The sequence below is a fragment of the Trifolium pratense genome, linkage group LG5, assembly GCF_020283565.1.
Source record: "Trifolium pratense cultivar HEN17-A07 linkage group LG5, ARS_RC_1.1, whole genome shotgun sequence".
In the NCBI taxonomy this organism is placed as follows: domain Eukaryota; kingdom Viridiplantae; phylum Streptophyta; class Magnoliopsida; order Fabales; family Fabaceae; genus Trifolium; species Trifolium pratense.
In genome coordinates, this window is record NC_060063.1 from 4,336,374 (window position 1) to 4,399,780 (window position 63,407).

The 63,407-nt window shown below is 32.4% G+C and overlaps 6 protein-coding genes across 7 annotated transcripts; 2 read left to right on the forward strand and 4 right to left on the reverse strand.

Moving 5' to 3' along the window:
- The first annotated feature begins 14,091 nt into the window (after positions 1-14,091).
- LOC123887382 (E3 ubiquitin-protein ligase MBR1-like) lies at positions 14,092-19,311 on the forward strand. The gene is made up of 5 exons (XM_045936707.1): positions 14,092-14,837; positions 16,380-16,526; positions 18,067-18,165; positions 18,689-18,835; positions 18,932-19,311. Exons 1-5 carry the CDS (start codon positions 14,301-14,303, stop codon positions 19,064-19,066), a joined length of 1,065 nt encoding a protein of 354 aa, XP_045792663.1. The 5' UTR covers positions 14,092-14,300; the 3' UTR covers positions 19,067-19,311.
- Positions 19,312-20,002: 691 nt separating this feature from the next.
- Positions 20,003-24,773, reverse strand: LOC123885880. The gene is made up of 8 exons (XM_045935220.1): positions 24,464-24,773; positions 24,177-24,358; positions 23,929-24,031; positions 23,475-23,575; positions 23,217-23,391; positions 22,106-22,276; positions 21,889-21,989; positions 20,003-20,323 (listed from the first exon to the last, which is right to left on the reverse strand). Exons 1-8 carry the CDS (start codon positions 24,771-24,773, stop codon positions 20,264-20,266), a joined length of 1,203 nt encoding a protein of 400 aa, XP_045791176.1. The 3' UTR covers positions 20,003-20,263.
- A 6,685-nt stretch (positions 24,774-31,458) lies between these two features.
- On the reverse strand, positions 31,459-37,567 carry LOC123887381. Of its 2 annotated transcripts, none has more exons than XM_045936706.1 (10): positions 37,276-37,567; positions 36,661-36,738; positions 35,502-35,823; positions 35,209-35,399; positions 34,959-35,061; positions 34,487-34,587; positions 34,226-34,400; positions 33,644-33,814; positions 33,430-33,530; positions 31,459-31,756 (listed from the first exon to the last, which is right to left on the reverse strand). In XM_045936706.1, exons 1-10 carry the CDS (start codon positions 37,525-37,527, stop codon positions 31,697-31,699), a joined length of 1,554 nt encoding a protein of 517 aa, XP_045792662.1. In that variant the 5' UTR covers positions 37,528-37,567; the 3' UTR covers positions 31,459-31,696. The 2 variants fall into 2 exon arrangements, with proteins under 2 accessions (XP_045792662.1, XP_045792661.1); XM_045936705.1 differs by having other exon boundaries at positions 31,464-31,756; positions 35,496-35,823.
- A 903-nt stretch (positions 37,568-38,470) lies between these two features.
- Positions 38,471-38,936, reverse strand: LOC123885881. Its single transcript, XM_045935221.1, has 2 exons — positions 38,750-38,936; positions 38,471-38,637 (listed from the first exon to the last, which is right to left on the reverse strand). The coding sequence occupies exons 1-2, from the start codon at positions 38,934-38,936 to the stop codon at positions 38,471-38,473; spliced, it is 354 nt and encodes a 117-aa protein (XP_045791177.1).
- A 9,167-nt stretch (positions 38,937-48,103) lies between these two features.
- On the reverse strand, positions 48,104-51,178 carry LOC123887383. Its single transcript, XM_045936709.1, has 2 exons — positions 49,568-51,178; positions 48,104-48,980 (listed from the first exon to the last, which is right to left on the reverse strand). Exons 1-2 carry the CDS (start codon positions 50,689-50,691, stop codon positions 48,203-48,205), a joined length of 1,902 nt encoding a protein of 633 aa, XP_045792665.1. The 5' UTR covers positions 50,692-51,178; the 3' UTR covers positions 48,104-48,202.
- Positions 51,179-61,085: 9,907 nt separating this feature from the next.
- On the forward strand, positions 61,086-62,483 carry LOC123887384 (zinc finger BED domain-containing protein RICESLEEPER 3-like). Its single transcript, XM_045936710.1, has 3 exons — positions 61,086-61,747; positions 61,839-61,922; positions 62,012-62,483. Exons 1-2 carry the CDS (start codon positions 61,096-61,098, stop codon positions 61,892-61,894), a joined length of 708 nt encoding a protein of 235 aa, XP_045792666.1. The 5' UTR covers positions 61,086-61,095; the 3' UTR covers positions 61,895-61,922; positions 62,012-62,483.
- The last annotated feature ends 924 nt before the right edge of the window (positions 62,484-63,407 follow it).

A 63,407-nucleotide genomic window follows, 5' to 3' on the forward strand; every position in this document is an offset into this window, starting at 1 on the left:
AACTATAAAAGGAAGGCTTTGGCAACATTGAAGAGCAAGAGTTCAATTTACAACAATCAATCTACTTGTCTTTGTGACACAAGTTTTAAGCTCTTCTTTAAAGATCTCTTTCACTCCATATATTGTAATATCATACTAGGATCAGTATCAATTTTGAGTGAACAAAGAGAGATTTTATTGTAACTAGCTTTTCAACTTAGTTTGAGTGAGAAAGCTTTAAGATCCAAACCATTATCAATATTGTAAAGATTGGCTCAAGTCAATACGTAACTATTGATTGAGTGACACCTCATAAAGTCTAGGAAAGACTTAGGTAGATCAAGCAAGTGAAGCTTGGAAGATTGTGATCTTGGATTAGATCAAAGAAGAAGTGTATCTTGAGATCGGTAGAATCTCTTAGTGGACAATCTCACAGGAGCGTGGGGACTGGAGTAGCCCATACTATTAAGGGGTGAACCAGGATAAAATTATTGTGTTTTTTCTCTCCCTTAAACTCATATTAATTTTGTGCAAACACTAACACACACAAATCACTTATTGTTTTTGTTTGCAGCTCAGAGATCGTTCTAAGATCATTCTCCTAACTTATATTATTTATTCTGAGATCATTCTAACGTATGTTTTGATATCTAATTTTTTAAAGGACAATTTTTAAAGGTTCACAATTCAAACTCCCCCTTTCTTGTGAAAAACTTTGCTACTTCAATTGGCATCAGAGCTCTGCCTCTAAGGTTGAGCATCTAACAAGTGCTAGAGGAAAAGATTCAGGAAGGAAGTAATGAATAAAAGCGCAAAGTTTATATCAGAAGGAGGATCTTCACATAGGCCACCACTATTTGAAGGAGATGACTACTACTATTGGAAAGACAAGATGGAACTATTTCTTAGATCACAAGATACGCACATGTGGACAGTGATTGAAGTTGGTGACTATACTCCATTAGTAAAAGACTCTACTACTCCAAAGACAAAAGATGAAATGACAACTCAAGAAGCAGATAGGGTACTTCTAAATACTAAAGCTCAATTATTTATTAAAAGTGCTTTGTGTAGGGAAGAATATGACAGGATCATGGAATGCAAAACGGCCAAAGAAATGTGGACAACACTCCAAACTCACCATGAAGGAACAAGTCGTGTCAAGGAAACAAGAATTGACATTGGTGTTAGAAAATTTGAGCTATTTGAAATGAAGGAAGATGAATCAATTGATCAGATGTATGGAAGATTCACAATTATCATAAATGAACTTAACTCATTAGGGAAGAAATTCTCTATACATGAAAGAGTAAGAAAAGTGCTTAGATGCTTACCAAAGAGTTGGAGACACATAGTAACAGCAATCACAGAGTCAAAAGATCTCACTGAGGTTAAATTAGAAGATCTCATTGGATCTTTAAAAGCTCATGAGTCCATTCTCCAGGAAGACAAACCTATGAAAAACAAGATGATTGCATTAGATTCACAGACTAAAGAACGTTCTAAGAACAAAGAAGCAGTGGAGGAAGACAACAAGTTTCTTCAAGAAGATGATGAAGAAGAGTTAGCATTTTTATCCAGAAGGATACAAAAGCTAATGATGAGAAGAAATCAGATTAAGAAGAACTTTCCACCAAGAAGAAATGGATCTAAACCAGAAGTAGATATCAGCAAAATACAATGCTATGGATGCAACCAATTTGGACACTACAAGAATGAATGTCCTAAACAAAAGAACTCTCCTTACAAATCCATGATGGCAACCTGGGATGAGTTAGATGAAGTACAAGAAGCAGAAGAAGAACAAGGAGCTAATGTATGTCTCATGACAAATGCAAACATTGAAGAGGTAACTCTAGATCCTTGTTCATCTTGTCAAAAAACTGAACATCTCTTTGATAATCTTTTATATGACTCTCAAATCCTAAATTCTAAAAATGGTCAACTTAGAGATGAAGTCACTAAGTTAACTAAAGAAAGAGATGAATATAAATCTGATAATGATATAATGAAACAGATAATCAAAAATATGCAACTTGCACATGATGGACTTTCTAAGCAAATTAAAGAACTTAGAGACAATAATAAAATGAAAGAATGTTCTATGATTCAAAAAGAGAATATCAATTTAAAACAAAAAGTGTCTAAACTTGAAAAAGATTTAACAAAGTTTGTCAGCACCACAGAAACTTTTGAAAATATATTGGGATCACAAGGTAATTCATATAATAAAACTGGATTGGGATACAAACCTTTTCAAAATAAGAAACTAATTGAAAATGTTTTTGTTCCTCATAAAGAAAAAAGATTTCAAAAATATAAATGCTCATTCTGTCACAAGGATGGACATCTTGAACCATTTTGTTTTAAAAAGAAATCTCTTTATAGATCAGAACATTCTCAGAACAATCTAAAAAAAGATTTTTATTCAAAACCTCCTTATAAGAGATCATCTTATCAATATAAGAAGATGCCTTATAAGAGTACTAACCTTCAAGGACCCAAAAAATTATGGGTACCTAAGAATTTATTAAATTCAAATACAGGAATGTCATCTAGCAATGAAGAAAAAGCCTTGGTACTTGGACAGTGGTTGCTCAAGACATATGACAGGAGATAGACAAAGCTTTCTTTCATTTGACAAGAAGGAAGGAGGAACAGTTACCTTTGGAAACAATGAAAAAGCAAGTATAAAAGGTAAAGGTACTATTGGTAAGAATAATTCTGCAAAAATTGAAAATGTTCACTATGTAGAAGGACTTAAACATAACTTAATTAGCATTAGTCAATTATGTGACAATGGTCTTGAAGTTATTTTTAGATCTCATACTTGTGAAATAAAACAATCTGACAAAACTCTTTTCTATGGATCAAGAATAAAGAATGTATATGTCATATACTTAGATGAACTGCCTACTGAATCCTGCTTTGTTTCTCTTGAAAAAGACAAATGGATTTGGCATAAAAGGGCTGGACATATAAGTATGAAGACTATGTCAAAACTCTCTAAACTTGATCTAGTTAGAGGCTTACCTGATATTAGTTTTGACCTAGATAAAGTGTGTGAATCTTGTGCAAAGGGTAAACAAGTTAAAAGTAGTTTTAAACCAAAAGATTTTGTTTCAACAAAAAGACCTCTTGAACTACTTCACATAGATTTATTTGGACCTGTCAAAACTACTAGTCTTGGTGGCAAAAATTATGGTTTTGTCATAGTTGATGACTTTTCAAGGTTCACTTGGGTGTTATTTTTAAAACATAAAGATGAATCCTTTGAAGCTTTTAAAACATTCTGTTTACAAGTTCAAAATGAGAAAGGTACCAATATTGTCTCTATAAGAAGTGATCATGGAGGAGAATTTGAAAACTCTCACTTTGAATCATTCCTAAACAATAATGGCATATCTCATAATTTTTCTTGTCCAAGAACTCCTCAACAAAATGGAGTTGTTGAAAGGAAAAATAGAACTTTACAAGAGATGGCAAGAACTATGATAAATGAATCAAATGTTGAAAAATATTTTTGGGCTGAAGCCATCAATACTTCTTGCTACATCTTGAACAGGGTTACCATAAGAAAAATTTTGAATAAGACACCCTATGAACTTTGGAAAGGAATTAAACCAAATATTTCCTACTTTCATATTTTTGGATGTTATTGTTACATTTTGAATATCAGAGACAACTTAGGTAAGTTTGATTCCAAATCAGATAAAGGAATATTCTTAGGTTACTCTCTAACCTCAAAAGCTTATAGAATATATACAATTTGAAAACACAAGCTCTAGAAGAAAGCATGCATGTCAAGTTTGATGAATATGAAGATATATCATATACCAACACCTTTAATGATGAAGAAGAAGTAAGGAATGAACAAAGTAATGATGAGAATCAAGAACCTACAGCTCAAGGACCTCCAAAGACTTGGAGAACTGTTGGTTATCATCCACCAGAACAAATTATAGGGAATACTGAAGATGGTGTAAGAACTAGAAGGGCTTTACTGAACAAGGAGAATAATCTGGCAATGATCTCTCAGATAGAACCAAGATCAATAAATGAAGCTATCACTGATGAATCTTGGACTGAAGCCATGAAAGAAGAACTCCTGCAATTTGAAAAGAATGAAGTTTGGAATCTAGTACCACTTCCACAAAATCACTCAATCATTGGAACAAGGTGGGTCTTCAGAAACAAACTTGATGAAAATGGTAAGGTAATAAGAAATAAAGCAAGACTTGTAGCTCAAGGATATAATCAACAAGAAGGTATTGATTATGATGAGACTTTTGCTCCAGTGGCTAGATTAGAAGCCATTAGAATTTTACTTGCATATGCTTCACACAAATGTTTTAAACTTTTTCAAATGGATGTGAAAAGTGCTTTTCTAAATGGTTTTTTAAATGAAGAAGTTTATGTACATCAACCTCCTGGGTTTATTGATCAACAAAAACCTAATCATGTTTTTAAATTAACCAAAGCTCTTTATGGACTAAAACAAGCTCCAAGAGCTTGGTATGAAAGATTAAGCTCATTTTTACTTGAAAATGGTTTTTCTAGAGGAAAAATTGACACTACACTTTTTAGAAAAATTGATAAACATGATTTACTTATTGTACAAGTATATGTTGATGATATTATATTTGGTGCTACTAATGAAAAGTTATGTGAAGAATTTTCTGAACTTATGCAAAGTGAATTTGAAATGAGCATGATGGGAGAACTTAGTTTCTTTCTTGGCTTGCAAGTCAAGCAACATGAAAATGGAATTTTCATCAGTCAAGAAAAATATATAAAAGATCTTCTCAAGAAATACAAGATGAATGAGGCCAAGATAATGTCAACACCAATGCATCCATCAACAAGCTTGGACAAAGATGAACAAGGAAAAGATGTATCTGAAAAGGAATATAGGGGAATGATTGGATCTCTCCTATATTTAACTGCAAGTAGACCAGACATTGTCTTCTCAGTAGGTCTATGTGCTAGATTTCAAACATCACCAAAGGAATCTCACCTAACTGCAGTAAAAAGGATCTTCAGATATCTAGTTGGTACACCAGATGTTGGTCTTTGGTACCAAAATAAATCACATTTTGAGTTAAAAGCATTTTGTGATGCTGATTATGCTGGTGACAAAGTTGAGAGAAAAAGCACCAGTGGAGCATGTCAATTTCTTGGAGAAGCTCTTGTAAGTTGGTGTTGCAGAAAACAAAACACCATAGCACTTTCAACAACTGAAGCAGAGTATGTATCTGCAGCAACTTGTTGTTCTCAGGTAATTTGGATCAAGAATCAACTTGAAGACTTCTCATTAAGGTACACAAAAATCAAAATCTTATGTGATAACACTAGTGCCATTAATTTATCAAAAAACCCCATTCAGCATTCTAGATCAAAACATATTGAAATCAAACATCACTTTATTCGTGATCATGTCAACAAAAATGATGTTGAATTAGTTTTTATTGATACTGAAAATCAGTTAGCTGATATTTTTACTAAGCCATTAGTTGAGGAACGTTTCAATTTTATCAAAGAAAAATTGAAAATCATCAAAAATCCAAACAAAGTGTGAAAAATTAAAATTTTCAAACGATCTGAGAACGTTCTCAAATCTGGGCATAAGGAAATATTTGAATTCTTTTTCAAACGGTCTCTTCCTTGGTTTTAGCCTTCTTTAATTAATGATAAGCATTAAAGAAGATATGTTTACCTTCTCCTCATTGGCTTAACACGATTGATCTCTCTCTCTCTCCTTTTTTCTTTTCTAAAATCAAGTACAACCAACTATTCATCTCTTCAATCAAGTACACCTAGTCTACTAACACTCTTCCTCCTTCCCAAGCTTCCACCTCTTTTTATACTCACCTAAACTCTTCATTTCATCACATCACCTTCAATCAATTATCTTTTCTTCTTTCTTCAAAAATGGCACGAACTAAGAATCCAGGAAGAAGAAGTACACGAGCTCCATTTCCACCTCTACCTTCATCCTCATCAAACTCTTCATCTTCATCAGAAACTTCTGACTCCTCAAACCCTCAAACCTTTGATCAATCCAATTTCTATGATCCAAATGAACCCTTAGATCTGCAACCTCTTTCTCAGATTTTTCCACCCAAATTAATTGAACCTCCTTCACAATCAAATGTTAAACCTCCTGCAGAACAAGCTAATGAACCTTCTGAGAACGATCCCTCAGAAGAAGAAACCATCCAACTTACCCAGAAACCTAACCCTAAAACTGATGGTACCACCACTCCTAAACCTACCATTGTTGTACCAAGTCAAGCTGAAACTCCACCAATCGTTTTCAAATCTAAGAAAGCCAAATCTTATGATTCTTCAAAAATCAGAAGATCATCTCGTATTATGTCTGGAATTGGTACAGGAAAGAAACCTATTGTTGACAACACTGTACACACCATTCATGATTCAGATTCTGATAAAACCATCTCAGATTCTGAACTTGAAAAAATTGTGCTTGAACCTCTCACCTCATCAAAATCTGTACCTGCAAAACATTCACCTGTTTCAATCAAAAAAGGTTCTGCTACTGCTGTCAAAGCCCCTAAGAAAAAGAGCTTACCTAAAAGGAAAAGACCTCAAGGAGAGCTGCTTGAAGTTCCACTCATTCATCAAGAAGAAGAAGCTAAGTTTGATCAATATTGGAAAACCAAACCTGTTGCTTCTGGAAGAGTTTATGATTTTGAAGAAATTGCTAAGGGAGGAGTAGACTTGCTGAAGTTTGTGGAACCACAAGGATGGACAAAATTTTTCCAGATGAAAGATACCACAATGCCTCTGTTGGTACAAGCATTCTATTTCAATGCCAAGATACATCCTGACAAAGATTTGATCATCTCCAACATCAAGGGAGTCGAAATCCATGTTACAGCAGACTCAATAAGTAGGCTACTTGAAGTGAAGAGAAATGGAGAAACTCTGTATGGGAAAGACTGGTATGCAGCTCAAAACATAAGCAAAGATGCTTTGATCGTTGAAATGTTTACTGATGAAGGAGCTCATAGGGAACAACCACCATCATCTCTGCTTAAGAAGGAGTTTAAAATCTTCCACAACATGTGTCAACATTCCTTCTTTCCTAGGACAGGAAGCAAAGATAAGGTAACTGATAATGATCTACTTGTCATGTATCATCTATCTAAAGGTATTCCACTTGATTTACCCTATTTGATTCTTCAACACATGATCACAATTGCAAATTCTGGAATCAAAAAGATAGCCTTACCTTATGGAATGTTACTCACTAGGATTTTTAGAGATAACCATGTGGATGAGTCTAAACAACTCTTTGATAATCAATGGTTTACTTTTGGAACAAAAAATCTGAGTCACATGAAAAAGGAAATCACTCCTGGCAACACCTCCACTGATACTGGAAACAAAAGGAAGAGAATTGATCCTGATAACAATTTGGATATGCTTGCTAAAGCATCTGGAGAACAATCTGAGAATGTTCTCCCAACTGGTGAAAATGTGGATATTCACACCACCATCTCTGATACACAGCCAATCAATTTGAATACATCATTGAATTTAGGACCAACTTTCTCAAATGAAGTAGAAACTTCATCTCAACAAGCTGGAAAGATTCTCCAAGGGTTTCATTCTACAACTGCTCCATTCAACACCTCTGTGTTTTCACCACTTATGTCATCATCTCATGGAAGCCTGCAATCCATGTTTAGCACTGATTTTGTAAGGAATTTAATGACTTCCAACAACCCTGATCCATCACAAATACCTGTTCCCATCTTCTCTGCTGGTACACTACCATCTTTACCAAATTCTTTTGCAACTTTGGACTCTTTTTTCTCCTCTGCAAATGCTGCTGCTGCTGCTACTTGGTCTATGCCTGCTGGTTTTGAAGGAAATTTTCAACATGAGGCTGGTACTTCCACTGATCCCAGGCCTCCCAAACGTACCAAGATTGAAAAGAGAGTGTCACAGATGAGAAAGGATTTAACTCAGCTAATGAGAGGAATGTCAATGCAAAATGACATGCTTATGTACATTATGCTTGAGTTTCAAATCATGCGAAATTGGCTAAATGAATGTGTCTGCACTCCTCTTCAGATTGTTCCACCACCTCCAAATCCACCACCACCTGTTGAGCCATTCCCACAACCTGAAAACTCCACATCCTCTGATGATTCCAGCCCCACCATTCCCGAATAACTTCTGCTGCAACCCTCTTTTTTCTACCCTTTTCAATGATGACAAAGGGGGAGAATGATTTGAGAAAATGAGGGGGAGATTGAACTTGTCTTTTTGAATGCTTAATCATGTTTTAATTTACCTGTTTAGAGGATTAGATATTTTGGGAAGTTCCTTTTGCTGCTATAAGAACTTCTCCTACTATGTTTTTATTTTCTAAACTAGGATTTATGTTTTATCTTTTGCTTGAATCATTATGTGTTAATCATGAACTAGAAATCATGTTGGATTCTCACTTTGTGAGCTTGATGATTAATGAAATCTATTTTGATTCATATTATGAGTTTTTGCTCAATTCTTTATGCTTAAGCAATTATGAAAATTGGATGCTTGAATTGAGGGGGAGCTTGAAAATTAAAACACTAAACAATTTATTTGTGTTTACTAAATTGATTATATCAGAATCCCATTTTTAAAACATAATTCAAGAAGTTTGTCATCATCAAAAAGGGGGAGATTGTTGAGGCAAAATGCAAAATCCCAATTTAATGTTTTAAAGATAACAATCATCTTAATTATATTTTAAATGTAATTCTGATCTCATTGTTATCTAACAAGTGCTCTTGAGTGTTTTAATTAGTCAGGAACAATTAAGCTTCTAATCTCAATGATATTCATTATGTTTTGGCAAAAAGAGAAGCTTCAGGATCAGTCTGAGAATGATCTCTGGTTTAAGTGCAACATTCTCCTCATGAACAAGAATAAATGCAAAAGCACTTATTTCATTAAGTCAACCATATACAAGACAAAGAAGCACTTTATCTTGGTTTTAACTCACAAGATCACAACAGTTCATGAACATTTAAGGCAAGGAATAAGTTGGAAAGAAAGTGACTTTCCTCTTTGGACAAAGTTAATGATCAAGCATGTGCAACATGATAATTTCTCAAGGCATCATCTAATCAGGTGTATCAAGAATATTTGGACAAGAATTACATAGACCAATAAGGATGAGACAACACACATTCAACTCATAGTTGTCATGTACCTTCAATGTCATTATTTAATGAACATTCTCCAAGAGATTAAATCTTAATCAAGAAAAGGAAGTACATGGAAAGGACAAATGAATAGTTATGCAAGGACATCACAGCTGCATTCCCTTCACACTACAGCTGGCCACAGGTCTGCATCATTCTCCATTTGAAGATCAAGTGCAAAATTCGCCCAGATTGGAGAACGATCTCAGAATGATGCTGAGAATGACTGTCCTTTGCTTTTGAAGTTGCAAGCTCATCTACAGCTGGCCAAAACGTGCCTAAATGATCTATAACGGATATACTTGGTGAGGAAGCAATGAACAACTATCTACAGCCCATTGCAAGCTGTCATTTTGGCCCTTTAAAGTGAAAATATGAAGAACAGCAGGGAGAACGTTCTGAGAAAGATCAGTTTGAGCTTATCCACTCAACAATTCAGCATGAGCTGTCTATTTTGAATCAACTAGCCGTTGGAGAACTTCCTTTGGGACCAAGGAACTGAAGACTCAAGGTTCAACTATAAAAGGAAGGCTTTGGCAACATTGAAGAGCAAGAGTTCAATTTACAACAATCAATCTACTTGTCTTTGTGACACAAGTTTTAAGCTCTTCTTTAAAGATCTCTTTCACTCCATATATTGTAATATCATACTAGGATCAGTATCCATTTTGAGTGAACAAAGAGAGATTTTATTGTAACTAGCTTTTCAACTTAGTTTGAGTGAGAAAGCTTTAAGATCCAAACCATTATCAATATTGTAAAGATTGGCTCAAGTCAATACGTAACTATTGATTGAGTGACACCTCATAAAGTCTAGGAAAGACTTAGGTAGATCAAGCAAGTGAAGCTTGGAAGATTGTGATCTTGGATTAGATCAAAGAAGAAGTGTATCTTGAGATCGATAGAATCTCTTAGTGGACAATCTCACAGGAGCGTGGGGACTGGAGTAGCCCATACTATTAAGGGGTGAACCAGGATAAAATTATTGTGTTTTTTCTCTCCCTTAAACTCATATTAATTTTGTGCAAACACTAACACACACAAATCACTTATTGTTTTTGTTTGCAGCTCAGAGATCGTTCTAAGATCATTCTCCTAACTTATATTATTTATTCTGAGATCATTCTAACGTATGTTTTGATATCTAATTTTTTAAAGGACAATTTTTAAAGGTTCACAATTCAAACCCCCCCTTTCTTGTGAAAAACTTTGCTACTTCACTTACGAGTTTCTTGCGCGTCACATTTTTACTCATCCACTATCTACGACTTTCTCGCGCGCCCTATTTTTAGTCATCCACTACTTATAAGTTTCTCGCGTGCCCAATTTTTACTCAACCGCCACATACGAGTTTCTCAAGTGCCTTATTTTTACTCATCCGCTACTTAAGTAGCGGAGGTGTTTTATAATTTATATTACGAACTAAGTTCAAATCATCCAAAATAAATTATTTATATTTATTTTTTATTTTAATTTTTTTTTTTAAAATTTTTTTTGGGCTTGCGGGCCGCCCGTAGCCCATTCGGGCTAGCCCATATTTTAATCAGGCTTTATCGGGCCGAGCCAAAAAGCCCAAAAATAATTCGGGCTAGGATTTTCAATGCCCAAGCCCGGGAAAAATTCGGGTTTGGCGGGCTGGCCCATTCGGGCGAGCCCATTTTGACAGCTCTACGTGGTACCCTTTAAAATTCTATCAACTCTAAGTTTTTTTTCTTTCAAAAATCCACTCTAAGTTTACCATTTAAACTTTATTTTACTACTACATCTGTCCCTAATTATAAGACTATGTTTGACAAAAATGTACGATTTATTTACCTTATTTTGACCGTATTTTTTAATAATATATAAATATAAATACTAGCATATAAGATCTTGTTCAATTTGTTTTGATGAGTATTTTCAAAATATTATATATGTTTCTATAATTTTTACTAATAGACAATTAAAAATATTAGTGATTAAAATTGTGCATTGGAGTGCGTGCAGTGGTCAAACTAGATCTTATAATTAGGGACGGAGGTAGTATAAAGTTTTCACGTTATTTAAACTTTTTTTATAATAAAAGATTGAATTATAAAGAATATAAAGTGTACTTAATTCTTACTCCCTGCGGACACAAATATAATAAAAACACACTTCAAATTTTGGACACAAATATAAGTAAAAGTCAACTACTTTTAAACTAATTAATACTATTATTCCTAATATACCCTTATTTAATCATTTTTACATTTATTTCACTTTTCAAAAGTTTATGTGATTTCCAAGGCATAAATCACTTTTCAAAAGGTAATATAGTAAATTTAACTCATGATTTGCATTAAATCAAGAAAATTAACTACACTTTTTTCTTATATTTGTGTCCGGAGGGACTATCATTTATGAAAATACCACTAGATGTTTTGTAGGGAAACTAATGGGTCATTACTCATTATATTAATTGGAGAAAATAAAGATAAATTATTTTTTATTCGCCCTATGAATCAAAACCGGTAAATAAATATAATATGATCAACTACGGAAGATACTTCTCCCCTAAACATGATGTTGTTAGAGCAAACCATAAACTTCACATGTTAGCTGACCATATTTGATGACAGAATTTTGCATGTTTTTTATTCTTCACCAAAGTCCCAAAATTATTGAAATGGATCCAAACTTCCTCAAAAGTGATAAAATTCACATTCAACCACTTATAAGTTGTCTTATTGATAAATAATCGATATATTCATCTTCTCTAAAACAAGGCGCACAACACCATTCGCATGAGTTGAAAATATTAATCTATTTTCCTACCAAAGCCATATGAGTCGGAAGTCTCTCTAATAATAACCTCCACTAAAAATATTAACTTTGAATGAAACATCATTCACCCATAAACTATTCAACGCATTCACCACATTCCCATCAATGGTTGTTCCATGAGCAGTTTCCACCGTGCCTAACTCGTACATCTTCAACCGAAATGTCTTGCTGTGTAGTTTTGTTGTACTAAAATGATGGAAAAAGATTCGTAAAACATTCAGTTCTCCAGCATTATTCTTGCCAAAAACGTATATCATTGCCCTATCCTACACTTTATTTAACGGTTATTAATCTCTGTCGGGTAATTTATACAGTACATAGGGTGAAACTCCTCTTACCAACTAAATTTTTTTTATAAAGAAATTAGGGATCAAATCTTCTTTTTCTTTTTCACCATGAGTATTCGGTATACTGGATCGTCTAATCTAATTTGAGATTCAATTATATCATTAAATGGTGTCAGCTTCCTTCCAATCGTAGCTGCAGAAACGAATATTTGATTGGAGAGTAAATCTTATACAACTTAAACTAATTTATTATTTAATTAATCACATGACCAATGCCCTCCTACTACCTCGTTTCAATACCACTTTAAGCCAGAAGCCAAACCACTAAATTCCAAGGACAATGAGATAAGAGTTTTCAACTTTTATTTTGATAGGAAGCATCAATTTTTTTTTGGCTTAATAAAAAGCACAAAAAGAAGCAAAAGTTAATCACAAGATTCTAGAGCTTTAGGGCTATTGATTAAAATTGAATAGCATATATGCCCACAATTCTAACAACGTGACAAATTAGAGCCCACCGAACAACCAACCCCACATGGAAAGCAACCTCACAATAATTTAAAATTTATTCTTTCAAAACTAATCAAATTACATTGGGGCCATCCAATATTTTTCAATTCTAAATAAGACCAAAGACAAATTAAGATTAAAGACAAATTTTAAAAGATGAAGTTTTCTTTTAATGATAATTTTTTTTATTCAAATGGTAGAAAGTATAATGAGAACTTTACCCACAAATCATGTTGAAGTATACAAGAAATACTCGCTCGAAAATAAAATACATGAAGTCTTTTTTATCTGCATATGAATCCTCCTTCACCAAAAACAAAGAAAACAATCACCCAAAAATAAAATTCGCATTCTCTCTCATTCCATTATTATTTTTTTTACAAAAAAAAGCTTTAAAACATTTCATTAATAAGAATATGTTCAATACAATGTGGTATGTCAACTCATACTTGGGGACTAGCTAAAGATCCGCCTTAGCAAGACTATGAACAACCTTATTTGCTTGTCTCTGAATAAACTCAACACTAGAGTTTGTATAAAAAGTAGAGAAAATAGCATGACAACTTCTAACAGAATTTGGGGATAAAAAACTATCAACAACTATTTTAGAGTCCGATTTAAAGTCAATTGGTCCTGAGTGAAATTCATGAACCCTCTTAAGAGCAGATAGAAGACCAAGAGCTTCACCGACAAGAACATCACACTTTGACGGGAACCATTCTGATTTAGCCATAACAAAGGCACCAGAAACATCTCTAAGACACATACCAATATCAACCTTATCTTCGGTGAATGAAGTATCAATATTATATTTTAATTGACCTTGTAATGACTTATTCCACCTGCTATAATAGCACCAGTCGGAGTTGCTGTTGCATGGTTCTGAATTGTGTGGACAGCAGACCAATCAAGTATCAGTTCCGCGGCGTGTGTAATTACAAGGCCTTCAGCATCAACCATGTTATTCCAAACCTTATTCATTTAGTAAACCAATGTTTTAAAAATTGGATAAAAAATTTAATAGATGAAAACTTCAAGTTATATAATTCAATTAATTAATAGATAAATCGATAAATTGGTAGTTTTCAATCCGATCAAGTAAATCGGCCTATCTAGTTCAATTTTTGAGACGCTCCACTTTAGACCATCTCCAATTGTAGTATCTATTTCAATAAGAAATGGTACCTATGAGGTACTACGTACCATTGGAGCAAAACATTTTTTTTTTTAATTGAACGGTCCATAGTCGGCTATATCATAAAAATCAACTTGAGATATTTTGAGTTAAAATAAGAAAAAGAATGCATTCAACCAAAAACAAAAATGACATTCTCTCCATTCTACAAAACAAAGACTAGTCATTCCTTCCACAAACCATGTTTCAGATCATGCTGTTCCATTCTTCTCTTTTCTATATCTTCTTAAAATATCTTTAACAGTTAGCACATTCTCTCTCTCTCTCTCTCTCTCTCTCTCTCTCTCTCCAATCTAAATTATGCCTGTAATCACAGGACACATGAAATGGAGAAGACCCAGAAACAAATTAAGACACCCCAATTCAGAAACTGATCCAAATTCACAACTTTCTTCTTCTATAATCCAATCCACTTCTTGCAAATCCACAATCACCACTCTCTTTTCCACTTTCTCTAACAACACATCCAATGAAACCACACATGACAGTAACCAAAACAGAACAAAAAAGAACAATGGTAACTTTTCTGCAGCAACCTTCAGAGGACTCGGTTGCACAGCCGGTACATCACAACAGGTGTCTGTACCGGCTGTGATTCGATCCTCTGCAGATTGGGAAGGAAAAAAGAATAGAAAAAAGAAACATAGAAAGAGCAGCAATAAAACATGTCATGGTGTTGATGATGTGGATTTTCAGGATGTTTGGTGTGGACCAGGAATTGGGTTTTCATCTGATGTTGCTGATGTTGCTGATGTTTCTGTGGATTGTGTTGTGTCAAGAAAGAATGTTTCTTCAAGAGGAAAATTTGATAATGGGGAAAGAGTAACACATAGGGAGGTATATTTTCCATTTCTGATCAATGTTCCTATTTTATTTTTAAAAAAAAAAATTTTAAATCCTAATTTTTCTTGTATGTCTAATTTTGTAGACCAAGAAGATTTGATTAATTGATTTTTGTCTATGAATCACGGATATTAATGTCGACACAATGATAATTAAAAATTGATATAATTTAATGGAATTATATATACTGGTGTTGTGTTGGTATCGGATAGTGATGTGTGTCTAATATTAAGAGATGTCTAATCCGAAAAATGTTTGTGATTCATAGATTTTTATGCATATACGATATATGCGGCATAATAATAAGGTTTTCAATTTTTTGTTCTGTTTTTGAATGCTTAAATATCAGAAAAAAGCTACATGTTTTTTGGTTTATATATTGATCCATGAGTAGTGTGTTGGGTTGGAAAGTTTAATATTGACATGCCATTAAAATTGGTGTCTGAATGGGGTTGCTTGAATAGATAGAATTCAAGTCTGAAAAAAAAAGTCTTTGTTGAATTGAAAAGCCATCAATTTGTTGAATTAAAAATTATATAAGTAATCTTTAAATTATATAAAATCTATCAACATCGTTTCTAAAGTACTCCTTCCAATTTTAAATATAAACAAAAATTTAGATTTAGATTTATTGAATAATTAATGTAATTGATCTATAATTAATATAAATAAAGTTCATAATTATTCAATGAATCTAAAAAGTATATGAAAATCCATCAATTTAATCCTTAACATATAGCGGAGACTAATTGACGGAATTTATATTATTTAAGTAGTTAATATAATTTTAGGAATTAAATTAAAAATTTATTTTTGTTTGATTCAAGCTATATAGAGAGACTGTGTCTCAATAAGGGTATGTTTTTTAGTTTACTTTTTAAAAGTTATTTACTAAAATAATTATTTATGCTACTTTTCGAGAAAACTTGTGCAAATTTATGACATGTCCATAAGTTATTTCGAAACGTTCATGACTCTAGTTTATGAAAACAAAACTTATTCCTTCAAAAAAAATAAAATAAAACAAAACTCATAAATTCTTTCATTTTATTTTTATTATAATAATAATTTATATTTATACACACTTATATTATAATTGTTTATATTATAAAATGCTTAACTAAACTGATTATCCAAGTAAGTTAAGTGTTTTCATATCAACATCGTATATATAAAAATAGCTACTACGTACTAGACTACTAGTACTATACTATATGGTATTATATACAACCTTCTCCTTATGCGTACACGCTTTCAATTTCTAAATTTCATACGTATGACAATTTTCTTGATTTAATTCTTGTGGACCCCTTGAAAATAAGTCTAGTGATCAAAGACTTTGAAATAATGTATCACTTGTATTTGTATCATATAATACAACTTTGTTTAATATTTATTTTGTTTTATTATATTGTACATGAGATATACATGTTAATGATTGGTTATAGTTTTTGATTCATTTGTGGTTGTGTTTAAGTTTCGTAATTGTTTTGATTACTACTTATTCTTACACATGTTCTAACTATATATTGGCAGCGTTCATCTTATTTTGGAAGGAGAAATTTAAATCAAGAAAGTTTATCATTTTTGGATGATGATTCTGATGTGTTGACATCACGTCATGGATTAGAATCTTTTGGCAATAGTAGATTCTATAGAAATTCTTCACATGTTTCATCTGAGGTTGGTTTTTACTCTTTGTCCCTTTTTAATGTTCTTTTGTTGGAGACATTTATCAAGGAACATATGGTATGGGTATTTTTATTTGTTTAGAAACTTTAGAGTTAAACTATGGGTTATTCATTGAAGGTCTATTGTTGATTAATACTTGCAAAGACTCTTTGAAAGAGTTTATAGAAATAGCTTAATAGCATGTCCATAAGTTGTACTTTAACAAAGTACTTAAGAACTAACTATAGTGACCACATAGTATTTGAATTGTGTCAAAGCTTATAGAAATAACTTATGACATGTTCATATGTTGGTTGACATGTCAATAATCGTAGCTAATGTTTTTTACCAAAAAAAAAAAATCGTATTTAATGTTGGTTGCGATTTGAGTAAGATATAGTTAAAATACTTTGCGGTGATCACTATAGAAATTGGTATTCGGAATAAAAATTGTTCGATATAGTTAAGATATCATAAACATCTCAAATGGTATTTGGAATAGAAATTGTTCAATTTTAATTCAACGACATTGATGTGTTGATTATGGTGACCGTAGGATATTTTTGCTTGCAAACTATTTGAAATCCATCTTGTAGTAGTTGATCATAAAATTTTATTGGGAAAAAAATTTGATGAAGAGGGTAGTTTTGGGTGCCTCTCCTTTTTGCTAAAAAATGATGAAGTGTATTATTTGCTCATATGTTTATAATTGGATTAGTTAATGATTAAGGACGATGATTTTTTATTTTATTTTGAATGGTCCGGGAAAAAAAGTCCAAGTATGATGATCGTTATGATGGGAGGGATCCGAATTCCCTGTTGTAGGGACGGACACAGTTCCACGTAGTAACGCATAATAACTGTTGATTTACTATCGGACGGTCTAAATCAAATAATTAAAAATCAATCTTAATCGTTGATTATGACTGGATGGATGAAAACAGATACTACTCAATAATTTTTTTTTTTTTAGGAAGGTACTACTCAGTAATTGTAGCATATTTGTTTCCGTTATTGAGCTTTTCCTTATAATAACTAGGTTAAGGGGTATTCTAGTCTTTTATATTTTGCTATATATATTCTATATAATATATATTTGTAACTCTTTTATACCGTTTTTGTCGAAACCCTAGTTTCTTTCTTATTTCTCTTTCTAGATGAATCTTAACAAGGATTGAGATTAGTTTCATTACAAAGAATTCTACGGCATGAAATAAAAGTACGTGAGGAACACTTAATGCTGTTAATTTTGAGCTAAAATTAGAATATTTTTTTGTTAGATTTGCGTACTTCTTTCTTTGGTTATTTTATTTCTATTTTTTATTTTTATGTTTATCAATTTTATTCTATGTTTGGATTACGGATGTAACTAATTAACAAATGCTTGTTAAGTGAAGTTCTGATTATAATTATAATGGAACAAACAAACATGTACTTAATAGCATTGTGTTATGCACATAATAATACATCGAATCTAGGCTTAGATTTTATTGTAAATTCATTTATTCAAGAGGTAATATTGAATATATTGATTGTTGTTGGTGTTTTGAAGATAATGATAATTCAAGGAGCAAGATTAATGGGGGGACGATTAAATTCACGTGACCAATTTAGAGATTGGAGACTTGATGTTGATAATATGTCATATGAGGTGAGTTCCTTATCAAGTAATGTTTTCTACTTTTTATTCTTAAATCGTCGATGATTAACGAGGGTGAGCCTTGGCGCAAGGTTATGATTGCTGCCTTATGACTTGATGGAGATCATGGGTTCAAATTCAGGAAATAGTCTATATTACTTGTTAGGGTTAGGCTACATTCATATATGGGCCTGATTTCTCGATAGTATAGAGTTACGACGCAGTAAGGCATCTCAACGATCGATTGATTTCAAAATAGATAGCTCATAATGAACAATTTTGGTACATTAATTTTAAACGATCTAGACCATTGGTTAAGATCAGATGTTTGAGACCTGTAACTGAGTCGGCAAGAAACCAAATTTCTTGCATATACTCTTCTTAGATCCTACCTTTCGGAGCTTCGTGAACTGCCCTTTGAGACGATTATTATATCCCAAACTATTAACAATTGACATATTGGTTTCGTCGATCCATTTTGGTTATATATATATATATATATATGTTCATCTAAATTTGCGGTTTTGTGTAACAGCAATTGCTTGAGCTAGGTGAAAGAATTGGTTATGTGAAAACAGGACTTAAAGAAGATGAGATGAAACAGAACATAAAGAAAATTAAGCTTTTGATTTCAAATGATACAACAAAGCATCAAATAGACAAAAAGTGCACCATTTGTCAAGTGAGTTTAAAAAATTCAAACTTCACCACATTACTTTATATCATTCACTTACTATATAATATATAATGTTAATGTATCTTTCTTTTGTGTTTTCAGGAGGAGTATGAATTAGATGATGAATTGGGGAGATTAAATTGTGAACATTGCTATCATTTTCAATGTATAAAACAATGGCTTGTGCTTAAAAACTTCTGTCCGGTATGTAAACATGAAGTCGCGGTTCGACACTGACTCAAGCGCCGCAAACGCAACCCTAATTTTTTTTTATCCTTTTCTAAATTTGTGTATAGAATTTCATATGCAATCTTTATCATATCTTTTGAAACTATAGGTTTTCTTTTGAATCTTTATCTATATTTGGTATTGGTCTCTTCATTGGAAGATGCTTTTGTATAGTATACTCAAGAGTGGGTCTTGCTTGTGAACAAATTATCCTTTTTACTTTCCTCATGAAATTGGTGTTTGAATGCTCTTCATTGTGTTTTTCTACTTTATTTCATGCTTTGTTTTGAAATTTGAATACAAAAAGAGGTAAAGGAACACTTAGTATTTCTCCTTTTTGCACTTTGTTGATTTAGCTATGACTTTTATTGGGAATATTCATGCACCTAATTAGTGCCCACAAAAAAAAGTTATGATATCACTACTCATTGTCCTTTGCTAATCTTGGATAAAGATAGGAGGATTTATATTTTAAGAATTTTGATATACGTCGATTAGAAGTTGCGTCGCAACTGTGAGATTCTTAACACACTCATTTACTTTTGTCTTTCACCTATAAATTCATTTTCAGATCATATTTCATATAATGTGAGACTCTTCACACATTCTTTCACGTCTAAATTTGGACGTCAGGTATGTGACTTGAGTGGTTCGTTAGAGAGTGACCCAATGGGTATTGAATAAACTTTGATATCATTTTAAAATTTGGATAAAGCTTAACTCAACTTTACAGAACCATCTTGTAAGTTGAGTCTTTATATCTAATCAGATGTGAGACTCTACGTCTACGTGTGGAGGATACCTTTCTTAGTTTACCAAAAAAAATAACTGATCTAAGCAGATGTGTGACTCTGTGTGTGGAGGATACCTTCCTTAGTTTACCAAGAAAATAACTGATCTAAGTAATGAAATGGTGCATTCGAAAAGTTAACAAATAACTTAATACTGACAGAACAAATTTCATTACAACTTCACTTCAACTTAGTTTGCAAACTTTACAACTTATTTACAACTTCAGAATTATTTAGTACAACCTTCACAGGATTTATGCAGAGTACTTGAGATAACTGTCACCTTGTATACTCTATTTACAGTTACATGTGTACATATCCTTTATGAGGATCTTCATATATATATATATATATATATATATATATACTCCTATTCTAGATGTATAGAAGAATTGTATTTTGAAAGAGCAGTGGATTAAGCCTTGTCATGATGAATGAGGAATTCAATTATACAAGGATACAGTTGATCTGCTGCCTGCAAGAATAAAAGTAAAAATTAAGAAAATTCATTTTTAAAACTCAAGTTGCTTGCTTGTGTTAGAAACAATACAGATGAACAAAATTACAGGCTTATTGTTTTTTTGTTAATTATGATATAATTACAGTAATTAAAGCTACTATAAATCCATTTTCTAATGACTCTTACTATAATAACGCTCGTCATGTTCAACAAACACATTTACGGACAGCTTCGTTGCAGTTCCTCAAGGAAATTCTCCTAACAAGTTTTTATATGAAAGCTACACGACGAGAGCAGTATTTGGCTGATCAAAAGAAGTTATCGACTCTTCAGCCTCATATACACCATCAGAAGAAGTTATGACTGCAGAGCCAGGAGTTTCATCCCTTGCACCAATTCGCCTCGTTCCAAACCAATTTGAGCCGCCAATGGACTTGCCTATAGCTTTTCTCAAAAGGTACTTGTTCTACTCAAAATCGTCATCGCGTTTTTAGCTTCACGAGTTGTAGAGTTATATGTTTCTTCCAGTGTGCATTTGTATTTGTCAACTATTATGTGTGTGTTCCTAAGCATGTGCATAAAGCACTCTCTCATTTATGGTTTTCTATCATTGAATATTTACAATGAAGGTGTATCCAGGTGGTAAGGTTGATCGTTAAAAGTCTGTTTTGGTCAAAGGGTATATTAAAATTTTTGATATCGATAAGCATGTGTATGCTATGTTTTTATTTTATTTTCCACGGCCACCATGCGCAACTGACTCTTCATCATTTCGTTATAAAACACACTTTTCTATTTGGTGATTTTGTTGAGGAAGTTTATATGGTGCCACCGCCCATGTTCATTGCTTAGAGGAGTTGTGTGGTTTTGTTTGTAGGCTCCATAAAGTCTCGTATGGTCTGAAGCGAAGCCTATGAGAACGGTTTCACAAAATTGATGCAGTTCTTCGAGGCTACATGACACAATTTGGCGCTTTACAAACATTCCTCGACAAATCAATGCATATATTTTGTTTATGCAGATGATATTGTTATTCTAAGAGACAACCTTGACGATACTAAACATCTCCAGCGACATTTGATTCAACATTTTCAATCTATATTGATTTATCAATTCAAATGATCAATTGATATATGTCTCTACTATTCGTCTTCGGATCAATTCTCACACATATTTTATATAATATTCTCCGCATACAGATTTCATTATGTCTTTCAAATATGGGCGTGGATCCTCTCTAGTTACTGGATGGTCAGTAACTGAAAGAAAGACACCATCAATAAAATAAGGGTTATGTTAACTTGTGCCCTTAGGGCACATGTTAAGCTACCTAAAAATAGAAATAAAGCATTTAATGATAGAAAACATTTAATGTTTAGAGAATTGAATACACCACAAGTTCAATAAATTTTTTCCACATTTGTCTTCTTAACATGTGCCCTTAAGGGCACAAGTTAACATATGTTTTATTGGTTGTGTCTTTCTGTCTCCTACTGAAACCATCTGGTAACTGTAGAGGACCTCAACCTTTCAAATATATAGTATATTTCTCAAGAGAATAATAAGTGGAAAAACCATACCGATCGGCCAACAACTAAGTCATAGTGGGCATAGTGTGGACCTCCAGACTCCCCAAAGACTTTGTATGTAACCAGATCCTTAGGAATAAGCTTCACCGTTTCTGCGTGACATTTATGATTATGTTATGCTCATCGCAATGAAGAAACTATTTTTGTTTTGGAGAGAAAAAGAGAGATAGTTAAGCATTTAATAGATTAGTTAGTGAAGTTTTAATACCGTATACAGCTTCTGGGGGACAGATTAAGTCCTTGTCACCGGCAATTGCTAAAACAGGAACTTTACTTTCGCTAAGATGATCCTTGTAGAAGAAAGCACCGCTCCTGTCACGTAAACCACCTTTCTGTAAAACTGTTTTCAACTGCAAGAGAAGGTTAGAAGGCACAGTACCTGCCAATCATCAATTGTGAATCAATCAAAAGTTGATAAGAGAAATATTTGGATTGACTTATTCAAGCTTATCACCTGACATAAACACATGTTCATAAGCTGTTTTCAGCTTATTTCCATAAACTCTATGGGATAGTTTATGAAAACAGCTTATAGCTTAGATGAAAACCATTTGGCTTTATCTTACTTTTTGTTACAGAAATTATGATAAGCGCTTAATTAAACTGTTTATCCGAACAGGGTTTCAATACTCTTCTGTGTATGTGTTGGAAATTCCGGCTTCCGCCTTCATTGCAGTCCGCCCACATCTGCCTAATTGCGGTAGTTGGGTTGCCTTCATTGCAGCCTCCAACACCTTCATTGTGTTGGGTGTGAAAGGGTGGATTTAGTTCCACATTGCGTAGAGATATGGCCTGTGTAGCGTTTATATAGCTCGGGCAACCCTTACTTTACAAGCTGGTTTTGTAGGGTTGAGTTAGGCCCAATATAAAATCTGACATGGCATCAGAGTCTATCCTAGATCTATTGTTGGGCTTCCCGCATTGTCCACGCTTCAGGCCCATTGGGCCCGAGCGTGAGGGGGTGTGTTGGAAATTCCGCCTTCATCGCGGTCTGCCCCCATCCGCCTAATTGCGGCAGTTGGGTTGCCTTCATTGCAGCCTCCAACACCTTCATTGTGTTGGGTGTGAAGGGATGGATTTAGTCTCACATTGCTTAGAGATATGGCCTGTGTAGTGTTTATATAGCTTGGGCAACCCTCACTTTACAAGCCAGTTTAAGCCGGTTTTGTAGGGGTGAATTAGGCCGAATATAAAATCTGCCAGTATGGATTTGTCGTTTGATGAGAAGAATGACATTTATTTAAGATCAATAGATATGATATGTTAAGATTGAATAAAAGTTGAGAAACAAACAGAGGAAAATAAAATTTGGAGCTTACCGAAGTTGTTTAAAACAAGTTTCTCATACAACTTTTGATCCATCATATTTTGAGCAGAAGTCTGAGAATTTAGCAAAGATAAAACGTACGGAGGATATCTCGCAAGAGGGTACACGGAAGCAATCAGTGGTCCAACTGGAATAGCAGGAACGTTTAAAGCCTGAATAGGTTCTACCTGCAAACAAGAAAACAGTCTCCATAGTTATTTTATTGTACTTCCGAGGCATATCACCTGCAATCAGATTTTTTATGACTTACCAAAGGTAAAAGCCAATTAAGAGAAGTTCTTGAAGGTGTATAGTCAAGTGATGATGCCAAAGTAACAACTGATGCAAACTCAGAATCCTTTCTATCAAAACCTGTCATAGAATTTATATGGAGATCAAGAGGAAATGCTGATCATGACATTGACTCGAGGAAATAATTTGCAAATAATATGGTTTATACTCTTCACGTGATTGTAAGCTGTCATGACTCATGAAAACTTCTCACAGGATCAAAGAGGGAGATAACAGCAATCTCGATTCAAAAGAAAACACAAACAAAGAATACACAAGAGTGAAATGCACAATCATTCATGATCACTATTGTAAACAAGCTTGCACAGCAAGAAAATTATATTTTTAAAAGATCTGTCACATAAATCATGAATGAGAAGTAACGCAGCATGATAGTTACAGAAGAAATAAAACAACAGATCAGTTGGACTTACAACAACGCGAAAGCTTTGCATACAGCAAGATACCACCCATTGAGTGACCGATTGCCAACAATTTTCCATCCCTTGGTTGGCATTGACCCTTTATATACTCCATCTAATGTACAAGAGTTTAACAAAATAATTTGAGAAACAAATTTAATGATATAATCTGAAATTTGTATACCAAAACTCATGAAGAGAGTAAATGAAACTTTCGCCAAAATTAAATATAATGTTTCACAATGGAATGTCCACCTCACCGCAGCAGGTATGTCCTCTTCGAGATAATGATCGAAGTCCCAATCATACTTGACAATCAACTCAATCTGTTTCTGAAGTTCTTCTAATGTTGTAGTAAAACGGTTCTGACATCCGATCATAGTTTGAAGTCTCCGATTGAAATCCTTGATTTGACTAACAAATAAAGAATCCTTTCTCTCTTCTAACAAATATGGAAGAAGAAAAAAACAAACAATTTTTTCCTTTGTTAGTGTTTATATGATGACACAATGTTAAAAATGACAAGCTACCAATTTACGTCGCTAACCCCGACCAAGTATGCTTGCAAGGCTATCAGACATCCTAGTAAAAATCTCCACCAACCTAGCTGTTGGGCATAGTTCCTCAGCCTCTGATCCTCTCCTTTTCATTTGAGAAAATTCTGCCTCAAAGGAAGCACTAAGGTTCTTAAATCCCAATGCTCTTTCAAAATTACTGCTTTTACCATCGTCATTTGCAGAATCTGTTTCAGACAATTTCTTGAGGCACTCTTCATCTTCTTCCACACTGTCTGCATATGTGCTCAACCCAGCACCTCGAACCTCAAGTGTCCATGTATCAAATCCTTGTGCCGACATGTACCGAGCAAATGAAGACTGAACACAAACAACATGCAATTAGCAACATTGATGCCAGATTACACTAGACTATTGGAAATAATAAACATGCTAAAGATTTAAATTTAAGTGTGCAAATTGTACTGATAAAATGTTTTAAATCGCAGCCCGCAATCGCAATTACAGAAGCGACATCAATTTTTTTGACGTGCAACTGCATGTGTAACCATATCGGTTACTTTTGTACAACATTTTCTCCAGTGATTTCGCCATTCTCACAACCAATTCAAACATTCACTCGGTCACTCTCCAAAGTTAGTAACCACATCAGCCACAATTGTCTACATTATCAAGGATTATGACGTAACTACAAAGTCAATGCTACTACGTCGCAATTTAAACTTAAGGTAGCATGCTATGACTACAAGATTAATGTTTTGGTGCATGTTTGGATTGCATGTGAGTTTGGCAAAATCACAGCGGACCACCACGATTTTGGCATAAGCTACATATTGATGCTTAAACAAAATCACGGTGCCACAATGATTTCGCAAAACTCGCAGCTAATCCAAACATGCACTTAGGTTCCATTTGAATTGAATTATTTTTGAGCTTATGCAAATAAATAAGCTTATGTATTATTATATGCTTTTCAAGATAGTTTATGAGAAAATAACTTATAAAGATACAATTTTTGTATGCGAAATTTATGAATTAACATAAAAGTTTATTTATTTGCATAAGCTATTTTCATAAGCTAAAAAATAAATCAAATCCAAAACGGGCCCTTAGTCATTCTCCAAAATATAAAAATAAATAATTTGTATTACTTTTCAATGGAACAGAAACACAGTAATCTCACCTCAGGTGAGAGATCATAGCCAATAGCATTGGTTGCAACACCTGACAATAACAAAAGCGGGTGATTCCTCAAAGGAGCCTGCACAATACATACATCATACAAAACCTTATTATACACCTTTAACAAAACCTTAACACATTCACCTTAGAATTTCAAAATTAGTAATGCAATATTGCAACAAAAAAAATAGTTATTAGTTAGAAATGAATTTGACACCATTTTAAGAAACTAACATGAAATATGCTATACGTGAAGTTTTTTTTGCTATGAAACACAAACACTTCTTGGATCAGGTGTCTTCCGGTGTTCTGACAAAGACACAATTGACGACACCGAGACTAACACATATGATTACAATAATTACATTAAATTATGTCATTTTTAAAATTATTATCGGTGTTAACATGTCAGTGTCGTGTCCGGTGTCCGATGTCAGGTATGTGCTTCATAACTTTTTTTTGTTTTGTTTTTTCCTTTGATTTTCGATATAAACAATGAATTTGAGAAAAACCCAGAATATATATCATTGCATTGTTAAAAGGTGTATTCAAAGAAACCATAAAGTTGAGAACTTTGTGAACCTTTGGAGAAGGAAGGTAACGCCAAAGAGCAAGTTTCCAATTAGAGTTTGGAACAGTGATGTGATGAAGCTCATCAGCGGTGCATATTGATTGTGGCTTTACATCTTTCTTCTTCCAATGTACCTTCACCGGAGACGGTGGTGGATCACGCCGGCAGTAAAAGCGGGAAGAAATGATTCGGGTTTCATATTTCGGGTCGGGCCGTGGCAGGTTCATGGAATAAAATGCAGCGCCAATGTTCATCTTTCTTATTTGATTTTTCTTGTATTTGAGTTGAGATGCTTTTTTCCTGTGCTCCTTTGGTTTCTATTTATAATAAAACTCTTTTTCAAATTTTCTTTGTTCTTAATATAATAATATATTTACCTTACCAAGAAAAAATATAATATATTTTATTTTATAAAAATCAACGTGTTTTAATATTTTTTTTGTCAAAAAAAAAACGTGTTTTAATATTTCTTTATAAAATAAAATGGTGATTTTATCACCAAAAAAAAAAAAAAATGGTGATTTTTAAAGACATTTAATTAAACAACATTGATATTTTGTCAGTTGAATTAAAACTTGTAGATAAAATATTTATATTTAACTTCACAAAAAAAATAAAAAAAAATATTTATATTTAATGTATCACTAAATTTTTTTTTCAAGCATGTATCACTAAAATATGTAAATACATTTATCCTCTTATGACATAATAGTTATAGAGAAAAATATATATAATTAACACATACTATATCAATTTAGAATTTAATTTATATGCACCGTCAGTATAAAATTATTTTACAGATACGTCCAATAATATACCAACACATCATGTATGGTATTTAAAAACACATGATGTGTTACGTTCATTAAATGATATGGCAACATATCATTGGATGCATGTATAAAGAATTTTTACACTGACAGTACACAACAATTAAACTCATCAATTTATTATTCTAACACTTTTTTTAATATATGTAACTTTTTATTAAATGTTTTCATAATAAGGCAGAAAAGAAGAATTAATTCTTTATTTAATAAGTAACTTGTGTTGCAAAAAATTAACCTTTGGTGTTGTAAGAAAATTAGACACAACAATTATACCGATATAATTACACCGATATGAGACAATTTAGATTCACCAAATGAACTTTTATCGTACTTCCTCCGACTTCATATATAAGCAAAAGTTATATTTTTAGATTCATTAAAAAAATAATGTATTTAGTCCAAATATATATATGAGGCCGGATGGAGTATTTGTGATATATTTGAGACTTACAATTTATTTCATGTCCAAATCTTATTTTTAGTCTATTTTTCATAGTTTTATGTTTCCATCATGATGGAACTCAAACTCATAATGGTAATAGCTTATAATGGAAGAAAACTATTTGACAATGATGTTTGACTGGAATTCAGATCTTCGACACCAATGGTAAAGGTTTATTTGCAAACACTCTAACGTTCAAATTTGTATGTATTTGAGATAAAAATTATGTTTAGAATGAAACATATCTTGAAAATGAGAGGTGATGATCTTGTGATAGGAATGAAGTTTTATCTTAGTTTGTTATGCTAGAGTAATAATAGAGAATTTAGTTTCATATTATATTATCTTAGTTTATTATGCTAGATTAACCATAGGGAAGTATTTTTTTTGACACTACTAACTATAGGAAATTAGTTTCTTATTTTGTGTATAAATAGATTTTTATAGATTTTGAAATATATCAAGAAATATCAAGAATAATTTAGTTAATAAACTTTGGAGTTTGGCACCAACTCGAGTGTTATTTATCTCTCGTATTATCTTGTATTTGAAATGAAGAGTTACAATGAAACTTACATTAAAAAGTGATGATGTGAAACTTATATAGTCGAAAAGATATCTTAAAATTTGAATACAATAAAAAAATATTTAATTGTACATTTGGTCTCTTATGTTTATTTTAGGTTTCAAGTCGGTCCCTTATGTTTATTTTGTTTCAAATTAGTCTCTTATGTTTTAAAAGTTTCAAATTGGTCCCTCAAGTTTTTAAATGTTTCAAATTAGTCCCTCAAGTTTCGGAAATTTGAATTAGTTAATCCTAACTAATTCAAATTTTTGAAATTTGAGGGACCAACTTGAAATGTTTAAAACATAAGGGAACAACTTGAAACCTAAAATAAACATAAGGATTCAACTTAAAACTTTTAAAACATAAGGGACCAACTTAAAACTTAAAATAAACATAAGAGACTAAATGTGCAATTAAGAAAAATAAAAATAAAAAATTTTGAAGAAAAAAAAAAACACTTAAATAAAAGAAAAGAAGTTCTTTTAACTTTGTTTTTGAGATGTGAACAAATTGCAATTAGCTTTGCGTGAAATGTAGCTTAATTTTAAATGTTGAAAAAACTAAACCATTGACCATTTAAACACTGATTTTGATGCATCGTCACAAAAAATCAAACACATGAAGTTGTTTCTGATTTGTACTATTTCTTTGCTTTGTACTATTTCTTTGTTTTGGCGTAAAGCTTCGTGTGTTAATGAGTTTCGATGTTATTTGAACGAGTGTTAGACATGCGTGGATCCTTTATCCAAAAAGAAGAATTAACGTGAGGTTAACGTGATCACGCATTATCAATGTAACACAATTAATGTCAACTTCTTAATACACCTCCCTCACGCCTTGGGTTTGAGACGCAAATATAAATAGTGGGTGATAACAGGCGATCCAACGGATCGTGGAAAGACTTTGATACCATTTTAGAATTGAAAGTTTGGTCTAACCCATACTCACAAAACCTGCTTATAAAATGCGGATTGCCTCTACTTTATAAACGCATATCCAAGTCATCTCGCAACCGACGTGAGACTTATTAACAAACCCCCCGCACCCATTGCTATTGAACTTGGGGAGCAGATATAAATGGTAAATGACCCAATCAAAACTTGATAGCAGACAGTCCAACGGATCGTGGAGGATAGGAATGCACACATAATTTTTATGTATTTGGGGATCAGGCCTAGGGGTGTACATGGATTGGGCAAATCCGGTTGACCCGATCAAACCCACCCAATCCAACCCAAAAAAGTGGGTTGGATCGGACAAGTGGGTGGATATGGATTTCATAAATGAAAAATCCATAAAAAAAAGTGGGTTACGGATAAAACCGGACCCAACCCAAAAAACTCACTTACCTAATAATGCTATGTTTTTTGAAATATTTTTTATGAAAATACTAAAGACTTTTCCATTTGATCATTAAATATTCTTATATTGAAAATAAGTTATACTATTGTTTAGGAAAATATAAAGATTGAATAATTTTTATAAACAAATATGATAATTTATCGCACTATTTAACAAAATAAAATGAAAAGCTTGAATAATTTTCATAAACATATATTATAATTCATCATTTAGTCATTTGATATTAAAAAAAGCAAAAAAAAATTATTTGGGTAGCAAACTATCTAACCCGTAAATTAGTGGGTTTACACGAAAAATAGGTGATTATTTTTTATAGTGAAAAAAGTTACACTTCAAGAAAATACAATGGTTGAATAATTTTATGAAAAAATATGATGATTCGACAATTAAATATTTAATATAAAAAAAATAGAAAAATAATTTGGGTAACCCACTACCCAACCCAATCCAACCCGGAAATTAGTGGATTTACCCAATCCGGCCCAATGTTATAATAGGTGGTTATTTTCATCGACCCAATCCGGAATATCCTACGTGATTCGGGTTTTGGTTTTGGTCAAACTCAACCTAATCCGGCCCACGTACACCCCAATCAGGCCCCCCACTACCAAAGAAAAGAATTTTATGATATTACTATTATACTATATTCTTATTGCAAGCAAATTTTTATTTTATATATTTATTTTTGACCCATAAAAATTAACCAAAACTATTAACTTAGACTTTACATTTGTACACTCAACACAAATTCACATTTTCACTTTTCAACTTTCATAATCTTGAGTGAAATGGAAAAAAATTTATTATCTCAATTTCTTTGTTGTGGTTATATTTGTGTGTAGGTTCTCCCTCTCTCCGATCAAATTCTCTGCACACAATCTTTTTCTTTTTTAACTTTACTCTCCTTATGTGATATATAACCTCTCCTTTACGTTTGGGAATTCTTAGAATTGGGAGTTGAGCCTAACTCAACTCTACTTTATAAACACATATTCATGTCATTTCGCAACTGATGTGGGATTTCTTAACAAACACCATCGCCCCCAGCGCTATTGGGCTTGAGGCACACATATAAATGGTGGATGGGGCCCGATCAGAAACCTAATACAGGCGGTCTAGCGGATCGTGGAGAGCTCTGATACCATCTTAGATTTTTATATTGGACTTAACTCACCCTTACAAAATCGACTTCTAAAGCGATAATTTGTCTCTACTTTATAAATACATATTCAGGCCATCTAGCAACTGACATAGGACTTCTTAACATGAATAGGCCAGGTCATGCCGGCCTACAGGGACCTACAGCCTAGCCTACATAGGCTCAGGTTAGGCATAACTATATCTTTAAATGGAGTAGGTCAATGTATTTTTTATAAACTTACTTAGCCAAAAATGTCAGACTACAGACCATTAAAAAAATCTTTTAAGCTTATTAGGCCAACCTATTTAAGTAAATATGTATATTATTTTTACTACTATTATTATTATTATTATTATTATTATTATTATTATTATTATATTAAAATTTGTACTTTGATTAAATTATAAATCTATAATATTAACTTTTTGATAGTTTAAGGGCTCGTTTGACCCAGCTTTTTTTAGAGCTTATGCAAACAGCTTATGTAATTTTTATATATTATTATAAGTTTGTCAAGGTAGTTTATGATAAAATAGCTTATAAAATTACAATTTTCACTAGTGTGAACTTATAAAATGATCATATTTGGACATATTTCATATAATGTGAGACTCTTCGCACATTCATTCACGTCTAAATTTGGACATCAGGTATGTGACTTGAGTGGTTCATTAGAGAGTGACCCAATGGGTATTGGATAAACTTTGATATCATTTTAAAATTTGTATAAAGCTTAACTTAACTTTACATAACCATCTTATAAGTTGAGTCTTTATATCTCATCAGATGTGAGACTCTACGTGTGGAGGACACCTTCCTTAGTTTACCAACAAAATAACTGATCTAAGCAGATGTGAGACTCTGCGTGTTGAGGATACCTTCCTTAGTTTACCAAGACAATAACTGATCTAAGTAAAGAAATGGTGCATTCGAAAAGTTAACAAATAACTTAATTCTGACAGAACATAGTTCATTACAACTTCACTTCAACTTAGTTTCCAAACTTTACAACTTCAGAATGATTTAGTACAACCTTCACAGGATTTGTGCAGAGTACTTGAGATAACTGTCACCTTGTATACTCTATTTACAGTTACATGTGTACATATCCTATATATATACTCCTATTCTAGATGTATAGAAGAATTGTATTTTGAAAGAGCAATGGATTAAGCCTTGTCATGATGAATGAGGAATTCAATTATACAAGGATACAGTTGATCTGCTGCCTGCAATTGAAGAATAAAAGTAAAAATTAAGAATATTCATTTTTAAAATTCAAGTTGCTAGTGTTAGAAACAATACAGATGAACAAAATTACAGGCTTATTTCTTACGGAGAAGAAACACACGACAGAGAACCTTTTGGATTAGGAAAGGATAAAATTGGGTTTTCACATAATACATGGGTTATGGGTAGTGTTATTCTTGTGTTTCTTTGCTTCAGGTTTTGTAATAAATAGTATTACCCTTGTTTTTTTTGGATAATTATGTTACAATTAAAGTAATTAAAGCAACTATAAATCCATTTTTTAATGACTCATAATATCACTCGTCATATTCAAACACATTTAAGGACACATTCGTCGCAGTCCCTCAAAGAAATGCTAACAAGTTTTTATATGAAAGCTACACGACAAGAGCAGTATTTGGCTGATCTACATCCCATCAATTGCACACACAGAAAGCTCTGTGAGATGTGCTCAACATTAGAAAGTCTCGCCGGTAGGTGAAGATACTCCTTTCTTCACTTCACCGGTGATACAAAAGTTTATCTCCTAGATATTACTCATTCCAAATTATATTCCATTTGTTATTGACTCTTCAGCCTCATATACACTATCAGAAGAAGTTATCACTGAAGAGCCAGGTGTTTCATCTCTTGCACCAATTCATCAACTCGTTCCAAACCAATTTGAGATACTCATGGACTTGCCTATAGCTCTTCAAAAAGGTACCAGTTCTACTCAAAATCGTTATCCCGCTTTTAACTTCACGAGTTATAGAGTTATATGTTTCTTCCACTGTGCATTTGTATTTGTCAACTCTTATGTGTCTATTCCTAAGAATGTGCATGAAGCACTCTCTCATCTATGGTTTTCTATCATTGAATATTTACAATCAAGGTGGTAAGATTGATCGTTAAAAGTTTTTATATTAAAATTTTTGGTTTCAATAATGGGATACTTTCTCTCCAGTAGAAAACATGACATGTTTTTCTATTCTTATCCATGACCACCGTGCGCAACTGACTCTTCGTCATTTGGAAATAAAACACGCTTTTCTATTTGGTGATTTTGTTGAGGAAGTTTATATGGAGCCACCGCCCAGGTTCATTGCTCAGGGGAGTTGTGTAGTTTCGTTTGTAAGCTGCATAAAGTCTCTTACGGGTCTGAAGCGAAGTCTTGGAGTATGGTTTGACTAAATTAATGCTGTTCCTCGAGACTAAGAGTTTAACATGACACAATTCGGCGTTTTACAAATATTCCTCGACAAATCAATGCATTTATTTTGTTTATGCAGACGATATTGTTATTCTAAGAGATAACCATGATGATACTAAACATCTCCGACACTCCAACCGCATTTACTTCAAATGATCAATTGATAGATGACTCTACTATTTGTCTTTGGATCAATTCTCACCCATATTTTATATAATATTCTCCGCATACAGATTTTATTATGTCTTTCATCACTCATATCTTTCAACAGGTTCAAATATGGGTATGGATCCTCTCTAGTTACTGGATGGTCAGTAACCGAAAGAAAGACACCATCAATAAAATAATACTACGTTGTGTCTTTCTCTCTTCTACTGAAACAATCTAGTAATTGTAGAGGACCCTAACCTTTCAAATATATAGTATATTTTCTCGATAATAATAAGTGGAAAACCATACCGATCGGCCACCGACTAAGTCATAGTGGGCATAGTGTGGACCTCCAGACTCCCCAAAGACTTTGTATGTAACCAGATCCTTAGGAATAAGCTTCACCGTTTCTGCTTGACATTTATGATTATGTTATGCTCATTGCAACGAACAAAATTATTTTTGTTTTGGAGAGAAAAAGAGAGTTAAGCATTTAATGGATTAGTTAGTGAACTTTTAATACCGTATACAGCTTCTGGGGGACAGATTAAGTCCTTGTCACCAGCAATTGCTAAAACAGGAACTTTACTTTCGCTAAGATGATCCTTGTAGAAGAAAGCACCGCTCCTGTCACGTAAACCACCTTTCTGTAAAACTGTTTTCAACTGCAAGAGAAGCTTAGAAGGCACAGTACCTGCCAATCATCAATTGTGAATCAATCAAAAGTTGAGAAGAGAAATATTTGGATTGACTTATTCAAGCTTATCTACTGACATAAACACTTTACATAAACACATGTTCATAAGCTGTTTTCAGCTTATTTCCATAAACTCAATGGGATAGTTTATGAAAACAGCTTATAGCTTAGATGAAAACCATTTGGCTTTAACTTATTTTTTGTTACAGAAATAGCTTATACATAAACAAATATATGATAAGCGCTTAATTAAACTGTTTATCCAAACAGGGCCTTGACACTCTTCTGTGTATGGATTTGTCGTTTGATGACAAGAATGACATTTATTTAACATTAATAGATTTGATATATTAAGATTGAATAAAAGTTGAGAAACAAACAATGGAACACAAAAAAATTGGAACTTACCGAAGTTGTTAAAAACAAGTTTCTCATACAACTTTTGATCCATCATATTTTGAGCAGAAATCTGAGAATTTAGCCAAGATAAAACATACGGAGGATATCTCGCAAGAGGGTACACAGAAGCAATCAGTGGTCCAACTGGAATAGCAGGAACGTTTAAAGCCTGAACAGGTTGTACCTGCAAACAAGAATACAATCTCCATAGTTATTTTATTGTCCTCGCGATACATATCATCACCTGCAATCCGATTTTTTATGACTTACCAAAGGTAAAAGCCAATTAAGAGAAGTTCTTGAAGGTGTATAGTCGAGCGATGAAGCCAAAGTAACAACTGATGCAAACTCAGAATCTTTTCCATCAAAACCTGTCATAGAATTTATATAGAGAATGAGAGGAAATATTGACCATGGCATTGACTCCAGGAAATACTTTAATTTGCAAAGAGGTTCCTCCACTAATCACAAAACATTGAAAACACAATAAAATGATACATCCGACACACTAATGATATACTTTCCGTGATTGTTGAAAATTCAGGAATGTTGTAGCTCAGTAATATTTAGCATGCTAGTATAGTTAAAGGCTTGCACGATATCAAAATAAAATAATGTTGTAAGCAAGCTTGCACAGCAAGAAAATTATATTTTTGAAAGATCTGTCACATACATCATGAACGAAAAGTAACGCAGCATCATAGTTACAGAAGAAATAAAACAACAGATCAGTTGGACTTACTACAACGCGAAAGCTTTGCATAAAGCAAGATACCACCCATTGAGTGACCAATTGCAAGCAATTTTCCATCCCTTGGTTGGCATTGACCCTTTATATACGCCATCTAATGTACAAGAGTTTAACAAAAGAATTTGAGAAACAAATTTAATGATATAATCTGAAATTCATATTCCAAAACTCGTGAAGAGAGATAAAGTGAAACTTTCGCCAAAATTAAAAATAATGTATCACAATGGAATGTCTGCCTCACCGCAGCAGGTATGTCCTCTTCGAGATAATGATCGAAGTCCCAATCATACTTGACAATCAAATCTATCTGTTTCTGAAGTTCTTCTAATGTTGTATTAAAACGGTTCTGACCTCCGATCATAGTTTGAAGTCTCCGATTGAAATCCTTGATTTGACTAACAATTGCAGAATCCTTTCTCTCTCCTAACAAATCTGGAAGAAGAAAAAACAAACAATTTTTTACTTTGTTAGTGTTTATATGATGACACAATGTTAAAAATGACAAGCTACCAAGTTTACGTCGCTAACCCCGACCAAGTATGCTTGCAAGGCTATCAGACATCCTTGTAAAAATCTCCACCAACCTAGCTGTTGGGCATAGTTCCTCAGCCTCTGATCCTCTCCTTTTCATTTGAGAAACTTCTGCCTCAAAGGAAGCACTAAGGTTTTTAAATCCCAATGCTCTTTCAAAATCACTGCTATTACCATCGTTATTTGCAGAATCTGTTTCAGACAATTTCTTGAGCGACTCCTCATCTTCTTCCACGCTGTCTGCATATGTGCTCAACCCAGCACCTCGAACCTCAAGTGTCCATGTATCAAATCCTTGTGCCGACATGTACCGAGCAAATGAAGCCTGAACACAAACAACATGCACTTAGCAACATTGATGCTAGGTTACACTAAGCTAAAGATTTAAATTTAAGTGCGCAAATTGTACTGATAAAATGAAAGTAGTATGCTATGATTACGAGATTAATGTTTTAGCGCATGTTTAGATTATAGGTGAGTTTGAAAGAATCATAGTGGACCACCCTGATTTTGGAATAAGCTACATATTGGAGCTTCAACAAAATCACGGTGCCACAGTGATTTCGTCATGCTCACAACCAATTCAAACATGCACTTGGTCATTCTCCAAAATTTGAATTGTATCAGGCACAATTTTCTACAATATCAAGGATTATGACATAAGTACGTAACTACAAAGTCAATGCTACCACGTCGCAAATTAACCTTACAGTACCATGCTATGACTACAAGATTAATGTTTTGGTGTATGTTTGGATTGCAGGTGAGTTTGCCAAAATCACAGCGGACCACCACGATTTTGACATAAGCTACATATTGGAGCTTCAACAAAATCATGGTGCCACAATGATTTCGCAAAACTCACAGCCAATCCAATCACGCAGTTAGGGCCCATTTGGATTGGCTTATTATTGAGCTTATGCAAATAAATAAGCTTTTATGTATTATTATTATAAGCTTTTCAAGGTAGTTTATGAGAAAAGAGCTTATAAAGATACAATTTTTGTCAGCGAAAACTTATGAATTAACACAAAATTTTATTTATTTGCATAAGCTCAAAAATAAGCCAAATCCAAACAGGCCCTTAGTCATTCTCCAATAGATATAAAAATAAATAATTTGTATTGCTTTTCAATGGAAGAGAAACATAGCATAACCTCACCTCAGGAGAGAGATCATAGCCAATAGCATTGGTTGCAACACCTGACAATAACAAAAGTGGGTGATTCCTCAAAGGAGCCTGCACAATACATACATCATACAAAACCTTATTTATACCTTTAATAAAACCTTAACAAATTCACCTGGGATTTCAAAAATAAGCAATTAGTTAGAAATGAATTTGACACCATGTTTAGAAACTAACATGAAATATATGCTATAACTTATAAGTGAAGTTTTTTTTTCTACGAAACACGAACACTCCTCGGTTCAGGTGTCTCTCAGTGTCTGACACTCTTGACGACACCGACACATATGATTACATGCTATAACTGAAGTTTTTTTTTTTTTTGCAATGAAGGACAAACACTTCTCAGATTAAACATCTCCCAATGTCCGACCAAGACACAACCGATGACACCGACACACATGATTACATTAAATTATGTCATTTTTTAAATTATTATTGATGCAAACATATGAGTGTCGGTGTAATTTTATTTTTTTTCCTTTGATTTTCGATATAAATAATGAAATTGAAAAAAACCCAGAAAATATATCAGTGCATTGTGAAAAGGGTATTCAACGAAACCATAAAGTTAAGAACTTTGTGAACCTTTGGAGAAGGAAGATAACGCCAAAGAGCAAGTTTCCAATTGGAGTTTGGAACAGTGATGTGGTGAAGTTCATCGGCGGTGCATATTGATTGAGGCTTTACATCTTTCTTCTTCCAATGTACCTTCGCCGGAGACGGTGGTGGATCACGCCGGCAGTAAAAGCGGGAAGAAAATATTCGGGTTTCATGTTTCGGGTCGGGTCGTGGCAGGTTGATGTAACAAAATGCAGCGCCAATGTTGTTGAGAATCATATTTTTTGAGATGGTGTTTTTTTGGTTTCTTATTTTTTTGTTTTTGTTACACCTTTGGTTTCTATTTATAATAAACAAACTCTTTTTCAATTTTTCTATGTTATTAATATAAAATATTATATTTTATCTTACCAAAAAAAATATAATATTTTATATAAATTTTGTTTGTTGATAGACGAAATGACAAAGTTATTGAAAACTCACACACAAAGTGGAGTGACCGGGGTTCGAACCCCAATTATGACGTCCGACACTAATAATTTTGACATTTTTATCAGTTGAGTTAAGATTTATGGACATATTTTATAAAATTTTACGTGTCCTAATAATTTCTTTATAAAATTGTACACACATTTTCTCCTATTATCATATTAATAATTATAGGAGAAAATATATAAAATTAACACATCAATTTAGTAGTCTAACACATTTTTTTAATATCCATAGTTTAGTAGAAATTTCTATTAATTAAATGTTCTTAATATCCTATGAAAAGAGAAAAAAAGTCTAACTCAATTAATTGTTTATTTAATAAGTCATCTGTGTAGTAAAAAATTAACCTTTTGTGTTGTAAGAGCATTTACAATGGAGCACTCTAACTTTGAGTACTTAAATGGGTCTCACATGGACACATCACTAATTTATTATTTTTTAATAATAGTAACTAATAGGTACTCAACCCCTCCAATGGAGCACTTCTTAAAAAGTTCTAAAATGGGTCCCATCAATAATTTCACATCATTACAATAACTTATTATTTAATTATATATTTTATAATATAAATTGATTGAATGATAAAATTACAAAATTAATATGTATTATTTTTTTTATAATTGGAAAAATAATTAAAATTCAAAATTTAATTTAAAATAATATTGCCAAATTTTAAGAATTACATAATTAAAAAATAATTTAAAATAACATTACATAATTTTAAAAACAATTAATTTTGTTGATCATCATGCCCAAAACGTTGCCAAATATGCTCGACAAGATCATGTTGAAGATGAGCTCGCCTATCTTGAATTTGTGCTCTTATTTGAAGGTATGGTGCGAGATTTGGATGAGGACCATTATGTGTGTCATTTGTTGAAACATCATTGTTGGGGGCTGATCATAAGAATAATTAAAATGACCAGCATATGTGTATCGTTCGTTTTCCACAATCATGCTATGCAATATAATGCATGCATATAATATACGTTTAATTGTATCCATATGCCAATTACGCACCAGGCCACATACAATTGCGAATCGAGATTGAAGCACTCCAAATGCACGCCCACGTCCTTTCTTGCTGCTTCTTGATGTTGGGCAAACAATTTTCTTTTATCTCCTTGTGGCATTGGAATTGTCTTGACAAGTGTAGCCCATTGTGGATAAATATCATCGGCTAAATAATACCCCATATTATATTAGGTTCTATTTACCGAATATTGCACCAACATCTATATGGTTGACATTAAATTTTTGTAGAGGCATGCCAATTCAAAAATTGTGCTTTTGTGATGTACAAAAAATATTTGTGTTTTTGTACCATTAATTCAAATTGAATATATAAAATAAAGTGGGCCCATAAAAAGAATATTTTAATGAAAAATAAGGTGGGTCCAAGAGGAGAGAGAGAAGGTTATTATTTTAGAAGTAGTACATAATAGGTATTCAAATGGGTGGTACTCCAATAGTAGTACCTAATAAGTATCATAAGTACCTAATAGGTACTACACCATTGGAGATGGTTTGAGAAAGTGAAGTACACACTACAACATTTTGAAGATTAAGCAGTAGGCAAAAACCATTGGTAAAGCCAAAAAAGCGTACCTATATCATAAGGCAACTGTTTAGCAATGGTTTTCGTAGCGCACTCTATACAGCCGTAGCCTTTGCTATGGGCAGCGGTTTAACATGATACATAAATATAATATAGATCATTTTGAACATAAAAATGTCAAAATATTGGCGTTAAAATGTCAAAATTTTGCTCATTGGAGACTAAAAACAAAAGAACAAATTTTATAAAATAAAAACAAATGTTTTTATTTTACAGAGATTAAAACCAAAACTCATTATAAAAGTATGGACTAAAACATTTTGTTTTATAATGGAAAACATATTTTACCCTAAAGTAAACTAGTTTAGAGACCCGTACGAATGCACAGGTCCTTTGATATATACTCGATACTTAAGTTGATATTATGGTAAAAAAAAATATTTAGGATAAAATATTTATAAAAAAAATTGTTAAAATATAAGTAACACTTATTTAACCGTTGCCAAAACAAAAAAAATATTTCAAACGTTGCCTAAGGTGCGGTTTTTACATAGTTGCTATGTGAAATACGCTCGAATGTTAAACCGTTGCTTATTCTGTATTTCAGAACGGTTTAATGATTGTTGATATGGAAAATATGCAACGCACGTTAAACCGCTGCCTTTTCCACCTTACGAGAACATGACAAGCTAAACCGTTGCTTATACTGTATTTAGGGACGGTTTATTGACCATTGGTATGGAAACTATGTAACACACGTGAAACCGCTACCTTTTTCACTTTATGGGCGCGGTTTTGAAGTGTTGCCTAAACTAAAAATGCTATAGTGATAGCAATTACACCGGCATGAAGTAATTTAGATTCACCTATTTTTTCTTATAAACTAAAAGTATCAGCTGCGCGTAACTGCATCTCGATTCACCTATTTAAATCATAAGTATTTGTGATACTATTTGAGACTTTACACAATTTATTTCATGTCCAAATGTTATTTATTTTGGAAAATGTTAAACGTAAAATCGGAGCACTAATTAAGCATACCAATATAGAAAATTAATCTTGAAACTTATGAATGCAACATATTAAAAATGAAAAAAAAAAAAAATCTTTCTATCATTAATTTTTTCTTTTTATTTCTTTTTTTTTTTGTATGATTAACTAGTGTTCAGGAGACCGTTTAGCACCACACTTTAAGTTTATATCCATAGAAGTAGTTTTAACTTCTTTTTGAAATTCTTTAAAAAAAAAACTTCTTTTTGAAATTTATCATTAATTTTGGCTTTTTATTTCTTTTTCTCTTTTTTCGTATTTTTGAGATTTATTTATAAAAAAAAAAAAAAACTTCTTTTTGAGATTAGCTAATTGCATTGTCACAAAAACAAAAATCAAATACATGAAGTTGTTCCTGATTTGTATTTCTTTTCTTTGGCGTGAAGCTTCGTGCTAATGAGTTTCCTTGTTGAGTTATTTGAACATGTGAGTGTTAGATCAAAAAGAAGAATGAGTATGATTAATATGAGGTTGGTCAGAAAAAGGATTAACATGAGGTTAACGTGATCACGCATTTGAATAAATTCTTTTATTGACTGTTCGATTTTAATCAAATAATTTAAATAAATTCAAATTTTAATTATTATTTTATAATTATTTTTTTAAGAAGCCAAATGAATTGTGCAAGAGCTTTTAATTCTACAAATTTGTGCCAATTCCAATTTTAATTTACCAGCTACTTGTTTCATGGCTTTAGAGCTCGATGTCATTATGTTAATAAAAAATGGCTCGGAGGAATGTTAACGAAGCAATTTTTCCATAGCTCTATGTAAATAATCCAATATTGGTTCACAATCAATAACATCTTGACCATCGAAAATATGTATATAATAAACTTTAAGCCCAAGGTGTGCCTAAAAATAAGAAAGAGATATTACAGGTCAACAACAAAAGGAACAAAATATCACATATGTGTAAAATCTAAACAAGCAGATGGATTCTTCATCCAATGATGTAAGTCGCCTTCAACCAACCATCAAACTTGAACCTTAATGTTGAAAATTAACCTGTCACAAGAGGAGACCTTATGATCAAACACTCTCTTATTTTTTTTCTTTCCAAATAGACCAAACTGTAGCTAACCAAAATTCTTCAAGACACAACCTGATTTCTTTACGAAACATGTGAGCTCCACAAAATTGATGAGCAAGAGAGATAATATTATTCGGGAGAGCACAATACACACCCACCCAACTAAATATCACCCCAAATCGATCCAAAAAAAGCACAATTCAAGAAAATATGATTAAAATCCTTTAGAACTCCATAACCAGCTGAGCACATGGCTGATTCTTTACGTAAACAACCACAAACAATTAAGTTGGACTTAGAAGGTAGCCTGTTACTAAGAAGCCTCCAAGCGAAGTATTAATTTTCAACAGAACAAACTTGTTCCAAACCAACTCGCGATCAATTGACAAGTCCCTTGGAACCGTATGGCTCAACAGATGATATGCCCCTCCAACAGAATATTTTGCATCCGGGTCTGCGAACCACACCTAAGAATCCGATAAAAAATCCTGCAAAATAATGTTATCCAAAGCAAAACAACACTCTAATTTGAAATACCGAACTTTAATTTGAACATTATAAGTAAGTTATTAGGGTTGATCTAATATTAGCGACAGATACACATAATATATTTGGGGCTCAAGCCCCCACAACCAAAGAAAATAATGTTATGATAATACTATTATACAATTATATATTCTTATTGTAAGGAAATTTTTATTATATATAGATTTTGTTGTCATAAATAGTTTTTGTTATTTGGGTTATCTTTAAAAAACCTGAAGAAGGAAAAATTACCATCATATTTTTATTAAAGGTTAAATAAGTTTTGAATTCTTTAGTATAAAAAAAGTTTTAAATTTTTAAAAATAAAAAGAATTTTGATTTTAATTTATAAAAGTAAAAATGCGATGTTTTCGTCTTCCTAAAACTTTTCATTTTGATCTCTAATGACCAACTATTTATTTCCATGTTAATATTAAAATTATGATAATTTTTTATTCAAGATGTGTTATTGTGTTAAATATATTTTTGTTCATATTATGCTAAAAATTGGCAAAATGATGTCCATTATGACTAAAAACAAAACGGAAAATTTTTAAATGGTGAAAATATCACTTTTTCATTTTTAAAGATTAAAATTAAAATTCGTTATATTTTTAACAACAAAAAATGTATTTAATCCTATCACTAATAATAATATATAATACTGTGTATAAATCATTTTATAAATGTATTAGGTGCCATTTGAAATGTCTTTTGAGATTAATAATATATTAAAGTCAAGTTTTTATCACTAAATTAAGATATCTTATACATTTGTCATAAACAATAACTCAAACAAAATTTAAAGTATTTTGTTTTAGGGAGAAACAAAGTATCTTTGATTATGTAACAAAAAACAAAAGTATCCATCCTTTGATTATAGGCATGCAAGACATGTACGTAAATGATTTATTATACTATAATATAATATGCGAAAAGAGTAAAGGATGTATCCATATAATAAAAAAAAAAAAAGGATGTATCCATATTTTATTTTATTTTTTGAAGACAAGGATGTATCCATATTGTTTGATTAATTAATAGATAAATTATTTGATACATATTTTATTTTTACATGTATCACGTTTGGATTAGCTTATTTTTGAGTTTATGCAAACAGCTTATGCAATTTTTATGTACTATTATAAGTTTGTCAAGGTAGTTTATGATAAAATAGCTTATAAAAATACAATTTTCACTACTGTGAACTTATAAAATAGCATAAAATCTAATTTATATTGCATAAGTTGTTTGCATAAGCTCAAAAATAAGTTAATCCAAACGAGCCCTATATCATTCATGTGTGGATAATTTTGATAAGTTTACAAATAATGTTTTAATTTTTGGACCTATTAGAATTATCCACTTCGACGGTATATTGATAATCTAAATAAAACGTGTAGTAGAGTGTTCATCTAATTAATATTGGTGAACACTCTGGTACATATATTATGTAGATATGTACAGGTACACGGCTTAGGTGGATGGTTTTGATTGGTCCACAAATAATATTTAATATATAAAAATTAATAAATATTATTTGTAAACTAATTAAAATTATTCACCTCAGCAAATATACTGTTACATATCACATAATATATGTACCGAAGAATTCACCATTAATATTATATATATATATATATATATATATATATATATATATATATATATATATATATATATATATATATATATATATATATATATATATAAAATTGATTTGACACACGTTTATAAAATGAGTTTACGTACCAATTTTAATAACTTTCTTTTCATAGAAAGATACATCAATAAAATTGATTTGAGTCATGTTTATAGAAAGAGAAATACATGTATAAAACTGATTTGACTCGTGTTTATAAAATGAGTTTACGTAATTTTAATAACTTTCTTTTTATAGAAACTGAGATATATGAATTTAAGTTTTATACAGTACATATAAATATCTACGTACAATAACGATTATTCAACATAGAATTTGCATTTACGATGATAACATAAATGCTAAATGATAACTTAAATTCAACATAGATGCTAAATAGAGCATACCTGACTCGTTTAATTTTTTCTACCTTGAACAAGGGGAAGCTTGTGTCTTGTGAATTACTGTAGTACTTATAACGTATGAAGTACGGACTCCGACACGGACACTGCGACACGATATGGACATGGACACCACGACACCGCTAATGTAAAAAATATAGGACACCGACACCGCTACATATTTATAAAACATATAAATTGAAAATCAAAATATATACATGTAAATCTAATATGAGCAAGTTATTTTTTAAAAAGAGTTTTAAAACAAGATATGATAGTATTTTACTTTTATTTATACATCTACGATCGAAAAAACTAAAAATATCGTAATCAAAATGTAATGTTTTCAATCCCTCACTGATCAATATTGTTGTTTCTACACATCTTTAACTCTGGTAGATATGTCAAATATGTGCCTAAAGAGAGTATAAGCAAAGAAAAAGTAATTATTTTTTGGGACACTTGTCCGACACGTGTCATATGAGTTTCTTACATGTGTCGGACACCGATCAAATGAGTGTCAAACTAAAGAAAAAATTAAATTTTTTCCGACACCGATATGAGCTACCACGACACGCCTAATCATAGAAGTGTCGTTGCTTCCTAGCTTATAACCTTACAATGGATATGCATGATCACATAGAACATGTTGACTTCGAGATTAATTTAAAAATTGTGGTGGATAAGTTTCTATTTTAAAAATATATTTTTAGTACTTTTATGGGCCACCCCAAAAACAGTTCGTTGGCCTAGCCCATCCCATGAAAAAAATGAAATTTTCTTTTGGAACCCGTTAATTTTCTTTTATGAGAATTTTTAAAACTAGCGGGTCAGGCAGGCGCGTTCCGCGCCTGCCTGTGTCTAACTTATGTACCAAAAAAAAAGATACGCCTTATGTTATGGTGAGTTTGTTAATAAAAGATTTTTGTTGCTACTAAAAAAAGCAAGGGTAATGTTGGTATTATGAAAATTCTACCCCAAAACTCATGTATTCTTTTTATATAATATATTATAGTATAGAATAGATATAGATGAAAAAACCATAAAAAAAAAAGAGGAAGTTAAGGGCAATTATGGAATAATTAAAAAATAATAAAGGAAGTTAAGGGCAAAATGGACCAAAAAAAATCCAGCCCAAACTCCCTTATCCTCTTTATATATTGTTATAGATTTATATAATATATTATAGTATAGAATAGATATAGATGAAAAAACCATAAAAAAAAGAGAGGAAGTTAAGGGCAATTATGGAATAATTAAAAAACAATAAAGGAAGTTAAGGGCAAAATGGACAAAAAAAAATCCAGCCCAAACTCCCTTATCCTCTTTATATATTGTTATAGATTTATATAATATATTATAGTATAGAATAGATATAGATGAAAAAATCATAAAAAAAAGAGAGGAAGTTAAGGGCAATTATGGAATAATTAAAAAACCATAAAGGAAGTTAAGGGCAAAATGGACCAAAAAAAATCCAGCCCAAACTCCCTTATCCTCTTTATATATTGTTATAGATATCATTGTTTGTTAGTTAACTACTAAACAGAATTTGCTAGTGGATGTGTAAATATATTGAAACTCTAACGTTTTAAGATTTCACGTGCCCAAAGACCCCGATAAAAATTTTGAATTTTTTATCACATTTGCTCACATTTGGTTAAAGTTTTCTGTTCTTCGTTTTTTTTCTTTTTGTGTACCGGTATAATCCGGTACTTCGAATAGTTGACATTTGCTCACAAGATTAGTACACATTTTCTCACATTTGAAACTAAAATTGGCTAAACATTCGGCATTTTGAATAGCTTCACGCCAAAAATGCTTAAAACAAACTTGCCATGGCATGATGACAAGTATATGAAATCACGAATTCCACGAAGCATGATAAGGGTTTTCACTATCTTACAACTTCCTGTTATCACATTGATTAAAAGCTTAGAGTCACTTTACAACTTTTTGATGAATCAGGATTTGTCACTCTTCATTGCTGAAAGAGTGTGAAAGAAGATACCAAATATATATGGAGTATCATTTTTGTGCTTGGTTTGATTTTGTCCTAAAGAAATTTCTCTGAGTTCTTCTTTTCGCGTCTCTGAGTCTTTCACGCATCCCTTGACCTTTCAGTTCTATCTCTCGTGCAACGTAGATGCAAGTGTGTAAATAGCAAAAACTGAAAAAATAGTTTGAATGCGAACTGAGTTCGCTACCTAGGATGCGAACGTTATAAAATCTAATATTTTTCAAATTCTCACCATTCCTTCACCCGTATTTTATAAGGTTCGCTATTTAAGTAGAAAGCTTAGTTCACATCCAACAATGCAAAATATTTTTGTTCTAGATTTTGCGCCCCCGAATTTGCCACTTAAGTAGCGAAGAATACATTTTTGAAAATTCCAAACGCGCATGAAAACAACCGGGAGACACAAAAAGAAGAACCCTTTTTCTTTTTTGTGAAGTAACCCAACAATAATTCATGGTCCAAATTATCCAATGTGTAGAAACCAAATTGAACAACCGACGTTCAAACCGAAAATTGTAACCCGCTCAAACTAGTGTTTATCAACAATATTTAGGCTTAAATGCGGTTTTGGTCCCTCAAGTTTCACAATTGCTTGATTTTGGTCCCCCACATTTTAATTGCTTGATTTTAACCCCCTAAGTTTCACAATTGCTTGATTTTAGCCCTCCAAGTTTCAATTGCTTGATTTTGGCCCCCTAAGTTTACCCCCTTTTGCATTTGCTAGCCCCCGTTGAATATTTTGATTAAAAATTGGTTATGTGGCATTTTAAAATTAAATAAGTATTTAAAAATAAATAAATAAATTACAAATTGTTTTTTAAAAACTAAATTATAATTTTTTTTTATTATATGTAGTTTGTAAAATAATTTTGTTATATAAAAAAGTAAAAAAAACATTTTATGAATTATTTTTTAAAAACTTTGTAAACTTTTTTTTAAATAAAAAATAATTATTAAACTTTTTATTAAAAAAACAATTTTTAATACATTTTTATAAAAGCAAATATTATTATTTTTTTAATTAAAACATATTTTTAATTTTTAAAAATGTCACATAAGCAATTTATAGTCAAAAAAGTCAACGGGGGCTAGCAAATGCAAAAAGGGGTAAACTTGGGGGGTCAAAATCGAGCAATTGAAACTTGAAGGGCTAAAATCAAGCAATTGTGAAACTTAGAGGGTTAAAATCAAGCAATTGAAATGTGGAGGGTCAAAATCAAGCAATTGTGAAACTTGAGGGCCAAAACTGCATTTAAGCCCAATATTTATTTGTCCACCCCGTAATTTTGGGCATGTAATTTACAATAAAAAAGTTATGTTTAAAAAAAAAGTTAGAAAAGACACAATGTCTTAATTTAGGCCTAGGAAATATTAAAGAAAATTGCATCTTTTAATCTGTAGATCTTAGATTCTTAATATATACTACCGCTAGATCATGGACACTGAATCCATGTTCATAGATTCCCTTTTTCAGTTTTTTTTTGCCAATAACAATTTTTTATAGAAAATGTTAAGCATGTTCGTGTCTCTTTGAACACTAGTTATAAAATTAAATATCTATTACTAATATATTAAAATCGATTACTACCAAAGCTACTAATTTATCCTTAGTACTTTTAACTATGTTGCAAGTTTTATATCTTTCATTGTAATTTCACTAAAAATATTAATATATATATATATATATATATATATATATATATATATATATATATATACACAAAAAATATAGAAAGAATAAGATGAGCACAAATGTTTGGGTATTGTTTGTCCAAAGAAAATGAAATAAATTTTCATTGATGTCTACGATACAACAGTGTAACAAAATGTAAAAAAGGGTACCTCCATAAAGCTAATGACAACAACTTAACATATTCAAAATATGATCTTACATGTCATTCATCTTCACAAGTTCATATAGACAAAAAGAAAAATAAATTATGCTTATTTTATATATAGCAAAGTAGGCTCCAAATTTTAATTATTAAAAAATAAAGTGAAATCCAACTAGCCCCCACATCCCAGTATGCCTCCTCCTAATGGCTCAATTTTTCTCTCAATTGATTTACGCGGAAATAGATTCTCTGCAGTCAGGTTAGTGATTTCAACAACTGATCAGGACTATACGATTGAGATTCAAATTCTAAATTCATTAAAATCACGATTTCAACAACTTACACAGACCGATTGTTGTCCTAATATGAAATTCCGACTACAGAGAATCCAGATCCGATTTATACCGGCTGCGAAGTTCTATTTTGCTGCTGAACATTATCTGCCGGAAATTGATTGGATGCATCTGATAATGCTGCTGCAGCAGCTGCTGGTGTCATGGATTGATACTGAGTAACCAATGGAGCATTAGTTTGTTGTTGAGTATAGTACACTTGACCTTCCACATTGCCACCATATTCATAACCATAATTAGTACCACTAGAAGGAGCTGCTACATTAATAGGATGTTGTGGTTGATGATGAAATTGAGGCAAACCAACATATTGTTGTTGAAATTGATTTGAAGGTACTTGAACAAATGTTGAATTTGATGGCACATTAGGGTTAGGTGATTTATTAGGGTAAATTGGTGGAGTACCACTTTGAGGTATTATTGACCTACTAGAAGCTACAACATTAGGGTCACTTATACTATGTTGTAATGTCATGTTATATGGTTGTGTTGATCCAATTGGCATTACATAAATTGGATATTGTTGTTGACCAATTGGATTGTGAAGTTGTTGTTGTGATGATTGTGGGGGGTAAACTTGGTAGTATGATGAGATTGGAACTTGATTTGTGGATGTAGGATGGTGGATATAGTGGGTGTTGGAATGAGCAAATTGTTGTTGTTGTGGTGGTGGTTGTTGGAGTTGTTGATTTTGATCCATTTGTGGTTGTAACATGTAACTAGATTCTTGAGCTTTGTTGTTGTCTATGCTTGTAGGTTGGACTTGTTCTTGATGATAAACAATTTTGGAGAAAGAATTTGTAGATGCAATACTACTACTATCACTGAAAAATATTAACCAGAAAAAAAAAATTGTAAGAACTTGATTTCAATAGATCGAGACTCTGAGCGCACATATATATTATAATGAAATAAAATATTTAAATTGAGAATCGAAATATATAAGTAGATTTTTTTTAAAAGCACAAGTAGATATAATAAATTGAACAATTTGTTTCATTGTAAGAAAAATTCTAAAATAAGATGTGATAGTCTTTCATCGAGATTCTTCGGACCATATTTCCTAGTATCATCCCGATGTTCATTGCTATACCATCATTTGCTCGGCGAAGGGTTTGTTCCTATATGAGGGAAGTGGATATCTACTACATAAAATTAACCATGATGTAATCAAATTTAATTTATTTATCCCTCTTTGATCATCACTGCTATGAAACATTTTTTACTCTCAGACATGTGTCGTACGAATATCATACATGTATCAGACACACAAACACTTCTAATCTCGGAAATTAATGTAATTATTTCATAACATGATTTTTCTTGAAAGAGTATTATACTATTAACAAATTGAAAAAACTTGAACTAAAGCAAAAATATGTGTAAAAATATAACACAGAATAAATAATACCTTGTAACTGAATCCGGTGAAGGAACACTCAACCCACCACTAGTCCTAGGTTGAACAAGCTGCAATGGCAAAGGCGGTTTTCGAGATCCAATTACTCCTCCATAATCTGATCTTTCATCATCAGAAACAGTAGCAGTAGTAGTCACAACTCCAGCTGAAGGAATTGCAGCCATAGCCACATTAGCATAAGAAACAACAAAACCACCATCTTGTTTCATTCCAACTCTATTCTCTTGCTGAAGCTTATTACCACCGGTTTCATCAACACGAACACGAATCGGAGGTAAATTAGCTATAGAAGGAGACAAAGAAGATGAAGATGTACTATTCTCAAGCATAGGTGAACCAGGTGCAACATTAACAACATCAAAAACATTCTTAACATTGTTGTTGTTGTTGTTGTTGATGTCTTCAAGAATATTCAATGATTCTGCTGCTGCTACACCTTGAGACTCCAAGTTGTTACTTGAATCACTAGCAGGAACATTATCAAGATTCACAAAAGAATCTCGTTCTGAATCTGAAACACCCCTTGAGAGGACTCCTGAGTTGTTGAGTGCATCAACAAACCATGTTTCAGATTTTGCATCATCAAGTAGAGATCCCATTGAAAGAGTAGAATCTGGTTTTGTAAAGAAAAGAAACACTCTGAGTCTTGAGGAAGAAGGTTTCATTGATGAAGATGCTATTCGATCGTATTCTTCGATCATATTATCAAGATCTTCATCTGATGTTACTGTGATGAGGTTATCAAGGTCTTCATTTGGAAGCTGGTATTTTAGAGTAAAGGGTCTTCCATTAAGAATTGTTCTTGAAAGGCGTGAACAAAGATCTCTCAGGGAAGCACTCCGATCAACCACCACAATTCGCGTGTCACCACCGACATAACACAAGGATTTATCATGCGGGCGTGGCATAATGTGTCCTCCATAGCTGCACATGAGGCGCAGCTTGGATCCGGGGACATTAGGTAAAGACTCATCGTTCGTTATTTCACGTGATCGTGGTGGTGGTGGCTGTGGTGGTGATGGCGATGATAAAGACTCTACCGATTCAGGATAATTTTGTTGAACGATATTATGTGGAATGGTGGTTGCCGCGGTGGAGAGAATTTGTGGATCCATTAGGATTGGTTGTTTTTGTAATAAAATGGAACGGAGCAGAATGGAACAGAGGCTCTGATCACTCTGCTTGGTTTCGAGCAGAGTGAAAACAGAGCAAAAACAGGGGAAAAGAGAGTTAGTGGAAATTGATATTCTTATGAGTTGGGATATAAGTGGGACTTATTCCTTATTTTTTCTATATATGTGACTTTATCTTTGAAAAGGAAATGAAAATGTGATACCTTATAAGCAAATAAAGAATCTCTCAGTTTGTTACAACTTGTTTGAAGCTGTATTTTGTAGTATCCAGCTTTTGCTTGCCTAAGTATTCAAATAGAAGTTTTCAAGCATAAAAAGAAGAGGCAATAAAATAGAAATAAATAAAAATAAGAAAATAAATAAATTAGATGGAGATTCAAAGAAGTAAAGTGACATAGGATTACTTGAATTCTACCTCTGGCTTGGATTTAGAGATAAGGTGCTTCATTTAGATTTTCAATGCTGAAATTTTGGTTTTGGACACTTGTAACATTATTATATTATTTTTCATTATTGCTTCAAAAAATAATATTATTTTTCATTATTAGATGAATGAAAGTTAGCTGATGTAATTATGTAGCCCAACTTGAAGTTTGAATATATTTTTTAATTGATTGGTTTGAGATGGAGTAATTAGTCCAATATTAAACTTTATCACCTTTCAATAAGAACAAAAGATTTTAGGAAAAGAAGTAAAGAACACTTGTGAATTTTAATTGTGTAGCTTTCACTTCTTGTTTTTTATTTTTTATCTTGTTGAAGCAGCCTTCCTTTGTTACAAACAAACTGAATAATTTAAGTATCAAGTCAACTTTGATAATCCTTTTTAAAGTTTCAGGTTCGATTTCCCTTGGTGTCAATTTCGGTGGGCTAAGTCCATATAGAGTAAAAAAACTCTGGCTTTAAATGGGCTCCCACAAGTAGGCGGTGGGATTGATCCTCTTGATTAGTCGGTCCTAGAGCCGGATATCAAGTTTTTTATAAAAAAAAATGATTGGAATTGAGATCAAATTTGTACTAATTTTAAATACACTACTAATTACTAATTATTGGTCCATGTTACCCATTCCTTTAGATTTAAGATCATAACTTCTATTTCACTCATCGTCAACCTTATAATTAAAACAAAACTCAATATGTCATGCAAAATAATTAAAAACACTTCTCATTACCGCAAATTATTACTCCAATAAAATATCATTTTCACCTAAAAAATGACAATTTTATGGATTTATTCACCATAACCATTAGAGCCAGCATAATATTATGTGACTACTCAAACCCTAGTTATATAGACCACCAACAATTTTTATTATTTTTAATTTTATAAATGAAAAATATAACTAATAAGTATATGTAAAATGAACCGAATATAATTTCTCATAACACTTTTTTCCTTTTGGTCAAGTAGCCTAGCTAGTGGATAGAAATTTCACGTTTAAGATGAATAAGTGAAATGACTCAAGTTTGAATCCCAGCCTGCTACATATATAATGCAATGTCTCTGTCTGCCAACTGAGCTAAACTCACGGGATTCTGCATAACACACTTTATAGTATATCTATATAACCTAAACTTTTCGAAATACTTGGTGCGGCCACTGAATATCAAAATCCTACATTAGCAGGAGCACATAGTTTGCCGCAATAATAAATCTCACTCGTTGATTACAAATCGAACGGTTCAAATTAAATTAGACATAAAAGCAATCTCAACCATCGATTGTTGATCAGACAGTCCAATCTATTACATCAGGACACTCTAACAGCAATAAATCCAAACCCTATAATTACCGTGGTTTCCCTTAAACAATGATAGTTTGAAATTACAGGTATAATAATGCATTTGTTTTTACTCTATTTAATGGTAATATTTGTCTCTTTGTACCCTTTTTACAATTTTGCTTCTCTGGATATTCTCTTTGAGGTAGTAAGGAAATTGAACTATCACATGCATATGTCGTTTATTCTATTGGTATTTGTGCATACAATGTAAATTTACAGCTTGAATTGGCTGGTTTATAAACGCAATACAAAGTGTTATTGTAATTCTTGACTACTTGTCTTTTTGAGTTGGCCTTCCATGATGCACGAGGGGGATGCTTAAGATGAACACAACCCAAGAGAGCAACTATAGGAAAGTAACATGGTCAAGTCAACACATAACTAGGCTACTTTATAGCATTAGAGCCTATTTTTTTATATTCATTGAAATTGATATTAGTACTATATGTTACTTATGGTTGAACTATTCACGACGAATTGTTTCAAGTGATAAAAGTTCTTTTAAGTATGTGGTCAAGGGTTCAATTCATAACTCATACGTATGGAAAAAATTCAGTTGAGAGGGGGAAAATTCACCTTGTGAGCCCACAGGTTCGCTGACAAAGATTAGTAATCGTTAAGGACAATGGAAATTTCGTACTAATATCATCCTAAACAAAAAATATATAGTTGAACTTGAAGTTAACTAAATTCAATTCAATTTAGGTTAAATTAATTGAAAGTATCCACATTCGAACTTTGAATGAAACAATCAATAATTAACTTTATTTGAATTTCAACTAAACTCTAGATCACTAGGATTTTTTATTTTATTTTCTGGAAAAGTAGAGAATTAAGACAAAAACAAATGAAGATTTCTTTCCCTGTGTCTTAGGCTCAATCTGATTTTCAGAGAAAGAGGATTCTAATAATCTGAAATTTGATTGGAAGACAAATAAATTTGACTAAAAAATTGTCCTCCAAATCATCGAACTCGAATTTTTTTGAATAATTCATTCTAATAATCACTGATGAAGAGAACCCACTTGGGTTGGTGCATTGGTATTGGCTTGGGACCTGGGCGTATGCTCCTTTTAAGGTCTGAGGTTCGATTATCTCTGGTGCCAATTTGGATGAGCTAATTTAGCTTATTCAAAAAAAAAATCACCGATGAAGATAATCGAGTGCATTAGTGCCTCACTTCTTTGTTCTCATATTTATGATGAATGAATAGCTTATAAGTTAAGCCTTGTAGTAGTTGTTAATGTGGGGGAATTTATTAGTCTATGAATCTATGATACTTTGATGAGTCCCATGTTTTGGAATTTTCAAGTTTGTTTCTATATATCATAAAATATTCACCCTACAACTATAATATGTATATAAATATAACTGAATTGATGCAAATTCACATGACATGTATAAGCCTTTCAACTTTTCACAACTTCATTACAAAAACTATATGAGAGTTCATTGCCTAGTCAAGAAAAACAAAGAGCCATTGTATAATATGTTCATCTCAGCTTTGTTGAAAAATTGCTAACTAGAATTAGAATCCTAGATGACTAATCACAAAGATATATATAAATCATAGCATGGTAATCATATTAGTGTAACAATATAATCATATTTATAAAGATAAATCAGTGAAAAAGGACTTTACTAAACACATGTTTTCAGATGTGTATTTATCTGATTTAAGCTTATAGGCCCGTCTATTTTTTACTAACTAGCCTAAATGCATCTGGTTGGCTCACATTTTAAATTTGTCAACCTTTAGAAAAATTTGTCAACTTTTAAAGATTTTCTTTTGTCATCCACTATGTGTCTCACGTGCCTCCTAAAAACCTAAATGCACCTTGCTCGATCACCACCATAACGATCAATAACATTAATAACACATTAGGCCAACATATATGTTTCTCGCATGAACTTTCCATTAACATCAATAACACATTAGGCCAACATAACGATGACCACCACCAATAACATAAACATAAATTAAAAACATCAATTAAACACAAACAAGACTATGAAAGAGTTAAATTAATTACTTTATCTTTATCAGAGACGCCATGATTTTATCAAAGGTTCTCAGACGAATCAAGCTTGAACATATAAAACGAACATATTTGACCAATGTCACGTCTAAGTCGAGTTGTCCCTTGGTATTGTCCAGACTCCAGAATTGAATGACTCGATCCTTAAGGCGATAGTTGCGAACAAGTTGCATAGCAAGGCATAGACATTGATGAATGTAAGTACGCACAAGAAAATGTCGATGAGAATTAAGCTCTTCTCATCCTTAAAATGTCAATGAGAACAAGTTGCGAACAAGTTGCGTAGTAAGGCATCGACATTTACTCGATCCTTAAGCATGTTGTTCGATCACATATGTATATAAATTCTATGCGACAACGACGGTATATATGATATACTGGATTTTGATCTTACACTAATTAAGTCAGATGATATTTGTTCATATTGAATGATTGATGTTTGAAGCTTCGGAACCGATACTGTTGAAACATTCTATATTTGATCTTCGTATTGAATAAACAATTAGAGAACTTTATTTGATGTGATCATTTTGCTGCAATGGGATTAGTAACGGGGGCAAGTGTTGTGTCGTTATGATTAAGGTTAGCAGCGGATGGTTATGGTTATGGTTCTCTAAAACGTATCAAATGTTGATGCAAAACACGGTGCTAATTCAAAGTGAATGTGGTTGATCGCCGAATTTTAATTCAATTTTATTTAATTATCAGGTGTTAATAATAATAAAAATAATAAAAGTGTGTTTGTTATTATTCTATCAGTGAATATGGCCTTGTCTTATTATTTTAATTTGTTGGGATTTTGAAATATGGCCTAGGTGTCGTAACTCTCTTTTGAATTCTACACGTACATTCTTTTCGCATCCACTTCCTCGTATATGTAAAACGAGTTTCTCTTATACATAATGTAATTAGAATACGACGAAGTAATAGGATTCATGACGTTAGAACAGCTAGCCCCGATAGACTAGCTTGGAGAAGCAAGGTTATTTCTAGGATCAGTTTAGATTCTCTCATTGGCTTGAGAGAATCATAGCGTTAGAGTCCATAATCTTGTTGCTTTTATTTTGTATAAATATTGTTATGTCTTAGAATTGAGTATTGGGTCTCATCCTTACAAAACCGGCTAGTAAAGTGAGGATTGCTCTCACTTTATAAACACATATTCAGGTCATCTCGCAAGCAATGTGAGACTTCTTTAACACACCCCATTGCACTCAGCACTATTGGGCTTGTTGCGCGGATATAAATGGTGGAGGGCCCGATCAAAAACCTGATTGCAGGCTGCTGACGAAGTGGCCCAGCGAATCATGGATAGGCTCTGATACCATCTTAGAATTGAGTTTTGGGCCTAACTCATCCTTACAAAACCGGCTTGTAAGGTGAGAATTGCCTCTTCTTTATAAACACTTATGATACCATCTTAGAATTGAGTTTTGGGACTAACTCATCCTTACAAAACTGGCTTGTGTGAGAATTGCCTCTTCACTTATTCATGTCATCTCGCAACCGATGTGAGACTTCTTTAACACACACCCTCGCGCTCTACACTGTTGGACTTGTTGCGCGGATATAAATGGTGGTCGGCCCGATCAGAAACCTGATTGCAGGCGGCCCGACGAAGTGGTCCATCGAATCATGGATAGGCTCTGAATACCATATTAGAATTGAGTATTGAGCCTAACTCATCCTTACAAAACCGGCTTGTAAGGTGAGGATTGCCCTCACTTTATAAACACATATTCAGGCCATCTCGCAAGCGATGTGGGACTTCTTTAAAATTATGCATGCTTGAATGAATGAAGTGCGAATATGAATGATATTAGACCGTTAATTTTACCAAACACTCTAAATTCAATCAGTTACCTTATTCGCTATATGCTAAAAGTTAGTTTATAAATTATTTACTATATATTTTTACGCTATAAACTAGCTTATCAGTTATCCTTTAATTTTTATCAAAGAGAACCTAAATAACAAGTAAAGAAGATATTTTATTAGCTTTTCCAAAACAAAAAAGAAAACAAGTAAAGAAGTTATTAATTGAAAGTGAAACTACTGAGTATGAAAGGGTTTTAGTTGCACATGCATAACCGTAGCCGGGCCTGATACCAGCTAGGCATGTATGTGACAAACTGAAACGCAGTAAAAATTGGGTAGAACAGTGTTGTAGCATTGGAGAGTACATGTGTAAGGAAGACACAAAGTATTACACTACATGTGTAAGAAGTTGGAAACTTATGTAAAAGGAAACATTAATGATCGGTGTTAATTAATTATCATGCATCTAACATTAGGAGGTGGTAGTTAGCTTCTTCACCAAAACTAGTAATTCTATTCAAAAATAAATAAAGAAACAAATAAGTAGTTGTATTAATTTGTGTCTTTAATTTAAATATAAATTTCAAAATTTAAAAATATAATTTTTTTTTATAAACAAAAGATATCCTCCACACGTAACTATGATTTTTATTTTTGAAATGGCATAAATGTGAAGACTAATTTCATCGAAATAGTTGATTTTTTTTGAACGGGAAATATAATATTATTAATAATCAGGTCTCTGCAGAAGACGAACAGAGACCAGCAAAATAGGAACTACAAAAACAAAGGCACCATATATAAGCGGAACATCAATGAAAATATCAAAACAGCACTACCTAAATAGAGGACCACTTCTAATCTCATTCTTAAAAGGACACTTCGTAGCTTGCAGACCACAATACCAAAACAACACTACCTAAATAGATGACTACTTCTAATATCATTCTTAGAATGACACTCTGTAATTTCTGATCTCAAATCAAAAGTAATCGACCCATCAATATCCAAAAAACAGCTCCGTGAGCCAAAAATTAAAATTCAGATTAATGTCTTTCAAATGATCAAAGGACTGAAGTACTATGTTAGATATCATTTTTAAATGTACGTTGTTTTCCAAACTATTAGTGATGCCCTAATATTCAGGGCACATATATATATTTAGGGTGACAATACACAGTAAACTTGCCGGACAGGCCATTTAATTATGTTACTGTTTTTATTGAGTTTAATAGATATCTTTTATCAGTTTATACTAATTTTATACCGATATTTAATAAAACTTAAATATTTTTTCATGTTATACAACTTAAGTGAAATATATAGTGGAAGTGTGATAAAATATACAATTATTACTTAAATAACAGTGTAAAATATACAATTATTTTGTCAATGCATATTATTATTATTTTTTTGACGTTATGCATATTATAATTTTTGAACATGGCAAAATGAGACATGTAAAATTAATATTGAATACCAATACCATAAAAATTTAAAAGGGAGTTATACCTTTGTTTACACAAGATTAATTTAAAATGGAGTTATACTTACACCTTTGTTTACACAAGATTAATTTTAGTTGGTAGGGTGGTTGGGTGAAACCAGAACCATTTAATTTTTGGTGTAGCTATATTATATGGACATGGAGTATCATACTATAAAATTATAGCAGCACATTTGTTTTGGTTTATACTTTATATTCCTTTGTTTCTCTCTCACACACACACATAATCACTTACCACACAGCAAGTACAAGAATATGGAGATGGTTGATTTCATTCCCATATGTGGAAACATAAGGTACAAAAAAAGAAAAATATATCATAAGCTGATCAAGAGGGGCAAAGAGGTGAGTAATTGTACTAAGGAGAATGTTGCTATGTTGGGTTCAAAAAATTTTAAAGTTATTGAAATGATGGCAAAAGTTCAACCAAAGATTATGAGGTTATCAACAAATATATGGAAAGGGTTAAGAGATGGTTATGTACATGGTATGCTATATATGGCTGAGCATGTTGCTCACTTGAACAATGGTGAAATTTGTTATTTTAAGAAGATTCATCATGATGGGGATGATGTTGATGTTCTTTACCGGAAGGCTTCATGAAATTTTGAGAGAAATGGATTAGATGCGGTCGATTTTTCTGTGCAGTTGTTTTATAGTCGTCCGATTACGATCGGATGGTTTAAACAAATGCAGTGATAACTACAGTTTTTAAATCATTAATTATCGTTTGATCTTGATCGGACGAATACAGTATTTAAATCATTATTGTTTGATCTTGATTGGACGACTATAAATTGCATGAATGCACAGAAAAGTCGACTGTATGGAATCCGGGTCTGATTTTGAGCTAGATGTTGAAATTAAATCTTATGCTAGAAACAAAGTACTTATGTAAATTGTTTTCTTAATTGTGCTTTTTTCGTTTTTTTTTTTTTAACTAATGTGCTTTTTTCATCTTATTTTGTTTGTTTTGGCGATATATATAAAGTATAATTATCTTGTTAGCAAGAACTTCTTGCTTATAATATGTGGAAATTAAGAGCAATGAGAAATGTGGACATGAACCTTCATTAAATATGTATGTTTCATATGCATGTATAGTTGTATACTAGTGCTAAGAATAAAATGGATGGAATATAGTTGTCAACATTGGAGGATTTGGTTTTGTGCATATTGGTCATATGGTGAAGGTTGGATCTTGATCATATTGTTAAATCGTATATATTTGTAGATTTTAATTCATTTTTTTCAATCTAAAATATTGATATGAAAACATGTATCGTCTGATCTTATTATTTGACTGCACGAGTATCATAAGACTCACATATATAAGAAGTTTGATAATGGAGTCTTCGACTTTAGAATTTATTACAACATATTTTTATTTGATGAATGAATCAATTATGATTTCAGTGTTACACAAGGTATTTATAATAATAATAATTAGATTCCATATAATAAAATACCACTCAACCGTATCACCAATAATAATTTGCTCAGCTAGCTCATTACTCAACAAATTCTTTTTTTGACTTACTTTTTTTTTACATAATGTTATACAAACACAATAATTTGACAAATATACAACACATATTCACTTTTTCTAAAGAAAATCCATGGAACCACACATAACAAAGCACACATTTTCAGTGTTGTATATTTGTCCATTTATTGTGTTTGTATAACACTTCTCTTTTTTTTATAAGTTTTTTTTTTTTTTTGACTTACTATACTCAACAAATTCTTATTATTTTACTAGCTTCCCTTGAAATAATGGATCGAAAGATATGGAGAACTCTTCCGTAGATTTCCGGATTAAAGATTTAGAAATTTTGCTGTGTATGGTAATGGGTGGCGGAATAAGAGTATATTGAGGGATTAACTAACTCCATTGAGTCCCTTCAGATATAAAAAAATACACATGTATCTTTATATATTGGCGAACAGAGGCATATTTAACCGTAAGTAAAAGTGGAAATAGGACAATCGTGTTGAGGCAAATGAAATTCCTATTCTCATAAATTAAGCTATGTAGGAATTCAGTGATGCATAGAAGAAGCAAACACATAGATGTCAGGTTTCACTTTTTCAGAGACCTAACTAAGTGAATACAAACTAGGGGTGATCGTATCCGAACCAAACCAAAAGCAAAACCGCAATCCGAACCAATCCAAACCGAAACCGCAAAAAACCGCATTTGGTTTGGATGAATTTGGATGATTTTTCTGCTAAACCGTGCGGTTCGGTTCGGTTGGCGGTTTTCAATTATGAAAACTGAACCAAACCGAACCGCAAGTATACACCAATTACATTTATTTCTATTTCCAAACCAGCCCACAGCCCAAAACAGAACTCTCTATATCCAATTATCCATATTTCAAAACTAGGGTTTCTCATATGATTCACGAAGCTGGGTGTCTCCTCTCTCTCCGTCGCCGTATCTCATTCACTCGTATCTGATTCACCGTATTTCAAAACAGAACTCTCTGTCATATCTCATTCACCGTATCTGATTCACGAAGCTAGCGTTTCTCCTCTCTCGCCGTCGCCGTATCTGATTCACGAAGCTTCAAAGTTTTTCATCTCTCGCCGTCGTCGTATCTGGTTCAAAACTCTTCATCTTTTCATTCACCAAGCTGAAGCTCTTCATCTTTCAATCACGGTCTGTACTTCATCTCTCACTCTTTCTTTGAATTACAGTAAAACAATTTTAATTAGGGGTTGCTAATTCTAGTTCTAGCTAATGAGATTCCTTTTCTGGCTTGTTTCTTTACTGATTTTATGTTTTTTGTTTAGTTACTTTAGATATGACTATTGACAAGGAAGTGAGTTCTCATGCTTCCATATTCATGACCGAAAATCAGGTACTGGATATGACTATTTATATTTTTATTTGTCTTGTGGGTTATTTATGTTTGTATTGTTAGTATGAAAATGATTTGTTGTTCATCTTTTTTGCAGGATGAAAATAGTCCATCATCAATGCCTACAACGGAACCACCACCACAAACTATTGATCAAGGTAACAAAGATCAATGTGACAATGTTCAAAACAACAAGAAAAGGAAAGTCAGGGAAGCATCTACAAAGACAAAGGATGTTTCTAATGCTGTTGAGCCAGAGCAAGAGCCAGGTAAAAAAAAACCTTGTAGGCCTAAATCTTGGGTTTGGGATCATTTTACTAAAGTAGATGGTAAGGCTGTGTGTAATTGGTGTAAAAATACATCCTATAAAGATGGCTACCAATATGAAAGGTAAATATGAGAAGTATTGGGGGGATGTCTCAAAGATGAATATATTGGTCTTTATTTCTGTAATTTTCGATCCTCGTCATAAGTTACAATTTGTTAGCTGGGGATTGAATAAATACTATGACAAGGAAATTGCTGATTCTTTGAATAAGAAGATTAAGGAAACTTTATCTAGAATATTTGAAAGATATAGAAGTTTCTCAAATAAAGGCGAAGCTGAAAGTGTTGCACAAGAAGTAGAAGGATCACAATTTGTTACATCTTCAGAAGTGTATGATCAATTTGAGAAGGACATGGATCAAGATCCAAATTCGAGTAAAAATGAAGTAGATTTGTATCTCACAGAGCCTAGGGAGAAGAAAAATCCTGATTTTGACTTATTAAATTGGTGGAAGGTGAATTCTACCAAATACCCGACTCTTGGTCTAATAGCTAGAGATATATTGGCAATGCCAATATCAACTGTTGCTTCAGAGTCTGCTTTTAGCACAGGGGGTAGAGTTCTTAGTTGTTATAGGAGCTCTCTTACACCACACACTGTTGAAGCTTTAATTTGTGCACAAAATTGGTTAAGATCTTCACCTTTGTCAGTTGATATTGAGGAGCATTTGGAAGATTTAGAGAAGCTCGAAGAAGGTATATATATATGTATATATATAATTGATTCTATTTTATTAAAATTTAATTTTTTGTTATGTCTAACTTGTTATATTTGATACATTCTTAGAAATGGCACCGATCCCACAATTGAATGAGGGGCTTTCTGATATTGAATCTGATTAGTAGATGTGCTTGAAAAGAAAATGAAATGGTATGTTTGATTCTTCAATTTTTTAAATCTTTTTATTTGTTTTTAAATCAAATAATATGACCAATAATTTGTTCATTTATGATATGTAGATGGAGTCATGGAGATGGAGAGATGGAGACAATGTGTTTACAACAATTTGTTCAATTATTATTTTGGAACTTTCAAGTGTTTTATATTTTGGGGGTGTCGTGGCCTTTTTTCTGCTGTGTTGTGGCCTGTTTTTTTCTGCTGGTGTGTTGAGATTTGTTGCGGTTCTCAGCCCTGCCGTGGTTCTTGCTTTGTCTGCGTGTTCTTGTTTTTTGGTGTGTTGTTGCAGTTTTTGCCTTGCTGTGTTGGCTGCTGCAGTGGTTCTGTGCTGCGGGCTTTCTCATGGGAGTTGTGTTTTTGGCTTGCTTTTTGTTGTTTATTTCACTTGTTTTTGGCTTGCTTTCTTCTTGTTTTATATTTTGTAATGTTATTTAAGAACTATTATTAATGATGTAATGTTGACAGTGTAATATGTATTTTGGTACTGTAATGTTCTTGTATTATTGAAACTAAGGCCATATAATTTTTTTGCAATCCAGTATGTTATATTAGCCTAAAATATAGTTGGTGTAACCGCACCAACCGAACCGATCCTAACCGCATTGGTTTGGTTTGGTTTGGATGTCTTTTTAAAAACCAACCGAACCAAACCGAACCGCATGCATTTTCATCTTGCGGTTAGGATGACTTTTTCGCTCAAAACCGCACCGCGATCACCCCTAATACAAACTGTGCTTTTATCATCTAGCTTTTTTCTCAATTATGATATACAAAATAGAGCTGTAAAAAATGGGTCGGACTAATGGTCTGCCCATTAGCCCACGGGCTTGGGTGGATCGGGCCTAAAAAATCTAGCCCAAATGAAACCGGGCCTTTTTTGCCCAAGCCCATTAGCCCAAATATAAATTGGTTGGGCTGGGCTAGCCCACCGGGTTTCGGGACGGCCCAATATCGAAAAATTTATGTCATTTTTGTAAAAGTAATATCAATTAAAAACATAAAATATTATCATCTAATTGAAAAGTTGTTTAAAAAAATTAAGTTTATAATTTATTAATTTGATTTAATTTCCTTTATAAGAATCAAACTTTAGTTTAATTGATATTTAGTACTGATGTAAAAATTATTTACACTTACATATAATTATCTCAATAAAATTGATAATTATGAGGAACTAATTAATACATAAAAATTATGTAAAAAAAGATCGAATAAATGGAAGAAAAAAAACGAAATGGGCCGGACTCATAAATATGTAGCCCATTTGACAGCTCGACCCGGAATACTCGTTAACATTTGCAAAAAAAAATATTCCGCATCTATGTGAACTTACCAAATTCCTTTCACTATGTTAATTCAAACTTCCATTAATATCCACACCATCCATCACTAATCAGTTTTCTGTAAAAAAAAAGTCACTAATCAGTATTACCCGTGCGATGCACGGGTGTGATGCCT

Bases quoted from the DNA above. Each gene is read 5' to 3' on its own strand.
- LOC123887382 (XM_045936707.1), top strand. From the start codon at position 14,301: ATGCCTGTAATCACAGGACACATGAAATGGAGAAGACCCAGAAACAAA. The intron at 14,838-16,379 runs GTATATTTTCCA...ATATATTGGCAG, and splicing joins AAAGAGTAACACATAGGGAG to CGTTCATCTTATTTTGGAAG. The intron at 18,836-18,931 runs GTGAGTTTAAAA...TTGTGTTTTCAG, and splicing joins AAAAGTGCACCATTTGTCAA to GAGGAGTATGAATTAGATGA.
- LOC123885880 (XM_045935220.1), bottom strand. From the start codon at position 24,773: ATGTCGGCACAAGGATTTGATACATGGACACTTGAGGTTCGAGGTGCT. The intron at 24,032-24,176 runs GTGAGGTGGACA...CTTGTACATTAG, and splicing joins AAGAGGACATACCTGCTGCG to ATGGAGTATATAAAGGGTCA. The intron at 22,277-23,216 runs GTAAGCTCCAAA...GATGATTGGCAG, and splicing joins ACTTGTTTTAAACAACTTCG to GTACTGTGCCTTCTAACCTT.
- LOC123887381 (XM_045936705.1), bottom strand. From the start codon at position 37,527: ATGATTCTCAACAACATTGGCGCTGCATTTTGTTACATCAACCTGCCA. The intron at 35,062-35,208 runs GTGAGGCAGACA...CTTGTACATTAG, and splicing joins AAGAGGACATACCTGCTGCG to ATGGCGTATATAAAGGGTCA. The intron at 31,757-33,429 runs GTATGGTTTTCC...CTTCAATTGCAG, and splicing joins ACTTAGTCGGTGGCCGATCG to GCAGCAGATCAACTGTATCC.
- LOC123885881 (XM_045935221.1), bottom strand. From the start codon at position 38,936: ATGGGGTATTATTTAGCCGATGATATTTATCCACAATGGGCTACACTT. The intron at 38,638-38,749 runs GCATATGGATAC...TCTTATGATCAG, and splicing joins TGTGGCCTGGTGCGTAATTG to CCCCCAACAATGATGTTTCA.
- LOC123887383 (XM_045936709.1), bottom strand. From the start codon at position 50,691: ATGGATCCACAAATTCTCTCCACCGCGGCAACCACCATTCCACATAAT. The intron at 48,981-49,567 runs GTATTATTTATT...AATATTTTTCAG, and splicing joins TCACCGGATTCAGTTACAAG to TGATAGTAGTAGTATTGCAT.
- LOC123887384 (XM_045936710.1), top strand. From the start codon at position 61,096: ATGGCTACCAATATGAAAGGTAAATATGAGAAGTATTGGGGGGATGTC. The intron at 61,748-61,838 runs GTATATATATAT...ATACATTCTTAG, and splicing joins TTTAGAGAAGCTCGAAGAAG to AAATGGCACCGATCCCACAA.